The 50,945-nt window shown below is 39.7% G+C and overlaps 1 protein-coding gene across 1 annotated transcript; it reads right to left on the minus strand.

Moving 5' to 3' along the window:
• Positions 1 to 453: 453 nt before the first annotated feature.
• LOC110000752 (complement C3) lies at positions 454 to 33,715 on the minus strand. Its single transcript, XM_020656104.3, has 43 exons — positions 33,572 to 33,715; positions 31,436 to 31,631; positions 31,145 to 31,307; positions 30,298 to 30,392; positions 29,817 to 29,905; positions 27,922 to 28,004; positions 27,703 to 27,790; positions 26,242 to 26,344; positions 24,967 to 25,087; positions 24,635 to 24,750; positions 24,150 to 24,296; positions 23,461 to 23,560; positions 22,055 to 22,149; positions 21,768 to 21,959; positions 21,463 to 21,618; positions 21,174 to 21,303; positions 19,799 to 19,867; positions 17,537 to 17,734; positions 17,320 to 17,440; positions 17,117 to 17,205; positions 16,866 to 17,005; positions 16,376 to 16,588; positions 14,947 to 15,010; positions 14,762 to 14,851; positions 14,443 to 14,649; positions 13,253 to 13,328; positions 12,994 to 13,153; positions 12,765 to 12,860; positions 11,449 to 11,599; positions 11,042 to 11,127; positions 10,320 to 10,397; positions 10,055 to 10,210; positions 9,865 to 9,927; positions 9,439 to 9,520; positions 9,273 to 9,321; positions 8,309 to 8,399; positions 8,083 to 8,172; positions 7,893 to 7,995; positions 6,253 to 6,342; positions 3,617 to 3,709; positions 3,406 to 3,489; positions 1,326 to 1,470; positions 454 to 677 (listed from the first exon to the last, which is right to left on the minus strand). Exons 1-43 carry the CDS (start codon positions 33,646 to 33,648, stop codon positions 536 to 538), a joined length of 4,977 nt encoding a protein of 1,658 aa, XP_020511760.1. The 5' UTR covers positions 33,649 to 33,715; the 3' UTR covers positions 454 to 535.
• Positions 33,716 to 50,945: the final 17,230 nt, after the last annotated feature.

The raw sequence follows: 50,945 nt of genomic DNA on the forward strand, positions 1-50,945 counted from the left end.
CGTGTCATGTTCGAAAAAGATACTTTCACGAGTACAGATAATTTCTACAATTTCAGGCTATAAGCTAAACATCCCAAATAAGAACAAGAAATATTTTTTAAATATAAATTTTGAGATTTTGAGGAAACAGTTGGGCAGGGATAAATTGCTGAATTTGTTTGCTTCTGCTTCCAAGCTGCTTTACTCTACGTTTGCAAGAATCTGACTATAACTTTAAAAAACAATTTTATTTCTTATCAAAAATTGCCAATGAGACCAATATTAAAAATGCCCCCTTTTTTTTGTTTCATTCTTTATCATTAAGCTTTTCATGGGTAACTCCACTGAGCTCAACATCAGGAAATTGTAACATTTTCCTACTATACCTCTTCTTGAACTTAACCAAACAGTAACAACTTGCTCGATTGTCTGAATAAACCAAAATGTCATCAGTGTAAGAAACCGACAATCAGATCAAGGCTTGTTCATTTTAATCAATACAGGGAAAAATACGAAATGACAGTTTGAAAATAACATTTTGTGTTCTGGATTATCTCTACTGTTGACATCCAAAGAGTTCGTACTGCTGGACCAGCTCCTCCATGCCAATACAGGTGGGTCTGTACTTCGCCATTTGACATTCAGCTTCTGTGGGCCAGTACTCGATCCAGGTTCTTTCACCGAGTACGTACTGATACCTGACAAGAGCAAGTAAAAAATGTATTAAGTCTTCACATGGCTGGACAACTAAAACACTCACAGATATACCGTAAAACTTGGAATATAAGACACAGCAGTATATAAGACACACTCTTTTTATGTGTGTGTGTGTGCGCGTGCGTGCATGTTTTCCTGTGCAGCTGTGTAAAATAGTAAATGGGCCTGAGCTTGTAAAGTGCTTTTCTAGTCATTTGACTTCTTAAAGTGCTTTTACACTACAGGTCACACCTAAACATTCACACACTGATGGCAGAGGCTGTCATGTAAAGTGTTATTTATTTGTTTTTTGATTTTGAAATACTTTATTAATTACTACAAATTCTGGTTTAGAGATAAAGGAACGGGAGCATAGGGAGCGCACCAGAACGGTTGGGGATTAAGTGCCTTGCTCAAGGGTACAAGCAGTACTCGGGAGGTGCTCTGGCATCTTTCCAGCTACCAGAACAACTTCCTGATTTTTGGTCCGCACCGGGTCCCTGCAGACTGAGCTTCTGCTGCCCCCTTCATCAGTATGTCATTCATTTGAAAAAACGGTAAAACATGTAAAATACTTGCGTAGACACAAAATGTCATTAGGAGGATGCACACACAACACCCATGTATATTCACAACAATAAGAAACTTACGATAGATTTTGCTCATCTTTGTGAATATCTTTGGATGTGCCCATGATCAGGTAGGTTTTGCCCTTCTCCAGATCCAAAGACTCCCTGCAGTGTTGATAACTGAGGAATGTGCGAAGTTTGCCCCGAGGACCCACATCATAACTCCCTGTTTTTCAAATACAGGAGGAGAGAGAGATGTTTTATAAACATTTAATGAATACTTTCAAATACTGTCTCATTGTATTTGTTCAATCCATACAAAACATAATGTAAAAAGCATCAGGGTGTTATATACTGGATTACCTCTTGGTGAAGGCTGCAGTATAGTAACTTCCTTGAGTAACCATTAGATGATTGAGCTGATCTGATGTTACTATTGATTGTTGATGTTTATTTGGATTAGTTCTGATCTCAGATCTATCATAAACGCCAACTCCTCCTGTGACTCCATATCTGGAGTTAACATCCTGCTCATCAGGCCTGAGTGCCCTGGTGCGCCCTCTAGAGGTATCCAGTGACATATAGTCGAGCCGAGTATGTATAAAAATACGTTCATGACGCAGCTGGTTGCGTATGTGTATGCAAGGTTAAACAGTAAGTATATCTCCAGCCTTACCCCTTAAATGGACAGACATTTAAAAATATTTTGGAAAAATAATTAATTACTGTTTTCTGCTGTATCTGGGCCAAAATAACACAATTTCTTGATTTTTTTTCAAAATATGACATTTTTTCTCCTATTTAGAGTCTGTATATCACAGGATACATTACCCATTTAGGGTATACTTTATACTTTATTTCAGACCCATAGGTCCATATCGTTATAAAAAAGCACAGATTTATAAATAATTTCAACATTACCCACATTGTTTAAAAAGTTCCTGTACTGACTTTTAAAACATTTTATACAAAATGTTTCTGCACCTTTCAATCAATATGTGCATATAACGTTTAAAAAAGCAAAAATAACTGAATAGTAATTATTCACATGGGTGGTAAACCTTAGTTACGGATCTAATCTTTGAATAAAAAACAAGTTATGACCATTTTTAAAACACTGTTCTGTTTTATACAACCATCTCTATGGGGCCCCTTTAGGTAAGAACGCATTCCGGACCAAAGAAGGGAAGTGAACCAAAATACAGTGCATTGTGGGTTAAATTTGGCCATCTGTAAACAATGAAAATCAGGTTTTGCCGAGCATAGCAAACGTTAGCATTGCTAACAACAGCAGCCTTCAGTCCTCCTTACAGGTTAACGCGCTCATGCCTGTGCTAAGTGTGGTTACACATTGCTCCGGTCGATATGCCAGTTTAACCTGACACAGCCTACATACTATAACTTTGTCTCCATTTTATAGATGAAAATAGGCTACTGTCAAACTGCTACGGGATGCCATCAAATGTCTTGTTGTTTACTTTCAGGTCGTAGTGCAGGCTGGATGACAGCAGCCGCTACTGACCGGAGCTACATGCTGCATTCAGGTGCTCCTCGGATGGTCACAGTTTCTGAGTTGGGAAGTCATTCATCCGACTTCAGTGTGTTCATGTGTTTTCAGTTGGAAAAGTCTGAATGTTGTAACAACAACAGACAGCGTGGATGCTACAAAGAAGATGTGTGTAATGTCTCTGTAACAAATTATATTTGGGTAAAAAGTTGATGTGAAATACGTGAATTAGCCTATTAAAAACTATCTTAACATTAACAAAACATCTTGCCCCCCATGTTGGTGATGAATATGTCGTACGAGTTTACCTAATTATTTCCTCAATTTCCGACTCATTGTTCTGACTTGAGCAGGTGTTCCTGTACAACTCATAATTTTTTTTTAGATGTGTCCGACACCATGTGAATGCAGCTACAGCCCCAACAGCCCCCAATGATTTGTATCAATTTGAATGTTGACATGAAGCCACATGACCGGAGCACTTGATCCAAACCTCCCTTCAGTGTTTCTCATGAAATGAAGTGCACCCAGCTTTTGCACCTCCAGCCCACAGCCTGTCAAATGTCTGTATCCCCCAAGATACAGAAACCAGCACATTAGAGGCTCTTTTAAAGAAAATAATAATAGGGTCGGAAATAAAAGATAGACACCCACCTTCTTTGATGGCTTCCAGTATGCGTATCGTATAAATGTCAGTGGACAATCCGTCTTGAAATTCTTCCAGTCTCACTTTGTACACTGAGGACAACCAAGGTTCAGATTGTGAATTCACTTGCTCACAGATTTGCTTAATTTCTAACACATTAACACACACTTCTTTTTTAAGGTTAAATACTGTATGAGTAGACCATTTATACTTTCTTACCAAAATCTATTTTGCTGGTCTTTGTGCTCTCACAGGCCATGGCAGTCCGCTGATCATTGTCGATTTCGCCCTTTTTCTGCATGCTGCAGTTCTCTGGAAATAAACAATAGACACAAATTAAATAACAACTGAGGACATGATTATATGCCTGTGTCTAGATGTGTTAATAGTTGAATGATGCTGTATCAAAGTCACAATTGAAGCATGTTTGTGACTTATGCTGTAGTTAGATTTGCTGTGATTCTGCTCTGGTTTGTTGCCTCTGACAGAAACTTCTGAGGTTAAAAGTTCAAAGTGTGTATTCACGATCAAACTTCAATTTATAAAACCATCTCCAGCCTGGGCATCGGTAGGACGTCAAAACCAGTCAACCCAGGAGGAGACGGAGGAAGAACTCAGTGAAAGAGAAAAAGGTTTTAAATAAATGACCTTTGCCTCAGATCAGTTCATTTTCTTCATTTCTTGAGGGAAATTCTTGACCGTTCTGAATTAAAGTAATGTGCTTGGGCCAGTTATGTTTGGGCCAGTGATCTTAAAAAGCCACAAAGTTAACTTAATGTCATCACCTTTCTGAGGTTTGTTGTCAGTCTGTTGATCGTTTTTTTGTCATGTGCACCTGATACAGAGAAACTGAATTTCGTTAAGCTGTAAACTTTGTATGTCGATGTGTGATTATATTCACTTAATCTAACTCATAACAGGTCTGCCGAAACCATTCAGGAAGTGGATCAAATAACACCTGGTTGACGAAAATAGTTTGTTAGTTAGGGAAGGTTCTTGGTCCTGCAGTCTGGTTTGACCATTGACACTCTAACTGCATCGTTCTAGAGATGGCTAACCTGCTAATATGTCTGCCTGATGGTCAGTCAGTCCAACACTTTGGTCCTCAATGAAACACCTCAAAAACAAATCAGTCGATTATTTACCAAATTAGATCAAGATGTCCTGGTTTACTATAAACTATTATCTTTGCTGCTCCTAGGTCATGTCATTAACTTTAGTTCCAATTTTCATCTTATTTTGACAAAATTCTATAAGGACACTGTCTTTGAAGAAAGCTCAATTTGGGTAATGTAAATTAAAGGAGTGACCCCATATAGCCGAGTACTCGACGATTTGTTCGTCAGAACCTTAGTCGACTGCCAGTCTCACAGTAGAGCACAAGGATAATTCCATAGCAGCTACATGGTCGTGTTTAATGTCTAATTTTACAAGGATTTTCATGTTTTCTCCAAATAATTCATGGCTCATAGCCTATCTTGGTATAAATATCACTTTATATAATACTGTAAATGCATTTCTGAAAACCACATGGAGCCTACTTTAAATCAAACTCCTTAGTATGTGTCTGAAGAAACCACCCCGAAGTATTGACAGCAGGTCCAAGTTTAGAGAATTTCATTGGCTACAAGAGATGTCAGTCATCAGCACAGCAATTGGCCGTCAGAACAGGGGGCGGCACCTCCTTTCAACAAAGGCTCTCATTGGTTGTTATGAGTGTCATCAAAAGGTTAGCGGAGAGTTCTTTTTAACTGTTCCATGGATCGATTTGGATCAAATGTGTTTGGATTAAATCTTTTACTGGATGTTACAGGTTAACGTGCTGGACTCAATTTTGGTGGATTATTAAAATCAGGAGAGTTCAGTTAATCTACAAATGGTAATTTTAAAGATGCTGTTTTTTGTTTTTTGGTGGTCTGAGCAGCACACACTGGGCCGCAGTGTGTGTGCCTGCTGTATTGGACATGTGTAATGTTGTTATAAGGTCACATTAATGCAGACTTAATCAGTGAGAAAGACAGCGTCCTATCATAGAATTAATTGTTTTTCCAATTAGAAGACAAATTGTTTAATGAAATGATTAAACTCTAAGGAAAATATGGATCAATAAGTGCAAAAAAAAACACAACAAAACTTTCGACTGTCAGTCGACTATAGGCTAATAGCTACAATGGTGATGATTACGATATTTAATCTAAAGATGTACGTGTGTATTTGTAATGATCACTTATAAGCCTGGCTAATTTGTGCATATTGCATCAGACACAGCTTCTGCTGCAAAACCTATTAAGCTAAATGAAACCACTAGGGCTGGACCCGAATATTCGGCAATTGGAATATTCATTCTTTGGGTAGGCAATTGATTATTAATTTTGGGATTCGCATATTTGTTTTTTGTTTTGTTTGGGGTACCTGATATTCCTATCCTCACAGCGGTCAGTGAAAGTCACACTACAGTTCACCTTGGTGGTTAAAGGGAAGACAAAATGCAGAAGACTTCAGCTGTGTGGCAACACTTTGACGTGACGACCAGACAAAGGCAGTGTAAAAAACCGAGGCCATACTAGCTAGCAACTGTTGTGACTAGCTCGTTTGACTCGTTAAGTTAAGGTTGTAAAACATTATAGAGACTTATTGAGCCGCGCCGCCGGATCTTCGACTATTTGCTGTTGATAACTACCAAATCTCCAGAACCCAAAAAATGGTATTCGGGACAGCCCTAGGAACCACTAGCCTAGCATTTGGGGGGGTAGGTGAGTGGATTTATGTGTTCAGGTGTTCATTACAAAAATGTAAGAAGTGAAAAATGAATAGTGACAGAAACTACAGAGATGAATAAAAGGTGTTTTGTTTACCTTCAGCACATGTGCATTCATCATTTCTGCAGAGCCGCAGCAGATGTCCAGCTTTCCTCTCTGGGTGGTAAAACTTCACACAACGTGTTTCTGCAGCCAGAGAGACACATTTTTTAGAACATACATTAAATGGCAAAAACATTACATTATAATATGTACAGTAAATACTTGAAAAAATTCTAATAATGCATAATTATTCACTCTGAAATCTTTTGAAAACAAATGAAAAAGGTCAAAGTTCTGGAGGCAGCAGATGTTTCTAACATGCCTTTTTTGTGGCATGTGCTCCTGAAAATGTCAGGACAGACTGTTCCTAAAACTGTACTGATTTGCCTGTAGACAAATGCACCTCACAGTGGGAGACTTTTACTGTCAGATGGGAGGAAGGCGGGTGGTGGGGTCTCATGAGACAAGAAATTAAAAAAAAAGTATAGTGTGGAAATGGCAGACTAAGCAGAGTCCTTGCTATGATGAAAGTTTTCGCTTTTGTATCAATGCTGTGGGTACTTCATGTAATCACAGAATTAATACAAGCAAGCAGAAAAGAGAATGAAGCTACTATATAACAGTCCCAAAGATGGCACCGGTCTCCCACTGGTCGTGTACAATGGGGTGAAAAATTTTGACATTTGGGTTCGCACATGCACCTCGAGTTTTGTCCATGTGTTTAAACAGCTTGTCTTTAAGTGTTAGGGATTATAGGGAACATTAGGTTTCTTCTTCTTAGTTGGAATAGGTTTGTTGATAATAAGACTCAGGTAAAGTGGCAGCTCAGAGGATCCGTATGGATGCTGACTTGGAAGCTACCGGACTAGACAGCCGACCCACACCCATGAACTTGTTAGAGACCAGCATCAAGTTCATGGGTGTGGGTCGGCTGTCTAGTCCGGCATCTTCTTTTTGTGATCCAACTACAACAAAAACTGAACTCATAGACAAAGCCTGGGCTCGTCGCTCCCAAGTGGCAACCTCCGGTCTTGAAAAATGAAGCCATTGTGGAAGTGCAAAATCCTGCAGTTCGTCGAGTGTCCGCTTGAGGCTGGCTCAAGGAACACCAGAAGTTACATACACATAACAGGCAAAAAAGCTGTTTTTACAGCATAAATAAACATGTTTACAGCCTGGTACAAAAATAAAATTGGTCTGATTAGTTATTGTCCTCATGGGCACACACTGTATGGTGATTTGTTTTTTTAAACAACTCCATTTTCATTTTATTCACAATAAGTGTTATTCATAGTTAGGCACGTAGCTGACATGATTGACAGGAGAGCACGATGTACTGTAGCGGTTTGTCAAGAGACTTAAAACCTGCATCAGCTCCAGCTCTCAGTCTGTTAGGTTGATTGAAAGTTAGACTGAGGCAGCATCTCCAGCATGGCGGCTGCTGCCAATGAGCCTCCCAAGCCCACTGTCGTAACAGATGGCTGACGTCAGTCAGGCTTTGTCTATTTATATTTACAGTCTATGGTCGCTCCCCACAACGCCGTCCAGTGTGAGCAAGGCTGACCCAGCCTTTTGTTTTCCCTATCGTCTGAACCCGTCCTTTCTGTCACTGTCCCTTCTCACTTCGGGTTGGGGATAGCTTTTTGTTTTATGTATATGTGTAGGCAGTGCTGTCTCGTAACACTAAGACTTACGGTCGTAGTATTCATAGACAGACACAGCAGCTGGTTGCATGACTCCAACTTTCAATTTCTGATGAACCCTAAATGAGATCTCTTCTGGCCGAGTGTGAGAAACCTGTGGGGAGATTCAGAAGGCAGATGAGATCATTAAGAAGAAAGAAAAAAAGACGAAATAGGACTCAATGCCACAATGATCTCTTACCTTGTCCAGGTAGATGATGAGAGAGCCTCTTTCCGACAGGACTGTGTTCATCTCATATTTGGCTATGGTGCGGGCACGTCCTTTGGACAACTACACACGCAGACACACACACAGATACATGGTTAGATGACTATTTTTTACCTTTAAACAAGTTTGTTTCCTCTAGCCATAAACTCTGATATTCTGTTTGCTGCTTTTGTATGTGTGTATCTGTAACGGTTCTTACTAAGTCCAAGTCTTGTGTGTTTGCGGTGAAGCCAGTTAGCAAGCCAATATCCAGGATTGACATGGTTGCATCGCGCTCTGTGTCTTTGTACCTGTACAAAAAAAGAACAGAACTGGTCAAATAAAAGTATTAAAGTATTGTTAACGCTAGGACGAGATTGTTCCACGACAGTCTGGGTATTATATGAGATATTGTTTCTGATGTTTTGTATTTTGTTACAGAAAAATAATTGAAACTGTTCACATTCATCTGCTGATGGTTCAATAGCAACGGGTGGTGGACTTGAGGTGCAGCTTACAATGTTGAAAATAATTCTGGGTTTAGAACTGTGTTTTTTAATTAGATCACTGAAATACTTTTTTAAAAATCTGCATCTCTGCAGGATAATTAAGGCATCTCCACCTTCGTTCAGCTCTGCGACATAACTGTTTTAACGATCTTATTTCAGCAGTAAGCCTGGGCTGTAGTGTGTTTTTCAGGTTTTTAGCTTTTATGGGAGCCACTGTAAGAATGCAAGAATCAATCATCATTCAAGAATGCTAGTACAGGTTCAATTAAAGATGGTGATATCATCATTAACACCTAATGCATAGTCAAAGTCAATTTCAGAGGAAGCAAATGAGTCGCAGAATCTAGCAGCAGAGGCAAAGTTAAAAATGCGGAAGTACAACAGGTCCACATTATTAACTGTATTAGGAATGTGGGAATTGAAAAGAAAACACTTGTGATCAGAAACTGCAGTTTCTTGGCAAACAACATTACTAAGTTGAAAACCATGGGAAAAACCAGGTCAAGAGTATGCCACTTATTGTGTGTAGGCCCTGTTACAGAACGAGAAAGGTTGAAAGTATCCAATAACTTTAATTGGAAGACAGGATAATATAAAAGAAAACAATAATGACAGAAATAGAAATGGAAAGAAATTAAACAAGTGTTCTCTATTAAGCCTCGTGTTTGTACTTACAAGAGCTCTATTCTCAGTTTGTACGTCTTCTCATCTTCATCCATTTTCTCTGCAAGCAGCAAACATTTAAAATGATTTTTTTTTAGTTTCATGCTGTAACTCAGGTAAGAGAGACAAAATAGACACAAAACAAATAACAAAGCAGTTAACAGTAGAGCCAAATTACCTGGGAGGAGCTGCACTGACATGTTATACCTCTGACAGTCACTCGCCTTCTCTGTCGGCAGAGCGTAGTACAGCGACACCATCTGGCACAAAGAGAAAAGAGCATCTTTGTACAGGAGAAACTAAAAGGCATCCATTTAAAAAAAAATACAATTCACACAAGTTACAAAGGACTTTTCTGTGATTCAATAACCAACACATACAAAAATGGTGACGTTAAATTTAACTTGGAAAACAAAGAGCCAAAAGTGACCTCTGTGTAGTAGTGGTGTGGTCTCTGAAGCAGTTACAGGCACTCTTGTGTGGGAGAGGTTACTACACGGAGGTAAGCTGCTTGTCTCAATTACAGCGCACTGTTTACCGAATATTACCTGAATCAAAGTGAGCAGGCCAGCTTCCATTCATTGTTTTCACATATTTTACTTACCTTAACTGTCGCCTCTCCTGTGCCTGTGGCGGACACTATCACGTTCTGATTGATATCGTTGAGCTGCAGGAATTCAAACATGTGCACAAACACATTTATTAGGATGAGCAGAAGAAACAAACACACAGAAAATGACAGGAATGATGAAATGAATGAGCCCCTCAGAGCTTGTGTGAGAAAGTATCCTCACTTTGGACGTTCTCGTGGCGTAGCTGTTGTCCCTGTTAAAGTTGTATTTGTCAGGCTTTGATCTGCCCGGCAACAAGATGTCCACATTCAGATCATATTCTGGTTCTTTAGCACTGGCCCAGTACTCAGATACAGCCTGGTACACCATAATGGTAGCCTGGTGAGGGGTAAAAAAGGGGGAGGGTATAAAAGGAGGACATATTTTATGAGGATTTGGATGATTAAAAAAAGTGAGGTATCAAGATTGAGAGAAGAGTCTGTGTTACCTGAGTTGATCCATAACCTCCGCCCACCTTCTGCTGTTTGTTGAACCATCTGACAACAGGTCTGGCATCTTCAAAGGCCTTATGAACAAAAGGAACGTGTAAGGGTGAAAAGATCTGCGTTTGACTTTAGGGTGGTATTTATTTTTCACTTTGGAAAATAGTCCTGAAATATCCTGATTCTCCAACATGTACAGTATAACCTGCCTTTCCAAGCTTTTCTATTAAATCTAATTTATCTCTTATAAAATCACGTTTGCTCCTGTTTTTTGTCACTTTTATTTACTTAGATTATAAAAGTTATTAATCCCCAGCAGGGAAACTGGTTTGCCCCTGGTCAATTCATACATACAACAAACAGTGTCGACAGTACATCACAGTACACATCAAGTCTAAAAAAACACAACTGACATCATTTACAGCTCATTCAAATATCTTACTGCTGCTGGAACAAAGGGCCTCCTGACAGTTCAGTGGAACAGGCATCACTAGACGCTCACTGAAGGAGCTTTGGAGTCCATTAAAAACACAGTGCAAAGGATTGCCTTCAAAGATCAGAGCTGTTATTAGCTTTGTCCTTGTTCTCTTCTCATAGGTAATTTCAAGTGAGTCTGGGGACATTTTTTGATCAGCTTATTGATCCTATTTTCATCCCCCACATATGTTTTGTTGTTTGTTTTTCCCTGTAGCATTACTACATGCTGGAACACGAAAAAAGTGCTCACCTTGATCTTCACAAGAGCGAGGAGAGCGTAAGCTGTGGCCTCCAGTGTGTATATGCGTCCCTTTGGAGATGGCCAGTGGGACAACTCTGAGGAAGACACAGATACATTTTTGTGACTCTGATGTAACAGCAGGATGCTTGATCTACTACTACTACTTTCTAAATCACTAGTATCAAAAATATTAACTTACAAAAGGGATATGAAAAGATATAACAGATAAGGTACTGACATTGGCTATTCAAAATTGTTACTTTTGGAGTGAAACATCTCATGTAAATGAGTCTCTGATTTTAAGATGTAAAATTCAGCATTTAGAAAAAATCGGCCCACTATAGCTAAGACACTAATGCGTCATTATATTTTTACAAAATTATTCAAGTGATTTTCTTTCATTTGTGTGACAGCACCTGGGGAAACAAAGTTGTAAAGGATCTCTTTGTTCAGTTTGTTTGAATTGGCCAGGGCGTATGATGTCATGGCAACGGCATATGGGTTGGTAAGGGTGGGCAGACGATTCTCCAGGTAAGTCAATGCTTTGTCTATGCTGTCTGGCAGACTCTGGATAGAACAAAAAAAAAAGGAAGGATGAAGGAGAATAAAGCGAAGACAGATGAAACTCAGAGATTTCAAATCAACATTAAAGAACATTTTTTTGAAAGGAAAATACACAAACAAATTGATTAAGTGTAATGAATATTGTGAGAGATTAAAAAGCTTTTGAATACAGTATAATACCATTTTCTGTAGTACTAGATGCAGTTGTAGCTACAACAAGCAATAATCCAAGGCATCAAAGATTATTTAAAGAGTAATGATAAGAAAAGGAATGCGGATGACTTGTTTAACTGAGTACTCAACGATTCGTTCGTCAGAGCCTCAGTCGACTGCCTGTCTCATAGTCAAGCACAAGGATCATTTCAGTCCAGCTACATGGGGGTGTTTAATGTCTACATTTAAATAGATCTCTCTTTTTTCTCCAAATTATTCATGGCTCATAATCTATATTGGTATTAATATCACATTATTAATATTTCTAATGCAGTTCTGAAAACAACTTGTCCTTTAAATTAAACTCCTTAGTGTGTGCATGAAGAAAACACCCCAATGTATTGATAGAAGCAGGAAGCAGCAAGTCCAAGTCTAGAGAATTTCATTAGCTTCAGGAGACGTCAGTCATCAGCACAGTCACATGCAATGGGCCGTCAGAACAGGGTCTGCAACTCCTTTAAACAAAGGCTCTCATTAGCTGTGTTAGGCTGTTATGAAATGTCATCAAAAGGTCAGCGGAGAAGCTGAGTTTTTTTTACTGTTCCGTGGATCAATAAGGATCTAATGTGTTTGGATTCAATCTTTTACTTGATGGTGGGGACTGGATTTTGGTGGATTATTAAAACCAGGAGAGTTCAGTAAATCTATAAATGGTAAGTTAATAGACGTTGTTTGTTTGTCTGTGGTCTGACCCGCACACAATGGGCCATCAGTGTAATGTTGTTATAAGGTCACATTAATGCAGTCTTAATGAGTAAGAAAAATTCTATCATAGAATAAATTGTTTTTCTAGAGTCTAGAACAGAAATAATTTAAAGATGTGGTTAAACTTAAATGAGAATGTGGATCAGTCAGTCATCTATAGGCAACGTCTGACCAATCAGGCTCGACTATGTAAATGCTTAGTCAGGGACAGGCCTAGAAGAAATACAATGTATGGCTGTGCTGTACTCACATTAACAGTGTCAGAACACAGTGAACGGGACTCCTGCATGGCGATGAGGCAGAAGGCCGTCATGGAGGCGTCAGAATCCGTGCCACGCACGTCACCCTACATGTGCACACATTCACAAAAACATTTTTTAAATGCATGTTCAATATCAGTCAGTGAGGTAAAGCATGATTTTTTTATCTCCGTTTTTTAGCATCAAAATGAGAAAAAGTATGTTCGTGAATTCACGCACAATCATCTCTCCATGGGACACCCTTCCAACTTCTTTAAACATGCCGTCTGGCTGCTGTGCGTTGAGAATCAGAAACTTGATAGCGTCACAGATCACATAGTTTTCCACCGCCACCAGATTGTTTGCCATGGCCAACACCTTGGCAACATAGGCTGTCAACCTTTCGAAAGGGCAGAAGAGCAACATATTAGTCAGAAGCCGTTCAGAAAAAGTCAGAAGTTAGAAGATGTACAAGTTCATGGATGTTTGAATGCCTCACCAGGTGCTGCTTTGGTGATTGGCCCACACAGCAAAAGAGCCTTCAGGTTTACGATAGGTCAGTTGTTTCTGATAGCCTACACAAACGCACACAAAAAAAGAAAACGTTTTTCTCACAAACAAACAACTCTTGACTGAGCCTTGTTCCTTTGCTGCTTGTTGAAGTCTTAAAACATGTTTTCCTTTGTAGCATTATATTGTTCTGATGGCACATGTTATGTTGTAAAGAGTTCTTTAATAATAATGTGAAAACAATAAAAATGGACAGTAAAATATCTCGCCTCAAGTGAAGCTAAAAAACATATAGAGTTCCCCCTCTTGATTGGCTGCAGAATAGTTCATCAATCCTGCCTTGTAAATGGTTAATGGACTTGAGTAGTCGTCCCTCAACCGCAAGGTCAAGGGTTCAAGCTCCTGCAGCAACATGTCATATGTAAGACACTCAACCCTGAATGAAATGCGGGTGAATGGGATTAGTTACTTCTGATGGTCACTGTACATAGCAACTTCTGCCATCAGTGTGTGAAGTAACTCATCCCGTTCATACACATTCATACACCGCTGCAGAAATTGAGGAGCAACCTGGGAACAACTTGGGGTTCAGTGCCCCCAAGGACACATCGACATGTAGCTGCAGGAGCTGGGGATTGAACCCTCAACCTTCTGGTTGAGAGACTATCAACTGAGCCACAGCCGCACCTCCTCCAGGTTAACAGATGGAACATGGCTCAAACTTTAATATCAAAACACATAACTGAATACATTTTTTCACGATAGTTATCACACTGGTTTGTGTGTTAATTTTTTTTTTTAACAAGTTATTTGATGCAATAAAAAGGTGTAAACGTCATGATTGAGAGCTCTGTTGAAACATGCGGCTCCTGCTGCTCTGTGTAGAGCAGAAGAGCAGAAACAGTGTGAGAAAATGTGAAACATCCCTCACACAACAACACACAAAAGTCAATGAATTTCTATCACTGCGAGTGTCTGCTTCAAACTCACATGAATCTGTGATGCTGAGGGGCTGTACCCACCTGAGGGATCTTTGCCATTTTATCAGTTAGTTTAATCTCGTTGTCCTGGTTTGGAGCCTTAGGTCAGAGTTCTTTCTAAAACCCTTCTGCCTAGTCAGGAACTTGCATCTTTTGAATTTCTAGTCTCTGAGCTCATAAAAACATCCATTCTGCCTACCAAACGTGATGTGTTGGAGAGCTTCGTTACGTTTCTGGAAGCCCACAGTTTCCCACTGGTTGGTTTTGTCCAGGTATGTGGTGGCTATGACGGGCAGGGTCATGTGGATCATGTTCTGCTCTCCACAGCCAGAGGGCTGATAGATCAGAGTCCCCATTGAGTTCCCACTAATGGCGTTTTCCACCAGTGCAGAAACTTCTTCTCTTCCTGTTTGCACACACACACACACATACACGCACAAAACACATAATAATTTAATCTCACAAAAACGCAGATACAGGCACTGTATCACATGTCCAAATACAAGACTGTACCTTACCTGTCACAGAGATCTGAGAGCTAGTCGGTGCGTTTGGAACCAAATCCTTCTTAGGAATCCCACTGTTCAATATTACTTCCTGTTTGCCATCTAAAGATGAAACAGTGTTGGGTGATCAGTAATCATTTTAAGAAGGCACAGCAGTAAATAACTGCATTATGTAGCTATTTAAATGGTCAACTCACCTACACCTTTAGTTGTTGGGTCTAGAGTTACAGTCTGAGGAGATTTGACAAGTACACCTTCAGGCTGGAAAGACAATAATAAGGTCACACATTATACATCATACTGAGTATTTGTAATATACTGTAAGTGATGAAATGCAATGCTGCTCGCCTTTTCAATTATCTCTGGTGGTCTGATTCTCTTTTGTATTTACATTGCTACAATAACAGTCACAGATTTGCATGATTTAGACAAATGTTTTTCTGACATATCCGCCGCCAGCACCGAGGGGCCACGCGGCCTCGGGTGCGGGGATCTCAAACCGGTAATGATCCTTCCGCAGGTTCACCTACGGAAACCTTGTTACGACTTTTACTTCCTCTAGATAGTCAAGTTTGATCGTCTTCTCGGCACTCAATGTGACTGGGCAGATTTTTTTCTTATTTATTACTGCTGTAAGATCACCAGGGTGCGGTTTGGTCTATATATCCCAAAATGTGTGTTTTGTGGATGTTGTAATTGCATTGGACTACACATAGCATTGAAATAAAGGCATATATTCTCATTATAACGTCGTGTAGCGGACTCTGTTGCTTTGGCCGCTACTTCCTCTTTGTTTTTTTACGTCACGTTTTGTACAATACTGTGTACATCATTTAAGCACGGAGTCAAGGAACTACCCATCCCACAATCCATTGTGAATGAGATCGTTTCTTCTTCTTTTTTTTTAAGATTTCTTTTTGGGCTTTTTGGGCCCTTAACTGAGAGACAGGACAGAGGATAGAGTTGGAAATCAGGGAGAGAGTGGGGAAGCTCAGAGGCCGGAGTTGAACCCGGACTGCCCGCCTGGAGGAGCTCAGCCTCCATACATGGGGCCACCAGCGCCCCAAGATCGTTTCTTCTTAAGAGTAACTTTTGAGGTGTTATATTGTTTACACTGTTAATACAAGTGTTGTACTATCCTTTAGTTTGTGTTGTATAAATATAAACTACATTCACTGCAGCGTGACAAGTACATTTCGTGTACGGGAAACAGGGAAACATTGCCATGTTTTTTTGCCACAGCAAGCTCAACCAATCAGAGACGTCGCTGTGACACTAGATCGTGGGTAGTGTAGTTCTATGGCCTGATATTGCGAATAAATCTTTTTTTTCTTAAAGGTTAATATACTAACTCGTGTCTCCTACAGGAGCATATACCATCGTTTTATACTCGGATAGCTCGTGGTAAGTCTACCTTGGATAGTTATGACATTATGGCTAATAATCAAATCCGCTATGGAGAAAGTGAATGGGATTTTTACTTCCGGCACAACACTGCTGAGCCCTATTTCTTACCGCTATATTATGTTTAAAAGCAACGGTAACAACCAAATTTCCCCGGGGATTAATAAAGTGTTTCTGATTCTGATTCTGAAAGAGACGCATGGGATGTGATGTGTTTCTTACCACGACACGTAACTTCCTCATGATTCCATCATTGAGGGACGAGTCTTTCACAGCTGCTTTGACCTCGATCCCGTACAATCCTTCCTTCATGGGAATAATGATGAAGGGTACTGATCGTGTACTCTGAGGATAAACTGTGACCTCCTGACGATACCGTCCGTGTTTGGAGGCTGAACTGCACACATTCTCCTCCTCAATCAGATCCACACGCACCTTTAAAAAAAATAACACAAAACAGAAACAAGACAAGATTTGATGGACGACATTGCTGATTTACATTAAGTTCAATGTAAAGCCCTTGGCCGAAAGAAACCAACAACTTGACGGGTTCTGGGTCAAAGTTGTGCTTTGCTGAACTTTTAGTTCTAATCACTCTGAGGAACATTTTGACCAACATGTGTGCAGCTTTTGTTTTGCATGCTTCTTATAAAAACATCACAATCTCCTCGGCTCTGTCCTGATTAATTGGAGCTGAGTAACACAGACTTACTGTGGCAGTATCTGGGCTGTAGTTGTGGAGGATTGCTTTGACCTCCAGCTGCTCTCCTCGGACGGCAGAATAGGGCAGCCTGAGGTCAATGAAGAAATCTTTCCGTACAATTACTTCAAAAGGCTCACCAACGCAGATTCCTTAAATATGAGGAGAGGATAAAAGACCATGATGAAAGAGAGACAAAAAGGTGGATTAGTTTTGGTCAAAGAGGCACACATAGAAATAAAGACGAGTCACTTAATCCTCACCGTGAGTTTTGGACAGACTGATGCCGGTGAACTGCCAGGTTGTGATTGAATCTTGCAAAGGAACATTTTTCACAGATGATGTGGTGTCACTGAAAAGAGGAAACATTTTCATACTTTTAAGAGATACGAGGTCGCTTCAAAAACTTGGTGATGTTATTAATGACTTCAAGTGTGATTATTGTGTGTAGAGATGTCTGACTCACCAGTTAGGGTTTTGTCTTGGGCAAGCAGGAAGATTGATATCCAACCAAAGCCAACTCTCAGGGAACTTGGTGCGAGACACAATTTCATTGCTATCCATGTAGCTGTTGTCATCCTCCTCACCTAAAGAGTGATTAAAGAGTTCAATGAGCACTATGTTCAGCATGATTATGATATAAAACACCCCAGGGTGTCCCGTCTATTGTCCCTGTCTCTTACTTCGAGCCAGTTGGAGGTTGTCTTCTTTCCTCTCTGTCTGCTGGTTTTCCATCTCCCTGCAGCAGTGCAGGAAGGCATCGACACACGTTTGACCGTCCACAATGTACTCACTGCGCACCTCACAGCTGTAGGAAACAGGGAGGTCTGTCAAGCCATCCCGACAACATTGGCGTTGTAGTTCGTCTTTGTATTGGCTCACTGGATAAAAAGGGGAGTAGAGTAGAGTCATGGGTGGAAAGGCCTGGAATACATTGTTAATTTGGCAGCCCCACTTTCTCTCTATCTCTCTATCTCTGACTCTAGCCACTGTCCTGTCTGTTAATAAATGCATAAAAAGCCCCAAGATACATTTTAAAGATTTAGTCATTCTTACCCTTAATGGTTTGAGTCCAGTGTCGGTCGACGAAAACCAAAACATTTGAGCCCCGTTTTAGTCAATAAGAATTACATTACATTACAAATTTTGCTTTTAATCCAAACATTTTCTCTCTTTAACTTTACAGGTTTCAGTCATTGGTATCAGGACGACAGGTCGTGTTAACTGTTTTTCTCTAAACCCGTAAAAAAACATGAAGAACCTTAAACAACTCAAGCAAAAAACATAAACACGTCTTGCAACAAAATTCAGCTGTTAAATTCATTTAATTGTTAAACACTCACGGAAAACATAATACTGCACTACTAAAACAATACTTAAACAACTTAAACATTATGGTGATAATATTTATCCACTTTGAATTAACCTATAGTGGAGAACTATCACTGTGTACTAAGAGTACTTTTAGTACTGCCACTGTTATACATTTGAGCAGAGAAGAGCTACAGGTTTAACATTTCAAACAGCTTCTGTGTACATCTCCAGAGAGGGAAGTCTCAGCATTATAAAGTCACTAATAGTCACTAAGTTACCGTTGTGTTTCTCACTGCAGTTTACCTCCTACCGCAAGCTAACGCTAAGCTAGCGCTGGCTAAACTGCATGATGCCACACGTGAACTACAAAATGACCATCCAGACGGCGTGATTATAATAGCAGGGGACTTTAATCATGCTAACCTCAAGACTGTGCTCCCAAAATTCCTGCAGTTTATTGATTTCCCAACCAGAGGAAATTATATTTTGGACCATGTATAGTGCAACATAGCGAGGGGTTACAAAGTGTTTGTGTGTCCCACCATCTTGGCCGGTCTGACCACATCTATGACCCCTGCATACAGACCTCTCATCTCAAGGATTAAGCCCACAGTTCGCACCATCAGGGTCTTGCCTGAAGGAACCATGGCCAGACTACAGGATTGCTTCAATGAGACGGACTGGGATCTCTTCAAACAGACTGCCACACACAACAACCACACAGACCTAAACACCTTTGCCCCATCTGTGCTGCACTACATCACCTTCTGTATGGACAGTGTAACCACAGAGAGGAACATACGCTCACTCCCCAAACACAAACCGTAGATGAACGCAGCTGTGGTTAGTCTGTTGAAGGCTCGTGATGCTGCTTTCCACACAAGGGGGTCACCCCCCACTGACTCTCTGCATCATAGAAGCCCCATCCTCCCTTATCTTATCTTATCTTAAAATTATGATACAAACAACTCACTCACAGATTGGGCAGGTTGTCGTTAGCTCTCGTTATTGCACAAGCTCATGCTCTCTCTGTCACTCTGCTTCACACACACACATTCATACACACACACACACCTAACATCTCTCTCCTCTCTACTGCTTGTATTTTGACGATGCATTCGACGCACAGTGGGGAATAATAACTGCCCACCGCTTACATTTTGTTAGTTTTGTTTTATCACATTAACATAAACGAAACACACGTGTCGTCAGGGTTTTTATGATCAAAGATCTATTGCTAGCTTGTAAACATCTTCTCCTATTTATAGAAAAACAGTCATTGACAAACATTTGTTGTTGTATATTTAGTTAACGAAATGAACACTGTTGGAATACAGTGCCCCATGTCCTTAAAAAATCAATGATTTTAAGCAATATAGAAAGTTAAAACAGTCAACAGTCTTGTATTAAGTAATGACAGAACAGGCATAGGTAGATGCAAACTGTTTATAAAAGCCTATCCTACATGGATGTAATACCATGCATCAAGTAAATAAAGTTTAAAAGTAAAAAGAGGGTCAGCTCACTTTTGTATAGTATACTAGTATACTCATCACCACAAGATGTTAGACCAGTTTGCAGAGTGTGACTGAATTTGGGGCTATGTAGTACTTAAAGGTGTTGATTCTTACCTAAGGTGGTTGTGACTTCCGTTATAGAAGTGGCTCTTCTCCTCCTGCTGGGGGCGGGACATTTTAATTCTGGAAACACAGCATAGACAATTTCTTAAAAGGTGCACATTGCAATATTTAAGAAATTAGTATATAATTATGTTCTGAGGTCTGTGTTCACACTGATGGGATGGTGGTTCCTTCAGCTTGTTTATCTTTCAATCAGAGGCTCAAAAATGTTCCATAGACATTTTTTTCCCACCCAAACCCATATCGGGACTATGGGTTTGAAGAATCCCTGTTCAACCGTTAGCCCTGCCACCTCGGGTAAACGGCCCCATCCACTCAGATGATGTGTATGTAGAAGCAGAATGGCGGAGTATCATTTCAAGATGTGAAGGATTATAGGGAACAGTAAGGTTATTCTTCTCCTTCTTTTTCCTTTCTGTTCTGTAAATTACTCTGGACTGGTTTTCATGGGGGCTATGGAATGGGTTTAAGATGTGTTGATCTGTGTTGTCCGATAAACACACCATTACTGAAGTGCGCACAGAGCGGGTGTTGTGTTTAAATGATGTAGTAAGAATTAAATGAAGTGACAGCTGAGAGAGGACCCGTTTGGACGCAGACTTGTAAGCTACTGGACTTGACAGCCGACCCACACCTATGAGTTTGTTTGAAACCAGCCCTGTATCTTCATTTGTGATCCAACTACAACAAAAATTTAACTCATAGACGAAGCTCGCCGAAATGCCGTCCAGTGCGAGCAAGGCCGCCGGTGGCCCAGCAGACCGGCTTGTAGGCGAGCTGACCCAGCCTTATGTTTTCTCTGTTGTGAGATCCAGTCATTTCTGTCACTGCCATTTCTTGACTTTCCTTCACACTTCAGGTTAGGGCTAGCTTTTTGTTTTATTTACGTGTAGCCGGTGCTTCACTCACTCGTAACACAAGGGAACAACTGAAGGAGTACCAACTGATTTTCCAAATAGAAGAAAAGACTCTGTTTGGACTAAAATACTTCAAAGAAATAAGAACTGAATTGACTTTGTGCTGCATGTCAGAAGTGAGATATGGACGGGAGGTGGTGCACTAAGAGAGTTTTGGAGTTTTGTTCTGAGAGACTGGTGCTGAAGTGAGACTTCTACTGGATCGAAAGCTGCATATTATACCCTAAAACCCAATAAAGTTTTGCCAACTTATTCCTGCATGTTATTAAGGACGTAATACTCTTAAATCAAAATAAGGTCACTCAACAAAGTTGGACGCATTGCCCTTCTTGTGCACTTATTGATGATTTCACAACCACTTGTCCTGAGTGGTTCTTCATATGTTCCCTTCTGTACATAAAAGACCAAAGAAGGTACATTGAGTGAAGGGTAGAGCAGAGTCTTGGTACCTTGTCTGTAGGGAGTCCCAGAAGCAGCGTTGGACTCAAACAACAGCCCTGCATCATAGAACACACCCATACCGTCTTTTCCTCCACCTGGTGTGCAGCCTGTGTCAGATTTCTCTACAATGTCCCACACCTGCAGGAGAAGGTGATTCACACACAGCAAAACAAACAGCAAAGGCTCAGATATGTGTCACATGTCTGGCTTACAAAATGAATACTTTCTATGTGTGTAATTTGTATCTTTAACAATTTAACCTCAAACAAACATTTTAAAAGACAAAAGTAAAATTGCCTTCTTCTGGGTGAGGCGGTGCTTGTTGTTCAGGACATAGACGCCTTTGTCCACTGCCACCAGTCCCACTTTGGCCTCTGGGTCTCCTGTTACCTTCAGACCAAACATCCTGCGAGGCTCAAAGGATGGAGCGGGTCTCGATGATTCCAGCCTCAGCTAAACGTGAAGGAGATGTCAGTGAGATCTGAAGTTTCTTATCAGTTTAATGAGAGCTATTCATTTTGAAAATTCCCTAGAAATATGCATTCATGTTAATCAGTTTGTGTGTGGGTGTGCTGTGGCACATTGCTACATGTGGGTCTCACCGAGCCCATGCAGGAGTCCTTGACATCCACCCAAACAGAGTCGGACACCACTTCATTATCATTTGTGTGGTAGTAGGCTATGATGCGGAACGATGGCAGCATTTCTTTGGTGATGGGGATTATCAGGGAAATCAGCACCTGACCTTTTGTATGGAATCGGCCATTTTTCACCAGCTGACCTCTGCTGAGGACCTATTGAAACATAGATTCAAACATAAACAATCAGAGTGTGGAAATCAAAAACAACAATAAAACTATCACATGTGCAGATGCAAAACATCTCTTACCAGGTATGTGATATCACTTTGTGCGTTTTCCTGCCGGTTCAGGTTAAGATTAATTTTCAGATTTTCTCCTACTTCCAGCTCAGCTGCATCCACACCTGCAAAAGTGACACACTGATATGACCGACTGTTATGAGTGCCTGACACTGCAAAGATCTGGAGCATTGCTAATGCTTTGTTACTTTGTTACTTTACATGTTCAAAAGGTTCAATTTGGATAAAAATCTGGATCTTTTAATTCAGTCTGGATCCAGCTCTCTGTTGGAGGGATTATCCATGATTCAGGGTTGTGTTATCTGATATTATTCAACAAGGTAATCTTTTTTTTTTGTCTACTGTCACAGAAGTCCCGACCAAGAACAAAATGATGAGGATTTAAAAGAATATAACGCCCAAATACTTTCTTTGTCTCACTTTGGACTGAGAGCCAGAAATGTGTGATTTTAGGACATGACCACATAAGCTGACCATAGGTGCCACAGCTACTTTTACATTTCCGACATAATGATGAGCACATAGGGTCATATTAACATCTGATAGCCGGGGTCACGTGAAGTCTGTGGATCATCTTATATTGAGTTTCATTGTTTTTGCATTTTGTAAAATCTCTCTGCACATCTTATCATCGAGATGGGACCCAAAATCTTCAACCCAGGAAGTTCTGCTACTAATAGTAGGAATGTTGATAAACATTTGATCATATTAATAACTAAAAGTTTTTTGTTTAAAGACGATGCTTTTAACAATATATTTTCTTTTCCAGCTGAGTCATATGCAATACAGTGGATTTGATATAACTCCTAAACTGTCGATAATGAAAAAACTGTGTTTGAGGAAGATCAAATTCATTCATGAGTTGGGAGAAAGATTTTAAATCTGAAAGGAGATCTCGTATTTGTGAAATACCAGCACTCTTCCATGTTTTAAAACCCCCATCTGAGCAGGACTGTACAAAGTCAGGATTATATGAAATAGGTGCCAACACAGAGTATTGAGTCACAATCCCAAAATGCAAATGAACACGATTCCATGTTTTCAAAGTATTTCTGACAATAAAGTTATCTTTCATTCCTTGTAGTGTTATTGCATTGTTTATGAATGGCATATCGGAAAGAGCAGCTTCACAACCAGTATTTTCCAAATCCAGAAATGTAGAATTGACATAATTGTATTTATCCATTCAGTAATATATGTCATTTTTGAAGCCCAGTGGTAGTCCATCACTTTTGACAGCGCTAACCCCCCTTTGTCCACTGGTAACTGAAGTTTCTCCAATATAAGTCTCGAACGTTTATCTTTCCAAACAAATTTAGTTATCATACTATGTAATGATTTAAAAAATTTAACTCGAATATACATTTCTTCTTTTGAACAACCATGCACTGGTGTTACTTAAGTTTTTTCCTCACCTATGTGGATGTAGTTGTTGCTGTTGGTGGTATACGGTACAGCTGTCATGGTGGCTGTTGCCTGTCTTTCAGGGGAGATACGTGGATCATTGGTTCTTGCCTGCAATTAAAGACAGAGACAGGTTAGTCTACTGAGACTTAAATAGTTGAATAAACCTTTATCTTAGGCTAATATTGCCTGAACTGAAACAGTTTAGCCTAGCAATGTAGTGTGCCCTCATGATGAATAAAGAACATAAATCTAAACAATCCAAAGTATTTTCACACAATAAAGAACAACTAGCTCAACTTAGCGTTCACCGCTAAATGCAAAGTCTTTAAGTCTGCATATGATACAATACATTGTCTGTTACCAACACTGCATACAATAATATTGTTTAATTTAGTGATGTAAAAAGTGAATGATTGATTTATGTATAGGATTAATCTGCTTTAAGTCACATAGAATAAACAGTCAAACTACAACTCAACTGAAGTTATGAATGACTTCAGTTATATACTGTATGCGCCTGCTGTTTTGGTCTGCTTTATGATATCTGTGCTATTTTACACTGCATTATTCTGTGTTTTGCCACCAGGGGGCAGAAAACTGTCAACACTACGTCACACACCTGTAAATAGATATGAAAAATGTGTATTATTTGGACAAACTGGCTTTAAATTAAGAAGGGTTTTATAAAAACTCTTACAGTAATTGACAGACTGCTGGTCCTGGCCTCTGTATTGATGGTTAGCCGTGCCATGCCATTAGCTACGGTGAAGCCCTGCACCTGACCTGGATCGACCACCACTGGAACACCTCTTGCTGGAGTGCCATCAGGATTCACAACTTCAACCTGTCATTTGAAACACAAACAGTTAAATTATAAGAAAACATTTAAATCCCTGTACACATGTATTTGCAGCTGAATGCTCAATATTAAGGTCAGGTACAAGTTCACAAGTGTTTCTCTTTGTAGTCCCAGCAGTCCCAAGATTAAAAAAATAACCAGATTAACCAGAATTATTTGTTATTGAAGAAGAACTTGTGCTTTAAGCTAATAACAATAGAGGATCTTAAAATAACATGTGAATTTTCATACATAAATGTTTTTTTTCAAAAGCCTATTTCTTCGAAAGTAATTGCCACCCTTAAGCTGTCAAAATCATTAAAAACTGGAGGAAAAAAACTTACTGAAACATCAAAGGACATCCCTGGTTTGTAAAACTTGGGCGTTTTCTTGAAGGTGATGGTGTAAGGTGACGTGACAATCTTGATACTTCTCAGCTCTGCCTCCACCATTTCACCACCTGTAAATTGATAAAGAATCACAAATACATGTAGATACTGCGCTTGCAGTTATGTTGCTGCTTGATAAACCGATACAGAAACATGCATCCTTTACATCTTCTGCATCTTAATTAGGAAAATGTAGACATAAATAAAACTTGTTTAAAAACTTAAGAGGCTGAATTAGTAAGAATATAAAATGATCGATCACACAGAACAGAAACAGTCAGTCTCACCGCTCTCTGTAAGCACGCTGACTGCTACAAATATGGAGCTTCCCACAAGTTCCATAATGTTGTTGAAGGTCTGTGTGATGTGCTCTCTCTTCAGAGTAACCAATCCGATACCTCCCTGGATCTAATGTGACAAAATACAGGAATGCATCTTTAAATGTAGTACAGTAATGCAGTGAATACTTGGAGGTACTTCACTAAATTTGAAAATGTAATCCATCAGCATGGCTGTTATGATCACGGTGGCCATAGCTCTGTCCATAGGGACTTGGATTAGGAACCGTAGAAGTAACCAGTTCAAGTCCCGACCACAGTATGGAAGTTGGTGTGATTGCCAAGTCACTTCTCGAAAAACTGCAGAAGTTTTTTATGATTTCAAGTACTGCATATAATGTATGTTTAAGGTCTCATATCATCCTCCCTTTCAACCAGTTTAAATAAGTCTCAGAGGTAGGCCTGGGCGATATGACAAAAAATGTTATCACGATAAAAAATGTCATATCAGTCGATATTGATAATTATCATGATAATTGTCAATTATTATTTATTTCAAATTTTAAACAGAAAATTTTCTCCTGCATGAGCTCAAAGCACGGAGCTGGAAAACACTAATATGACAGTTTGTTGCTGGGGAGTAACACTCACTGGCCCGCTGGGGTCCACACCATGCATAGACAGTTTATACAATTTACAATACGGTCCACACTAACACTCGTTTATGACATTTGGAAATTTATTTCCTTCGGTGTATTCTAACGGGTCATATTGTTTCCAATGGGGGAAAAGTGATTGTTAGCTGTTTTAGCTGCACTTGTCTTCGGCACAGTTTACAGAGCACTTTACTCTGTTTTAAACAGGATGTATTTGTGTCTGAATCTTTAAATACAAATGAGCTGTGTCTGAACACGTCCCTCTGGAAGGGGATGTGGGACGGCCTTATTGTTCACAGTGAGAAGGCAGACTCAGAGGACAGAACAAACACCCAGCTGTGGGAGTGTCCACCACCTGGGGGAGGGGTTACTTCCCTTTGTGATGTCATGAAGGCAAAATCGCCAAACCGCCTGTTTGAGCACACATTTTCTGAAACGTGGAGCAGTCAAAAGATGTAGAGGACAGACTTTCCTCATAATTGGGGGGTTTGTAGACAGACTAGAGACAGCTATCAGTGTTCAAAAAACATGGTAAAGTGTATTTTGTATAGTATGTGACCTTTAAAGCCAAGCAATCTATCAAGCTAAAAAAGAGAAATAAAGCAGTAAAGTAAAGCTGTGTGCTCACCGGCACTCTCTGAAGAGAACTTGGAAAGCTCCTCTTTTGACCATCTTGCATAACACCAAACACCACGTAGGCCGTCCCATCCACGTTTTGACCAAACAGGTACCTAAAACAGAGGGGGAAATAGAAAATGTAGTTGTCAAAATGACATGCAGACAGGCTAAATCAACAACACAACCTTCAATAAAAAAATTTCTCTTCAAATGAATGTAACAAACAAACCTGGGGCCCGTTTCTGAAAGAAGGTTCAACAAACCCTCAGTCTAACCCTGAGCTCTGAGTTGATTTACTCTCAGATGGGAAACTCTGAGTTTTCGGTTCCAGATCAGCAGATTTCAATTTGTTAAATCAACTCTGAGTAGGTAAACTCTGTGTTCAGCGCGTACACCACGACGATACAAAGCCACCATGAATGGAGCCCCGATTCTACTATTCACCATGGCAACAGGTGACAAAAAAGAGATCCTCGTACTTTAACCATCTCTAAATATATCAATATTTTCATGTGGCCATAGGCTACGACGAATACGAACAGGTTTTAAGCATGAAAAAAAGTAACACTGCTGCAGCGGCAAAGGAGAGAAAAGTGGTGTAAGAGAAAACAGCTGCTCGCGTCAGCGCGTAAAGTCTATTAGGCTAATTTAATATTTAATCAGAATTAGGTCTATAATATTGCAGGTCATAACTGGTGGAATGGTATTAAACCTACAGTTTATTTTCATTAAGATGCAATCCAGCAGAAGAAAATCGACTTTAAAACAGCTCAAAATGAAATATAAGAACATAGGCTCATATAGACTATAGATTTAAAGTTAACTTCATTCAGAGTCTATTTGAATGTGTATTAACTTTATCCCCAACATAATCCTGTATTCACACACATAGGCTAAATGTCCTCTCATTTTTATCCTGTTTAGTTAATTAAATAACCCTAATTAAATTAACATCTCCCAACGTTAATTTAGGCTCTAATTCCCTGAGGTGTAATGCAGCCCCTTCATAACGAGGCTCGACTAAAAGACATGCCATGTTCAATAAAATAGTTCGTCTTATACACTGTAGTATTGCCATCCTAACATATCATAAAAAAACAACCTGGATTTTTATTCAGACAAACGTGATACGGACTAAATGAAAGAATGAGGAAATTAAACGAGGTTCTGGCTCTGAAAGAGGAAGGAGACCTAGAGAAACTCGGGGTTCACTGAAGAAAACCTGGTCCCGACCAGGTTAGGTTCACAGACTCAGTTACCATAGTAACTGACTCAGCGCTAAAGTAACCTCTCCCTCTGAAATGGGCTGGAGTTACCCCTCTTTCTAGGGTTTGAGTGACCTCCTCTTCTGAAACGGAATACCCAGAGTTTCCCTCATTTCAGGGTGAACTGATTCAGAGTTTTCATAAAATCTTCTTTCAGAAACGGGCCCCTGGTGTCTAAATCCACAAAACAAAAATCATTTACATACATAGCTTTGATGTCGACAGTGAAATCTAGGTTGTCCACGTAAAAGAAAGGACTCACAGGAATCAGTTTGACCTCGAAACTGGGCAGCACTGAAAAAATCAAAACATTTAAAGCCTATTTATTAATTTAATTTAATAATTAACCTTATTTAACTTAATAACTAGTTTTAAAAAGTATGTAAAGCTGTGTACATAACAGAGGAGATAATTGAAAGGCTCACCATATTCTTTGACCTCAAACTCAGCGGAGTAGCTCTGCTGTGGGTTGCTGTGAAACTTTGCAACCACCTTCCACAGTCCTGGACTACAGCCACCCAAACACAAGAACAAACAGTATATGTCGGTAATCAAGCAAAAACATTCATAACATTGGGAGACTAAAGGTAAAACCTAGAGTATAATTAGTAGGGTCTACTCTGTTCATTTCAACATTAGGATTTAAGATATAATTAGTTAAAACACTATTTAAAGGAATAATTAAACCTTAATCACTTTCTGAATTAAGAAAAAAAGATTATTGCTTGGATCTGTGTGTTAGCCATAAAATATAGTAAGCCATAAAATTTTGAACTTGGTACAAATTCTAGAAATAGGAAAATAATTATGAGCCTAAACAAACGACTCCTGAAGCACCTCTCAAATCTACTTGTTCAGGGTTTCCTCATTTTTTAAAAATCTGTTACAACAAAAATAATAAAACTATTGACTAGGTGTTAAACTGGGCATTCAATGGGATGAGGCACTTCCATAAGTCATCAATGGCTGCCAGTCAAATGCTAACGTGTAACCTTCAGAAGAAGCGAGGCTAGCTGTTTCTTCTTTTATGCTAACTGTCCCCTGAAGCTATACTTAATGGACAGATATGACTGAAGTAAAAATATCACCTGTCTAATCTTTCCAAAAAGAAAACAAGTTACTTAAAAATGTATGGCTTTAAATATAACGGAAACATAAATGTGGAATTAATACACCAAATTGCTTGTTTCAGGTAAATTGCAGGTAAAAAAACAAAACATTTGTCATGGCATTCAGTAATGAGTTCAAACAATACACAAATTCAATTCATTACTATAAAACAGAGAGCAATGAAAACTGTTACAGCTTGAAGTATGTTTACAATCTTACCATATACTTTGAAACTTTCAGCTGTGTAGCCTACATTTATTGTGTGGGAAAATATTTTGTCTTATTGTATACAGATAAATTGTAAATGCTATCTGTTGTTATAAATGGGGGTGGGGTTATCCCTTCCAAACCATGGAGCCCCTGAAGTAATGTGACAATTTTTCTTATCTTGTGCACACAAAAAAATGTATGCAAATGTAGGAATTTTAATGATTCCTCTCGCCAACAATTTTAATTATTAGCCATTTTTTGTCATAATTTGACAATATACATTTCTATTTCATTATTTTATATATGGTTTATATATCATGTTGGCTTTACACTGGGACTAGTATTTTGTGTAGCATGATTACACGCTGGATGAGCCCCTGCAGAATGGGTACGACCCCATTTCATAAAAATGTGGGAAGTGGTGTAAAATATAAATAAAAACAGAATGCGGTTTTCAAAATATTGAAACCCCATGAATAATTTAACACAGCACAAAGACATCATAACAAATGATAAAACTAATATATGTCATTGTTTTTGAAAATGACCTGTCCATTTTTATTTTGATGCTAGCAAAAAATCTCAAACAGCTTGGGACATTGTCATGTCACTCTGTTGCATCAACTTTTAAACTGAAGAGATTAATTTCAGGCATTTTAAAAGTGGAATAATTTACCGTTCAAATCTAGTAACTAATATTTCATAATTTAGTTGACCTAAATCTGTTTCACAAGTTGAAACTCCAGTCGGCTCAATTCAAAAAAGTGTTTAAGTTTCTCCTAATGTAGCCTGCAGTACTTAAATATAGATATTTATAGAGGTTTTAGAAACACTGAGTTAAAACACGTTTTATTTTGCACTGACAAAATAAAGTGATTCAAGGTAAGCCCAAAGTGTTGTTGTTATTAGTCATAATGAAATGTAGGATTACCACTTCACAATTAAATGTACGACAGTAAAACGTGGGAATTTATCGTGTTAATTTAGATATAAGTCATACCTGACAATTTCTGCCAGCTGGTAATCTCCAGAGTGGATCCCTGATTTCAGAGAGACTGGATCAAGTGGTAAAATTATGCCTTCAGGGGTCTAAAAAATAAACAACATTTGGTAACCATTAATTTGAGACATTTAAATGTACAGATTAATACATACATGATGTAACATGAAATAATTATTTTGATTTCGATACATTAGCCTGGTTATTAAGGAGATGGCTTCTTCTTTTTTTAAATAATTGCTTAAATTTAAGGAATTTAAGGAATTATATCAGTGAAGGACAAACCCCAACAACTAGAGGGGGACATGCAATTATGTTTTACTGTATTTGATTGGTCAAATGTTAAAGTGAGATAGACCCCAAACCTGACAAAGACACAAGGCTGGTTGTTTAGTGTCAGTAACAAAGCTGCCATTTACTGATGATATGATAGGCTACTACTGAATTCAAGTTTATGCTGCCCAAAAATAAAATACCATACCACAAACTCAATGGCAATTGAAGCATCAGTTGCGGTATCATCATCCCTCTCTACCGGCTCCATTTTGGGCGTCACTGCAAACATCCTGTAATAAACTAAAAGAGATAGGAAATAAGACGTTAACTTTGGCTCTGAAAGTTGAGTGAGGGTGTTTCTGTTTTTCAAAACTACTTTTCACCACGTCACTAGTGTCTGTAATGCATGAAAAAAATAGACAGTGACCTTGTCCATTGAAAAGATATAAAATAAAGGCAGGGTTGGTCATTTTCGAAAACAAGCATGATTTGAAACTAGGATTCCTTCAGTGCTCCATATGCACTTACCCCCTCCCCTCTGTGCTACCTCAAAAGAAGACCTCAACTCATCGCTTGCATTGTGTAGAAACTACGTTGTCTAATTCATTGGTAACTAAACACTACACTTATATACTTATATATCATAATAGATGTTGAAAAAACGTGACTATTTTACTCAGAAGGGCCAACGACAAACTCCTCTAAAAGTATAAACTTCGTCATCTGTGACACGCTTTTAGTGTAGAGAACTAGCGGGGAGACAGGGAGGCGTGATTGGTTCATCAGATTGGTACCTCGTGGCAGACATTGGTCAAAGTTTTTACAGGCTTACAACTGCTGCAGATGATGGATTTTCTTTGTTCCTTTTTCAGAGCACATGAGTTATTAATTTCTGTCAGGATCTAAGGACAATTCCAACCAACATCTTAAAAAGTGGATCTGGAGAAAATTACCAACCCTGCCTTTAAGTGACTTATTTTCAGAAAATTATCTCTTGTCTTGTTAAAAAAAAAAAAAACAACACTTTCCACAGTGTTTCCAGCAGTGTGTACCTTTACTGTCGGGGGTGTAGAGCGTCTTGTCAGTCTGGATGAAGATGTACCCAGACTGGAATGAAACTAGGACGACTTTCTCCAGCAGGCGGTCAGGGAACTGAGCCTGCAGGTACACATACTGCTTCATGTTTGGATCCCGACTGAAGTCTCCAACAGGGATCTGAAACCAGCAAGAAGACAAACACAATGAATAACCAATATGATGGAATATTTATAGTTGGCTTTCATGGATTCTAGACATCTTATTTGTTGTCTTGGCAGAAAATTAGGTAATAATATTCAATTTACCGTAATTTGCCCAAGCGCCTGAAAGTTATTTCCAGTGTTAAGGATTACATGTTTGTGTGCAAGCCTGTTGTTTTTAGTCGGATGGTTCATCACGTTGATATCCACACTAATGTCTGCTCCTGTGCAGTCCTGACACTCCACAAAGATGTTTTCTGCTGTTCCTACACGCAACAGGTTGGGGGCAGACATCACCTGCCTGCAGAGAAGAAGGAAAGATAGACTGTTATGTAGGCGTGGTGCAAAAAGCGCTTCAAGCTATGTAATAATAATATTAATGACTTGATCTAATTTGCATGATTATGGAATCATTTTTTATTTATTTAAGAAATGTGACTGCTGAAACATACAAGGCCCACGGCAGTGTTTCCAAACCCTTTTTTCCTCTGTGTGTTATCTAGATTATTAGTGAATATGTGCAAGTCTGATATTGACAACCTAAGCGCAAACAGCTCCCCCCTCCAGGGTTGCCCGGACCACAGGTTGGGAATCAATTCCCCAGAGGTTAAAGGCCCCACAAAATTTCATGTGACAAAATTGTATGTGTGTGTGTGTGTGTGTGTGTGTGTGTGTGTGTGTGTGTGGTTGTATGACTTATATTTTAATATATTTAGTATTTTATTGTAATTGTTTCTGCTTAATGGTGTGTTTAATCTTCTGTTTTGTAACTGTCTAAAGAACTTTGGGTTGCTCTTTATATGAATGGTGCTCTTTAAATAAAATTGCCTTGCGTTGCCAATGCATGTGGCACTTTTTTGAGTTAAAAAGTGCTTCACAATTAAAACTTATAACAAATAAAGATTCATTCATCATCAGTAAAACAAGGTTAAAAAAGTGCATGAGAGCAAAGGTTTGAGAAAAAGCGGGACTTTAAAAGTGAGTTTCAGGAAGAAATTTCAAAGAGGACACTGAGTCTGCCTCCCTGAGATCTTCATGAAGACAGGGAGTTCCTTAGCGCAAAGACTGGGTCACCTTTTGTGACCAGTCAAGGTGTAGGATGAACAGATATCTGACAATGCGTGTCATGGTGTTATAAATCCTAACAATGAAGGGACAAAAATCAAACATGAATGAAAACATGGTCAGACAAGGGTGAGAGCCTCTATCTTGGAGTCTGTTAGTTAAAGTTTCAATTCAGCCAAATTGCAGAAACAATAAATCAAACAAAAGAGGAAGAGCTCCTGCATGGACTTCACAAATAATGAGTAATGTATTAATTATCTTGCTTCAGATCCAACATTGGATCAATACAACATTTCATAAAGTCTGGTGCAATACATCACTGTGCAAACTCAGACCACAGTTTAACCTTTGTGACACAAAATGCAAACTGGACCATTGCCTTTCATTATGTAAGACAGTGGTGTCCAAACTTTTTTTCTTGCGGGCCAAAATTGTCGTGTTAGAATCGCTCGCGGGCCTCAGGTTTTGTTTTTTAAAATATAGTTGAAAAAATAGTACGACTTTGTAGATCAGAATCGAAAGGCTCACTAAAGAAACTCTTTAATAAAAGGAAATCAAATATTTTGATTTCTTTGTTCTACTTTATTTGTTTTTTTCTCAGAATCAAGCCTGTAACGTGGTTCATCTTTTTGAAAAAGCTTTCTGCATTTGGCTCAGGTCATTAAATGGTTAAACAACAGTCCGCTTGTTTGCAAAAACTTTGCATACATTTTTTTTCATAGTTTACAAAAAAATGTGGAAAATAATAAAAGCTGTAGATTTAAAAAGAAAAACAACAACATACATGTTACTGAACATTTTCTATTTTAGGAATATTGTTCAGCCCTTGTTAACATTAAAAAGGAAAATAAGTTAATGTGGCAATCTTAATCGAGGCCTCGGGCCAAAATCTTCTGATTCTTCATTTGAAAATCCCCTCAAGGGCCGCAAATGGCCCTCGGGCCACACTTTGGACACCCCTGATGTAAGACATTAGCTTTATGAAATATACTTTTTAAATTGAATATGGATGAAGCTCCATATAGTGTTAGCTGCTTCCAAACATTTTCATTAAGAGCAAGTTGAACACAAGGAGCAGCGTAAACTAACATACACAACATATACTAGTGCATATCTCATTTCTTCTTCAGTAAACATTGAGCCCAGGTGGAATTACAAAGGTAAGGTGGTACATACAGTGGAGCTCCATCAGCGAGAGAAGAGAGAGATCCAAAGGCCAGAGAGGCCAGCAGCCACAGCATCGTCCTCCTCATCCTCTTACCAGATCCTGATCCCCTGACAAAGTAGAGTGTCACCCTGCAGCACCCTCCTTTTATCCACTCTCTACCCTCCTTCTGCACCCCCACATCACCTCAGTCTCCCCCCAGAGCGTCTCTCTGTACACAAACACACAATTTCCCAGCAGCAGTTGAGTAATGTTATTTCTGCTCTGATAAAAAAGATAAACAGTAGAAAATCAATGATGCTTTACAGACTAACTGACTCCAAAGCATTCTTCTTAATCAACGTTTCACTGCAAATTTACCAATACAGAGTCATTAAGACTTTATATTCATGACATTTTAACATAAATCCTTTTCGTCCTGAAGTTTGTCATTACTCTAAATGGGACCCTGTTGAATCAGTCTCCTTTCACAAAATCAAACATTAATTATTCACAAACAACTTTTTGGGTTCAAGGCATGTTGAGTAATTTCCAGGCAAACACCTGGCACACAATTTGGGATTTTCTTCCAGTTTCACAATACTGGAATTACTTCTGGCATTTTGTGTTGACTGATGTATATCAGTTTACATTGAATTTATCAAGAGAATCAGAATTAGAATCAGAAATACTTTATTAATCCCAGAGGGAAATTTTGTTGTTACAGTTGCACTAAAACACAATATAGCAATAGAAATAAAGTTAAACACAATTAAAATATTAATAAGATAGGAATGTAAGTAAAATATCAAGCAACAAGTACAAGAAATAGTTATAGAAGAATTAGAGTAAAAATAAGGGGCTTGGGCACGGCGTCTTCGGCACAGGACCAAGGCAGAACATCTACCACAGCACAGGGACCCTCTAAAGACTCAGGCTCAAGCTGAAGACATGGTGAAGTACTCCACAAATCTATTAAAAAATGATTTTAGTCTGTTAGCCCTATCCACACTGCCTTCAACTTCTCTGCTGCGGCTTGACCTGAAGCCTGTGATGGTCTTCATGCCACTCCAGAACTCCCTCATGTTGTTCTGCTGGAGTCTTTGCTCCAGCTTCCTTCTAAAAGTGTCCTTGGCCTCCCTGATCTTCACTTTCAGGACCTCCTCTATTGTTCTTACCTCCTCCATATGTGAAAAATCTGAATTGGAATCATGTTTAATTGCCAAGTAGGTTTATTGCTTGAGATGTATATGCCATAAATTTCTATAGAATCTCCTAAAAAAAAGTAATGGGAAAGTACAACAAAATTTAAAGAATAAAGAGTGCAACAAACAAGTTGACTTCATTTTGAGCCTTGAAAGATTTAAGTGTAATAGAGACACATAGTTTGGGCAGCAACAGGCACAAACCAGTTTTTATCTGACTTTTGGATTCAGCCAATATACGAACACACACACGCCCATTTTGTTATGACACCAGCTGCCTGTCCAGATAATGTTCTTGATTTAGTACACATGCTGTAAGTAATTGGTGGTTTGATTGCCCGAAAAAAGATGGTGGTGATGATATAAAATAACTGCTCCAAGGGATATAAACAAATTCCCAGATTCACAAGCCATACATCTCTGTCTGATTGTTTAAGAGCTCTCGCTCCACAACATAAATGGCGTCACGAACGTGTACTGGAAGAATGATCGGACAACTGCTGAATCCAGGGCTGGAGTGAAACTGCACAGTGTCCACAACAAAAGGTAAGAGCTTTACCTTGCCAAAGTTAATATGCACAGTCTGATTCCATGCCTGGGATAGTTATATGTGTCTAAAATCTCAAATGTTTCTTTTCAAGTGTCTGTCAAGAGTGCATGTTATTTTGTGAAATGCCAAGAATGGCTAGTAGAAGTAATTCTCTATACCGGAGAAAAAGTTACTGCTGAGAATAAAGCCAGACTGTAACCTGCACACTCATAATTAGAGCACAGGAAAAGATTATTTCTTAGTACAAATTATAAGTGTAAAAAGTGTTGCAATGTCTATGAGAATGGGCATTATTAATAATTTCATATCTATTTACATCGAGTCAGAGTGAAGCTACATTAAGTAGCAGGGATGCGTTACAAGGGAATCAGAAGACAGGAGAAACAGATAAACTCTGTTTTAGTTTAAGTGTGAGTAAGAAAAGAAAAAACACTTCCTTGTCTTTGTGTATGTAAAGACCTACGTCTTTGTGTTTTAATATTGTGTAAAAGAGAAAAAGTGAATTTCTACGTGGCTGTGTTAGAGAAAAGTGAATTTCTGTCTGGATGGGAATTAGTGGTTGTGTATGTGTACAAAAGATATGTGACGTGAACATTATTATTTTTTTTTTTAAGATTTATTTTTGGGCTTTTTGTGCCTTCAATGGAGAAATAGGACAGTGGATAGAGTCGGAAATCAGGGAGAGAGAGAGTGGGGAACGACATGCAGGAAAGAAGCCACAGGCGGGATGTGAACCCGGGCTGCCCGCTTGAGATGACAGCCTCCATACATGGGGCGCGCACACTAACCACTGCGCCACTGCGCCACCAGTGCCCCTGACCATGAACATTTTTAAATAGGTCAAAGGGGCACAAAGGACTTTTAAAAACGGGGGAGGGTACTTAACCACATTGGGTATGTGCAGCTATTAGTTGAGGGGGCAGACCCCCTCGTCTTCCTGTGGTCTCTACGGACTTCCTCCCGCTTAGACTGAAACATGAGAAGGGTGACGTATTCCCCCTCCTTTACAGAGTGCTGAGGTTTGTCCAGAGTAAAACATATCCTGTCTGGCTGTGACACATAGAGTATACGGTATATAGACCTGAGAAAAATGGTGCAAAGTAGCTGCCATGTAGTAAAGTATGGATAATGGTTGCAGAGTATTGTAATCACAGTATGATGCCGCAGTAATCCGCATCTTCAATATTCATGCTCCCATATCTATGTACATAGAAATTAATTTATTCCAACTGAGATCTTTCATTACTTTTTATAGTGGCCATTAAGATATCCCTTATTAGTGCAACAATATGACAAAGTCTGAAGTGATTATGGGATTTAAATTGTCTAAGCCAGACAAACTGCATTATGTATCAAAAGTGTCGGTCCAGTTACTTTCCCTTTGATGCAGTAAACAAAAGTTGTCAGGAAAAGACAGAGGGCCTTACTCTGAAGTGCAACTCAATATTATTTAATATGGAAACAAAACAAATCCAGGAAAATCCCACAGTTTAAATATTGTTGTAGAAAGATGGACAGAAAGATGGAAGTAATGATAAAGTGTACCTCTTAAATCTATCTTAACTGTTACTTTGTTAGTTATGATGTTAAAGTGGGGGAAAGCTGAATATTTTTGGAGTCCTCTTAAGTTTCACACATGCTTCAGTCTTGTTTCTATCCCCCACGGTTACTTTATGACATGAAATGTTATAAGTTACAGTCTGAGAACATCCAGTCTCTTCATTAAGTCTCTTCGTGGTCCAAAATGCTGCAGCTCGTGGACTGACCAGGACTAGAAAAAGAGATAGCATCATTCCTGTATTGGCTTCTCTGCAGTGGCTCCCATAAAACCTAGAATATAATTTAAAATCCTTCTTCTCACTTACAAAGCTCTTAAAGGAAGAATGTGTTCCATTTTATACATAAATATAGCAGAAATCCAGTATATCCTTTGTAAAGAACAGACCAGCCTTCCCTCAGCATGCAATATTTATGTGTTAACATGCTTACAAAACTGGGAGTTGCATTTTCTTCTTCCAGTGTAACCATTTTAGGAAATCATTGTATTTGCAGTTGATTGATGAGGATCTGACATACAAAGCACCTTGAGCCAAATATGGTTATTTATTTATTTTATTTAACAAGGAAGAAAAATCATCTACAATAACATTTCAATTTCTGCATGCCAGTTGTCACTGGTTGTCAAGTTTTACATTAAAAGTAATGCAAAACAGAAAATCACTTAAAAGGAGCTTCTTGTTTCCTCACTGCTGCTCATACTCACAGAACTCATACTGTTGAACCAGCTCCTCTATTCCCAAACAGGTATGTCTGTGTACCTCAGTCTGACACTCTGCTGCTGTGGGCCAGTACTCGATCCAGGTTTTCTCCCCAAGTACATACTGATACCTGCAGAGAGCAAAGTGAAAAATACTTGGTCGTCATAGGACACAATCGTGAACTGTTTGATCAAGGAAAAATCATTAGATATATCATGTAAGATATATCGTGCCAGACTCCTAGTTTTTTTTCCGCAGCAAGTCCTAGTGGGCTGATGTGAGACCTCAGCCGGATATTATCCGGAGAATTTGCCTCGAGCCAATGGAAGGGGTGAGTGACGTTTATATGTGACTGCTGCACGGTGCATTGAATGTATACATGCGGCTCCGTGCACTTAATTAAACGGCTGCATTACGTTTTCTGTTCATAATGCAGCAGTCTGTTCTGTATGTATGTTGTTCTCTGCTCTTTTGTTGATATTGTGATTCAGTTGAACCACACATAGCATTGATACAAAGGCAAATATTATAGCATCGTATAGTGGACTCTGTTGCTTGGTCCGTTTAATTTTTTTTTAACATCACCTCTTACCTCAGAAGACCCCCGCCCCCCCTCCTGTCTGACTGGGATAGTCTCCCGTTGTGAGGTGCATATCTTTACAGCCAAGTCAGGAGAATCTCTGGAGCAGTCCTGAAATTATCTAGATATTTTCAGGAGTGCATATGTGAAAACGGCTTTTGAATCATTGGAGCCAGCCTCAAGTGGACCTTTGTGCAACTGCCGTTTTTTGCAATTCCGTATTGCCTTAATTTTTACCTACAGAGGTTTCCACTGGCTGGGACACCAATAGAAAGCTATTGCGGGATCCAACGTAAAAGTACAAAGGCAGAGCAACAGAGGAGCCTCAAATCGCTTTGGGGGAATCTAAATGACTAAAGACTTTCAATATGGTTGATTTTTCTCAAGTGCAACTGGAGCAACAATAGACGGCATTAAAAAGGTTCCATGACACTATAAGGTTTCCATGGTGACAGTTTGAAGAGGGACATGTACACAGCTCAAACAAACACCAGTAAAGACAGAATTACGTACGATTGATCTTGTTGAAGAATTTGAATGTCTTTGGATGCTCCCATGATGAGGTAAGTTTTTCCTTTTGTCAGACCCAAAGATGCTCTGCAGTGCAAGAAACTGAGGAATGTGCACAGTTTTCCCAGAGGAGCCACATCATTATTTTCTGTGATGAAAATATAACGTAGAAGAACAGAACACAGGACGACATCAATAATCACATACAAGTAAATTACATGACAACACCGAATCAATACTGTTAAAAGTGCAACATTCTCTGACTGTGTGGAAATAAAATGTAGGGCATTGTTATGTCATTTTAAGCCTGCAGTGAAAACACTGCATATACTGCATCAACTACTCTTAAAATCTGTCCACCTTCTACCACTTTTCCCAAGTTGTGGCCCCTGTGGCAGCTGGCTAGGCAAGTTGACCTATATATGTCTCTCTCCATTGAAACATTTTCCAGTTCCTCCTGAGGGATTAAGAGTGAGCACTGGGTCTAGTTACCCCCGAGGGTGACATGCTCAGAAAACCTCCATAGGGGGGCACCCAGGAGGCTTCTCAATCAGATGTTGGAACAACTTGAAATGGTTCTTTTGGATGAGGACTGGCTTTGCTGTTCTGAGCTCCCTCCAGGATGGCCCGTTGTGGGGTCTCCCAAGGCAAATTGGTCCCAGGGGAGGGTCCAAACCAAGAGAGATTTGAAAAAGATATATAAATGTATATTGGACCCTCTGGAAAGGAGTTCCTGTCTCAGAAAAAGGAGTCACACCCTGGAGCCAGACTGGGGGTGATTCCCACAGGGTAGTGTCTAGAAACCAGGCTGTCATCCATAGGGCTCAGTTGGAAGAAACTACATGGATCGGCTGCCTTGTGGGCCAAACACCCGCAGGGACAGGCATGGCGGTCAGGTGTAAAATAGGTGGCAGGAAAAATGTTGGGACTTGGATACGGTAAGGTAATAAGGTTTATTATGTCCTATTTGAAACAAAAAAATTGGGGAATGGACAGAAAAAAGACGTTAAGGGAGAGAAAACGAGAACTCACCTTTTTGTATGACTTCCAATATACGAGCAGTGTAAATGTCCGTGGGAAAACCATCAGTAAAATCTTCAACTCTGACTTTGTACACTAAGAGGAGACAAGTTGTATTTTATTAGCTAACTTGCTTTCTTTCTCCCCCCCCCCACTACAGTTCTCTGCAAACACAACAAACAAATTAAATAAATTGGGTCACTGTTTTATCAAAGGTCACATATTGTCCTCCTTTTCAACCAGTTTAAATAAGTCTCAGAGCTCCTCAAAACATTTCTGTAGTTTCTTGTTATAAATTACTTTTCAAAAAACTCATACATCAATCTAATTCTCTGATGATTTAAAACCTGATTTTAAAACCAAAACATGCCAAAAAAAAAACTGTGTGTTAGGTCTGCCCCTTCTCTGTCTGTTTCCAATTCTGTTTTTAATGATATTTATATTAGACTATTGTTTTTATTAGTGCTATCAAATGTATTACATTACCTTTCTCTTTTCTTTGGAATTTGTCTTTGTGTTTTGTCGTACACTTTGGTCCATCGTTTCTGTGAAAATGTTCTTAAAAAGTACATTTGGATTGGATCGACTCAAGTAAATGTTGGTGCTGTAACTTCAGGTAAAGTCAGGTTTAGACAGATGTGTGTTACAAGAGGCTGCTTTGTCTAATATACCTCTGCTAAGTTCTCTGACACACCTGTGCAATGCTACAGAGATCTACTCAGACTACCCTTGGCTTCTATTAAAGGGATACTTCACCCATTGAAACATTAACCTGTATTGACATTGGGTCATATATGAAGTAGAAATGTGAAATAAATTTTGAAGTTGGTGCCTTCTTGGCTCATGTGGATGAAAGACACCGAATCCCAGAATGCACAGCACAGCAGGCCGCTCCCACTAAGGTCCAAATCAGAATCAGAAATACTTTATTAATCCCAGAGGGAAATTCGATCGTTGCAGTTTCTCCAAAATACACAATATAGCAGTAGAAATACAGTAATAAAAACATTTACAGACATATTTACTTCAACACATACGGCCATTTCCCCAACTGATTCAGAGATTTCTTCCAGAAGGAATTGGTATCTTGGAAATTCCTGGCAGAAAACAGACTCTATGTCTGTGTCCATAGGCAAACAGTAAGAGCACCGAGACTACCAGTCCGCCCCAGCTCGAGCCGGCCCGGGCTCCTCGTCCTCACGGCGGCCAGTGTTGCACCCATGAAATGAACCGGTCAGAACTCGTCCATCTTCACTTTTAGCAACTTTTATGCTTTTTTAAGAAAAATGCCCACAGCTTTACACAAGCTTCGTTTTCAGTCTACACACACCTCTGTGTCTTCTTCACTGCGCCTCTCTTAAAGGGCCAGTGTCTTAATCTTAAAAGGTAAAACACACAGTATTTACTGTTTACTCTTAGAAATTTAAATTAACTTAAATACTTCTGGAAATTAAATTAGTTTAACTAGACACACTGATATAACAAAATGACAGAAAAAAATATGAATACATGAATAAGCATTTTCAGTGTGTTACACCCTCCCCCACTAAAATAATAAAATGTTGACAAAACATTTCCCTTTATGGAAACAGGCTGCCTCAAAATACTACCTCAAGAATACACTTATGGCACAGTTAGATAAATATAATCAGTATGCAGTCACATAATCCCACAAATTTCAATAACTACACATCTAGTGACTACCACAGCATGACTACAGGATAATAAGATAAATACTTATTTTCCTGTTTTGTTGTATTATCTTAATCTGTTGGTACATTGGTAGGCCTCCCAAGTCCATTATGTCACATATGGTAAAAACTACCATTCCAACATACTTAATGTGCTTTAAACATTATACATGCTCTGCAGTGTAGTCCTATTTATTACAGATATCCCTTTGTGTCACCATGTACCACTGTAACACACTAATTCCTGTGAATAAATGCATTAATCAGTAGTTCCCTGAATTTCCTTTTCAAAGCTGCCAGAAATCAATCTCTGGAAAAAAACTGATGTAGAATAACTGAAACTGCATTACTCTGTGACTATTCATCCAAACAAATATGAACTCTTTCGTTAACATTAGCTGTGAACTATGAACTTAAGCAGCTACTGTATCTTTAAATCTCTACTTTCTTAGGGGTGTGACACTAGGCTTCCATAGTTTATCATATGTAAGTATATATCTTGGTCGGCGTGTGTAGTAGGTTGAAAACGCTACATATAAAGTTTTTATTTAAACAGACACCCCCCTATTGTTTTCATATATTTCATGAGCTATTCTAATTGTAATGACAGATTTTCACATGGTAATATTCAGTTTACCCAGGAGATGGCGCTATTATGCCACTGTGGATTCCTAGAGAGCCTTTATCACTTAGTCCTGCACATGCGCAGTTCAGACAATAAACGAGCTGGCATAAGCAAGACGCTAAAAGTTTGTCCTCTCATCATTCCACAGGTAATATGAATCTTTATTAACTTTAAGCTGGTTATGTATCTAATGAACATGCAGTTTAACGCTGTCATGTTGTAACATGAGCTACAGTTTTATATGTTTGTAAGATCAGTTTGTAGCTGTTTGTCACGACATGTAGCATGTTGCTAAGTTCAGCCTTGTGAGCCAAGTGAGACAAGAGTAGTTTCGTTAGTGTAAGTAACTCAAGTAAATGTTAAGCAAACGTTCCAAATAAGATGAATATGTGTTTGGTACATTGTTAAAAGTATTAGCTTCAATAGCTTGTTAGTAAAAGTAATGGTGATAATGATATTTTACGTTCTGTTTCACATTGATTGTTGAACGCTACTGTGACGCAGCGGCGCCATTTTCCTGCACAATGGTTGTGTACAGACAAGCGGCAAAGTGTGTTGTTGGTAATTTCATGTTTATGGAGCTGTATGTGTAAAGCTTAGTTAACTGTGAGACTAGGAGGAGGAGAAATCTTAAGTAAATGTGTGTAATCTTATTTTATTTTGATATCTTTGTATTGTGAGATGTATATCTGGCTACATGTATTTAATTTAAAACTATTTTGAAGTATGTGAATGTATATTATGTTAAACAATATTTTATTTTAATTTGTATTATCAAAGAGTTTACTTTTATTATTTGATGAAATGTGTTGGTAATGGAAAACTTAATGTGTCAGACAATAAACGAGCTGGCATGAGCAAGATGCTAAAAGTTTGTCCTCTTATCATTCCACAGATTTATTTTAGGCTACGCAGGGCTTCCTAGCCTGTGTAACCTTTGCTGCTGGTCCAGATTTCCCCTAGGTCTGGTGCCGGTAACACGTGTCTTTGTGAAATGTCTCTCTCTCTCAGCATGGTCGTCTTCTGAAGACACTGCATGATCCACACACAACTGGGACTCTGGTTCCTGGACTTCAGAGTCTGAATCCTGACTCTGACTCATCTCCTGCTACTGCATGTCCTCCTCCAGGAGTCTTGTGCCCTCTGCTTGACCCATGTCCTCAGTAGTGTCCCTTCCATCTTGTGGCTGGCTTCTTTCTTTCTGAGTGAGTCTTTCAGCCTGAGTTTTTACTTGGGGATTATTTGTGGCAGGGTTGAAGAGTTGAGCATGCGTTAAGGTGAGCATGTTGTTTCTGTTCACTCTGTCCATCAACAAGGTAAGGACAAGGCAACAGAAGATTTCTGTGCAGTACTCTTTCTCTACCTTCACCATCCAGAGGTTTCACCATTATACACCGGACTGTTTGCTTCTCTTCTTTCTTTGACGACATGCACTTTGTTTTCCCAGTAAGCATGAATCTTTCCTGGTCCTCCTCTTTCTGACAAGTTCTGGATCAGTACATGATCTCCAGGTTCCAGCACAGAGCTCCATGCTCTCTGGTTGTAATGTTTGTGTCCTCTTTCACCGGCTTTCCTCATGTTTTCTTGTGCAATGCCATAAGCTTCCTGCATTGACCTTTGCCATCTCTCAGCGTATCTTGCATGAGACTGTGGACTTGTGTGTTCTTTAGGAAACATCAGATCAATGGGCAAAGGAGGCTCTCTTCCAAAAAGCAGGAAAAAAGGTGAAAATCCTGTTGATTCATGGACAGTGGAGTTATATGTATGAACCACTTTGTGTAAATAGTCCTTCCAGTTTGGTTTGAGTTTCCGAAGCATGCTTAAAAGCGTTCTGTTAAAACGTTCAGATGGGTTAGACTGAGGATGATATGATGTTGTTCGTGAATGTTGTATCCCACTGTAGCTTTCCAGTTTTTTGAACAACTCATTTTCAAACTCCCTATCCTGATCATGATGAATCTTGGCTGGGAAGCCGAACCTGAGAATGAAGTCATCAAAGATCTTGCGTGCTGCTGTTTTGCCTGACTTATTTGGTGTTGCATAAGCCTGTGCAAACTTTGTAAAGTGGTCTACTGTTACTAATATGTATTCCACTCCACCCTTGCTTCTCTCCAGATGAAGGTATTCAATGGAGATCATTTCAAAAGGTGCTGCTGTTGTTATGCTCTGCAGTGGTGTCCTTGTTTTTCTGCTTGGTTTTTGTTTTGTTTCAGGCAACGGCACACTTTTGTTACATAATGTTCAATTTCCTCTCTCATCTTTGGCCAAAAAAATCTCTCTCTGGCAAAAGAGATCATCCTGTCTGCACCCAAATGTCCCATTTGCTCATGTAGCTGCTGATAGATGAGTGACTTGAGCTTTTCAGGAACCACCAACTGAGTTCGGGAAATGGTCTTTGGCTGCAGGATTCCATTTTTATCCAGATAAAGACGAGGCCACTCCCTCAGAAGGCTTTTCACTGCCACTGACTCTTTGATCTTGTCTTTGTATCTCAAACGTTCATTCTGTTGTTTTAGAGTGACTACTCTATTTATCACCGCATCCTCTCTCTGACCTGACTGAATACTTTCAGCTGGTATTGGTTGGACTGTGGTCTCACATAGAGTGGTCTGTTGAGTTAAGACATCTACCTTGCAAGTAATGGCTGAAATCCAGTCAGTGTCACCACCGCAGTCCTTCTTCAACTGCTGTTATGTCATCTGGTTTACCTCTGTACATTCTGACATCAGTTTTTCCATTTCTGCAGGTTGACGAGCTAGGAAGTCTGCATCACCGTTAACAGTTCCAGGCCTGTATTTCAGGCTGAAGCAGAAACCTGCTAATACTGACACCCAACGATGCCCCACAGCATTTAGTTTTGCAGTCTTCATTACATACGTCATAGGGTTATTGTCACTGTAGACTGTGAAATGAAGGGCGTGGAAGAGGTAATCAGTCACAGCCCACTTAAGAGCTAAGAATTCCAGCTTTCCAGAGTGGAATCTGTAATTCTTTTCTGTTGGAGTGTTTGTGATCCATATCCTATCACTCTCCGGCCTCCTTCTTGACGCTGGTACAAGACAGCACCTAAACCATCTTCAGATGCATCAACATGTAACACAAGTGGCTTCTCAAGATCGAGATATGCCATTACTGGGGGATCTGACAATGTGTCAACAAGCTTTTCCAACACCTGCTGATGTGTTTTTGTCCACTCCACTGGCTGGGATGGAGGTAGCTGTGGAGAACTGCAGCCTCGACCCTTCTTTGTTTTTCAGTCTTGGGGTGGGACAGTCATAAAGAGGCTTGGCGATTCTTGAAAAATCAGCAACAAAGGATCTGTAATAGTCGAGGAAACTAACCATGGATCTTACCTCTCTGACTGTTTTTGGTCTTGTTTTTTTCAGTGCTTGAACAGCTTCTACCTTTCTCGGGTTCATCCGATATCCTTCCTCTGAGACGACACGTCCAACATAGTACAATTCCCTTTTAAACAAGTCACATTTTTTGATTCCACAGCGCTTCTGCCTCTGTAGCACCTTTCTTGCATTCTCAACGTGGAGGTCAAAGTCTTTGCTAAATACTAGAATTTCATCAAGGTAGGGTACACATACCTCATCTCTCAGATCTCCAAGGCAACCCTCCATATAAAGCTGGAAAGCAGCCGGAGCATTTGTCAGTCCAAAAGGGATCCTGAGCCATTCATATAATCCCCATGGCGTGATGAAGGCAGTGCAGGCTTGGCTTTCCTCACTGACAAAGCCCTGATGATATGCTTTACCTTTGAGTTGAGTACTGTAAACCATGAGTTTCCTCCAAGGTTCTCCAAGATTTCCTGAATTCTTGGGATGGGGTGTCGATCAGGGTGTGTCTTTTCATTTTGCCGTCATTTAGCCATCGATAGTCAATACATACATACATACATACATACATGCTATATTGCTGTTACACCAGCATCATCATCACGCAATCCAAGATGGCAGCACATCAGGTTGCATGCTCTGTCTCTGTGAGATTTTAATGTAGTTTTACTTAGTTTTTATACCTTTGGAACCATTTCTTTTAAACCTGCTTCACTTCGCTCTCATTGCCTTCCTGCATGGATTAATGTTGGAAATTTGCTTGGATTATTACTCTGCTTTGCCTTGCTGGCGTTCTCCACCTGCAGCCTGCGCTCATCTGCTCCTACCTGCCTGCCTACCTGCTATCACTCCTAGCCTGGGTCAGAGCACGCAGATCCCTGCGAGAGGTAAATGGTAATCATTCTGCTTTGCCTTGCTGGCGTTCTCCACCTGCAGCCTGCGCTCACCTGCTTCTACCTGCCTACCTGCCTGCCTACCTGCCTGCCTACCTGCCTGCCTACCTGCCTACCTGCTATCACTCCTAGCCTGGATCAGGTACCTCTCTCCCCACTCTGCTCTCTTGCTCCTTGCCCCTGCCAGCACACACACGCACCATACTACACACTAAACACCAGTGACTTTGCGCGTACCGATCCTCCTCTTCGTACGTTTCTTTATTGGACCCGATCACGGACTATGGGGCCGACACGGCGCCTCGTAGCCCTGCTACTTGCGATAGCATGCTGGGGCTACGCTGTCAACCCCTGTGCGAGTGAGCTGGGGAGACTGCTCTCCTCTCTGGTTCTACCCAGCTTCCAAACATGTACTTCCTGTATCAACTCGATACAATCACTGAGCTACCCAGCTTCCAAACATGTACTTTCTGTATCAACTCATTACAATCACCGAGTCGAACTGCTACTATTTTACCTGCTAAACTGTCTTATCGGTTTGATGTGTTGCTATGTGCTTAAAACAAGTTTCATTGTTCCCTCGAATGCTCTTTTATTTTCGATTCACTGCACAGATGCGAACCTTAACGATGCGAAGTGTAACTCAACCAAAATGTTTAAATCACGGTGCTTGATTGTGTTGCTGTTATTGTTATCTGGCGATGTTCAGTCTAACCCTGGCCCTGATTTTAATTGTAGTCAAACTGCTGCTGATTTTAGCTTCAGATCTGGTCTGGGTATTATTCATTTAAATGTCCGTAGTCTTCTACCTAAAATAGACTTTGTTAGAGTTTGGGCACAGACAACTAATGCTGATATAATTGTAATTTCTGAGAGTTGGTTGAACAAATCTATTAATGATAGTGTTGTTTCTATTAATGGTTACAATATAAGTCATGCTGATGGTGTTAAACGTGGTGGTGGAATAATTGTGTATTCTAAATGTAAATTCCACACTAAAGTATTGGTCAAGAAGTCAATACCTAATCAGTTTGAAATTCTAGCTTTAAAGGTTGAGTTGTCCAAGGGCTGTCATTGGTTGCTACAGACCTCCTTCTGCAGCTAAGCAAACCTTGTCCTCTTTATCTAATGCTCTTTCTAAATTATCTGACAACAAGATAGCCCTCTGTTGTGATCTAAACTGGGACTGGCAGTCACCAGCCTCAAATGAATTTAAAACATACTGTGACTCAATGAATTTTACACAGTTAATTGATTCTCCCACGTGCCCAAAAAAATCTACTTAAACTGATTTGTTTATTACTAATAATCCTCATAAGTATACCTCTGTAAGTGTATTTCCATATGACATGAGTGACCACTGTTTTAATTGCAGGTGTCAGGGATACAAGAATTCCAAAAGTTAAACCTTGTTACATCACAAAACGTGATACAAAACACTTTAGTGAACAGGCCTACAGATTTGATCTTAATTTCGCGGATTGGAGCAGGGTCTCCTTAATACCTGATGTTGAACTAGCCTGGTCTTATTTTGTTGAAATGCTTATGTCAATCATTGACAAACATGCCCCTTCTAATTTATTCAGAGAAAGAAATTATTATTGGGCAAAAGCAAGAAAGTTGAACACTGATGCTCTCTGGGCTACTTTTAGATGCTTAAGGAATAAATGTACTACCTTAGTCAATAAAGTAAAATCTAGCTATTATCTTGCCCTTACAACTGAAAAATTAAATAACCCTCTGGCAGACAATCAAATCTCTATCTCCAAATAACTCCTCTAGTCTTCCAACTTGCATTGTGTCAAGAGTCTGCCATTATCCATGACAGAGCTGAGATGCTCAACAGTATTTTGTTTCTTCTGGTTTTCTTTTTGATAAAGTAAATACGCCCTCTACTGCACTGGCTCCGCTTGCTATTGCTGAGCCCCTTTTGGATAATGAATTTAACTTTAGACCCTTCACTGTTGCTGAAGTACATAAAGCTCTTTAATTAGATTTTAAAAAAAACACCAGGGCCAGATAATATAGGTGTTTATTTTTTAAAACTCGCGACAGATTTTATTGCAGAGCCACTGACCTACATTTTTTATTTACCTCTAACTAGTAAGAAAATCCCCAAAATATGGAAAACAAGATTGGAAAACTTCACAGAGAAAATAAATAAAATACAAAAACCAAATAAATAATAATAATGAAAATTGACGAGACAAACATAAACAAAAAATAAATAAATAAACAAACAACATTGACAGGAATGAAAGTCGTTATGAGCATACCATATAAGTAAATAGGAAAAACAGTATAACCTGTAAAAGAGACAAAATCACTCATGCACACTGTTCAACTTGATCAATAAAAGGGAAGACAACAGCTGCTCACATCCAGGCTACCACCTAAGCGGCTGAAGAACCCGCGCACAGAAAGAAGTATGGTCAGAACATAAAATTTGGTATTTAATTACGCACAGGTTTGCCCTGACTCAGGAGGGGGGGCGGGCGGCTGGACAGGCACCAGAGGACAGGATCAGTATCAGCAGGCGAAGGTGTACTACTACAATACCTCGTCAGGTGAGAGTTTCTCAAAATATTGAAGCAGAGGTCTCCAGTGAGTGTAAAACCTATCAGAGCACCCTCTAAGAGAGAATTTAATTTTCTCCAACTTAAGGAGAAATAAGACATTGTGCAGCCATGCTTTGAAGGAGGGAGGTTGTGAAGAAGGATTTTCCTGTGGGCAATTAAAGAGGCAAAAGCAATAACATTGTCCTGAGTGGTCGAGGTGGCAAGATCGTCAGGAGACCTACCGAAAATAGCTATATGTGGGGATGGATTGATGTTTATACCTAAAATGTCGGAGATGGACTTAAAGAAGGACTGCCAATAATTAACTAATTTAGAACAGGACCAAAACATGTGAGTCAGGTTGCAAGGAGCCTGAGAGCATCTACCACAAGTTTCATCAATTGTATCCGGAAATATTCTGGAGAGTTTATATTTGCTGTAATGAAGTCTGTGGAGCACTCTAAACTGGATAAGAGACAGCCTAGCGCAGCTAGAAGAAGAATTAACAGCCCCAAGCGCCTTTTCCCAGAAATCCTCAGAAAGGTTGGTTTGTAATTCGCTTTCCCAATCAGCCTTGATCTTTTTTACCGTGGACTCGTCAGTTGTGAACAGGAGGTCATAGAGGAAGGAAACCTGACCTTTGGGCAAGATTCTTGCGTTGAGTGCCAAATCAATGCCACTGGGGTTTGGAACATGAGGAAATGCCGGTGAGTGGGTCCTAGCAAAATCACGGAGCTGAAAATATCGAAAAAAGTCTGAGCCATTTAAATGGAATGCAGAATGTAAGAAACTGGCAAAAACATCATTAACGTATAAGTCACCCAGACAGCGCAGGCCATTCCTCTCCAAAGATGCAAATCGTGGGTCAATCCTAGCTGGTGTAAAAAGGTGATTATTACAGATGGGCGTCGCTTTAGGGAGGGAGAGCCACCCAAAGTGTCGTCTAATTTGTGACCATATTTTAAGTGTGCCTATTACCACAGTATTAGACGTGAAGCTAGAGGGAGAGAGGGGAAGGGTGCCACACACCAGATATGGGAGAGAAGAGGAGCAGGAGTCAGCCTCTAATCGGCACCAGCTGCACTGGGGTGAGATAAACCAAAGTATAATTTTGTGAACATTAGCTGCCCAATAGTAGCTGATAAAATTAGGTAGCCCAAACCCACCCACTGACCTGCTCCTCTGGAGTAAGATTTTACCCGTTCTCGCACGCTTACCAGCCCAAATAAAAGAAGAAATAATGTCATTAATAGATTTAAAATAGGACTTAGGGAGAAATATGGGGAGACATCGAAATAAATACAAATATCTGGGTAGCACGTTCATTTTTACAGTCTGTACCCTTCCCGCCAGAGATAGTGGCAAACAATTCCACCTCTGTAGATCTGATTTGACTGCAGCAGTTAAAGCAGTGAAACATTTTTCACGGAGTGTACGAATGGTACGCGTGATCATCACACCTAGGTGCTTTATTCCTATATTTTAAATGGTATGGACGACGGTGACATTTCTGCAGCCAGTTGATTAATCGGAAGACATTCACTTTTCAAAATGTTTAATTTATATCCAGAAATAACGCCAAAAGTGTTCAGGAGCGAAAGGATAGGCGGAATACTTGTCAGGGGGTCACACACATAAAGGAGGAGATCGTCAGCATAAAGTGAGATGCGATGTTCAACCCCCACCTTTTGATCCCCCCGAACCCTCCAACCGACTTTAAAGCAACTGATAACGGCTCAATGGCAAATGCGAACAACAGCGGAGAGAGCGGACAGCCTTGCCTAGTGCCGCGGAAAAGAGGAAAAGGTCTTGAACGCAGTGTGTTTGTACACACAGATGCGTAAGGGGAGGAGTAGAGTAGCTTAATCCAGGAGATGAAGCTGGCACTAAAACCAAACCGTTGCAAGGTGCAAAAGAGATAAGCCCACTCCACCCTATCGAAGGCCTTCTCGGCATCGAGAGATATTACAGCCTCAGGCTCAGTAGAAGAGGACGGGGTGTGAATGATGTCGAGAAGCCTTCTGACATTAGAAAAAGAGTGTCTCCCCTTTATGAATCCTGTCTGATCTTCTGAGATTACTGTGGGCATAGTAGCCTCCAGGCGACGGGTTAGGACCTTAGCTAGAATTTTAACGTCAACAGAAAGGAGTGAAATTGGGCGATAGGACGCACAGC

Source organism: Labrus bergylta, chromosome 1 (genome assembly GCF_963930695.1).
Source record: "Labrus bergylta chromosome 1, fLabBer1.1, whole genome shotgun sequence".
Lineage (NCBI taxonomy): Eukaryota > Metazoa > Chordata > Actinopteri > Labriformes > Labridae > Labrus > Labrus bergylta.

What these genes read in the sequence shown, in the direction of transcription:
- LOC110000752 (XM_020656104.3), bottom strand. Translation starts at nt 33,648, where the DNA reads ATGAGGAGGACGATGCTGTGGCTGCTGGCCTCTCTGGCCTTTGGATCT. An exon ending in AGGCGCTTGGGCAAATTACG is followed by an intron (nt 31,308 to 31,435) that starts GTAAATTGAATA and finishes TGCTGGTTTCAG; the next exon opens with ATCCCTGTTGGAGACTTCAG. An exon ending in AGGACTCCTGCATGGGCTCG is followed by an intron (nt 21,619 to 21,767) that starts GTGAGACCCACA and finishes CTTCACGTTTAG; the next exon opens with CTGAGGCTGGAATCATCGAG.